This window comes from Barbus barbus, assembly GCF_936440315.1.
Source record: "Barbus barbus genome assembly, chromosome: 25".
Lineage (NCBI taxonomy): Eukaryota > Metazoa > Chordata > Actinopteri > Cypriniformes > Cyprinidae > Barbus > Barbus barbus.
In genome coordinates this window covers 5,592,509-5,649,990 of record NC_136753.1, presented here as the reverse complement: position 1 = coordinate 5,649,990, position 57,482 = coordinate 5,592,509, and the positions used below count along the sequence as shown (strand labels likewise).

General features: G+C 36.8%; 1 protein-coding gene across 2 annotated transcripts; it reads left to right on the top strand.

Annotated features, from left to right (window-relative positions):
* Positions 1-1,139: 1,139 nt before the first annotated feature.
* On the top strand, positions 1,140-56,419 carry tmeff2b (transmembrane protein with EGF-like and two follistatin-like domains 2b). 2 transcript variants are annotated; one of them, XM_079376668.1, is made up of 9 exons: positions 1,140-1,716; positions 13,125-13,234; positions 22,036-22,165; positions 31,123-31,149; positions 35,879-35,975; positions 43,848-43,996; positions 47,905-48,028; positions 48,633-48,791; positions 55,784-56,419. In XM_079376668.1, the coding sequence occupies exons 1-9, from the start codon at positions 1,545-1,547 to the stop codon at positions 55,878-55,880; spliced, it is 1,065 nt and encodes a 354-aa protein (XP_079232794.1). In that variant the 5' UTR covers positions 1,140-1,544; the 3' UTR covers positions 55,881-56,419. The 2 variants fall into 2 exon arrangements, with proteins under 2 accessions (XP_079232794.1, XP_079232795.1); XM_079376669.1 differs by having other exon boundaries at positions 1,404-1,716; positions 55,787-56,418.
* The last annotated feature ends 1,063 nt before the right edge of the window (positions 56,420-57,482 follow it).

Sequence of the window (57,482 nt, the reverse complement as noted above, 5' to 3'; positions counted from 1 at the left end):
TGGTTGGGTTTCCAACACTGATACCTTGCATGCAATTTAAGTGACATACAGGATGATGCATGTTTTCAAAGTATGCATTGCAACCGCTGGTGATATAATTAGTGGTGCTTGCTAAGGCAGTTATCAGTATTATTATTGCTTACCCCTGCGGGATGACCCAGAACACCCTAGACACAGCATAAATTAGTTAAAAACCTCTGAGCACACCTTAGCAACTGTGTAGCAACACCCTGGCAAGCACCCAGAACATGCTAGAAAGCACACACACTTTGTTTTTATTGTGACACTGTTTAACATTTGTTTATATTTTATAGGCTATTACCTTTGCACTAAAAAAAAATAATTATCTCATTGTATAGCCTACCCATGATTGATTACTGCTCCATTACAGGTTAAACGGGTTTTGCAGACATGTAAGACTCACAAGATTCTTATATTAAACATATGGCTCAAATGTCATTTGTATTGCCTCGAACGCACTAATATGTGCATTTATTAACACATATACGAACAGTTCTTTGGTAGACTTCTGTCACATGAACAAATAAAAAAAAAAATCACAACGCTTCAACTGACAAAGCCAAAAACGTATCAACTTATCACAATTTAAAAAAGATTAAAGCTTATGAAAGCTCTTCAACCCATTGCGTGTTCCAGAGATTTTCTCTTGTGATTTGATTCAGATTCGCGATTCACGCGATGCTTTGCGAACCCTGCGCATGACAGGTAAATGTAAAAGAGTCGACTCAAATGATTCATTCAAACAATTCGTTCGCGAATCGGACATCCGCGAGCAGATTACATTTGTGTTATTCAGTCACAAAAGTAACGAGTACGTCTAGAGAAACAAGTTAACGTATTAAGTCGAGTAAAAGTCAACAGAAACATTTGTACTCAAGCAAAGTTGGACTGTATTTTTTTTTTAAATGCAGACTGTATGACTTGAACAGTAAGTAAACATTGTAGGCTATTTCCCTTTCACACCCGAGGTAAAGGAAGTCTCACTAGCACTCTTGATAACTGCTTGTGATGCTGTATTACACGGCTCGGTACCCGCTACACCCTCTACAGCCAATCCGCGCCGCCGAAGCGTGTGCCCACCTCTCACCTTCATCATCCTCATCCTCACAGTCAGAGCCAGACACCAGCCGAGCAAGACACTCTCAGACAGACCTCATATTTCCTCTCTCTAAGAGAGAGAGAGAGAGAGCGAGAGATAGCCTACTGAAGCCAGCGCTTCAGCATTTTTTCCCATCAAAGAAAGGTGTGATCAACTAGTGGATCCGGACAGCTTTTCCAGGTCCATGCTTGGATGTTTATATCTTTTCATCTCAGCTTTGAGTTTCATCACTGCAACCGGACACTTCCACTTGTCAAGACAGTCCAACCGCACCGGTATCAGAGCACCTACATACATGGGGATCATCGCAGCATTGCCCGGAAGATGTGTATCACTGCCCCGCGGCTGAGATCTGTGTCGCCTGCGCTCGTCGTGGGATCGGATCCCTCGGTTCATGTCCCCGTGTCATTCCCGGTGAACTGAGATGGCTCTTTGCGCTGTGCTGCGACAGTCACGCAGACCGCGGCAGGAGAATCGGACACATGTAGTTTTAATTACAACCTATTGCTTTTTTGTTTTATTACCAGTGAGGCAACTTTGCGCGTTCCCATCCTCGCTGAGCGACTGTCAAACACCCACCGGGTGGAACTGCTCCGGTAAGAGACCTCTCTCTTAACTCTCTCCAGCGCCCGTGCGCCTTATTTGCGCGCTTAGGATTCTAGCAAGTTTATCTGTTTTGAATCGGGTTGCTTATTATTCATTGAACTGAGGCTTTCACTCAGAGTAACTTAACGCACACTTATTAGACGTCGAGTCATCTTCTGCAACCTGGGGTTAATGTCTTGGTCAAGATAGGTCATTTATCACCCAGGAAAAGTGTGTCTAATACAAATTGAGTTTGTGGTGGAAATTGATTGTAATGAGGTAAAAGAGATCATAATAATTGCAAGAAACACATTTTTGTGTCGGGTTGAGCTCACCGGCTTCAAGCAAAAACACAGCATCTCTAGTGTGTAGTCCGATTCACGAACAAATGACGCTTTCAATGAATCGCTCAAAAAACTCGATGAAACAAGTGTTATCGATTTTGCTCATCTTGAGTAAACACACTGAATTCTTCAGAGCAGGTACAGAGTAAACATATGACTCCCTCTCTGAACTGCAAGTGATTTAATTAAAAAATGATTAGCACGAAACGTGTATTTATGATTCCTGACATTTAAATCAATATTGTTACTGACTGCAACATGTAGTAGATAGGCCTACATAGAGGGTTTCTTGTGTTTTTGTGATAATTATATTGGAATTAAAAGACATTAAAACATATATTCTGCAAAAATAGAATTCAGTTCTGGGATCTGTGTGATTTGAGGCCATTCTAAAAGATCTACCTATTTTAAAATGACAACATTGGTAGCACATCTTATCAGCCTACTTATGTGTACTCAGTCAAGAAAAATAAATAGTATCTTTGAGGTTTGTCACTAGGGTCAGTACCCTCAAAAGTGCATCTTTGTACCTATTTTAACCCTACGTGGTGGACACTGTATTAACCTCCACCTTGAGAGTGCATATTAATAATACCTTAACCTGCTAATATGAATTATTTTAGAGTAGAAGAGTGCTGTCCCAGTGACTAGCTATAGGTAGGTACGATTTTTAGTGTGGATTGGTCGTTCTAAGAGGTAGCTCAGATTTTCAGCATGTTTTGAGTTAATTATTTGCAAAGATTTTCAAGCCCCTAGGTTTTACCAGTAGGCATGTGTGCATGTGAAATCTGTGAGGGCAATCATCTGGCCCCAAACAAGTACATCTGGTGCTACTTTACACTATATCAGTGGAGTAAATGTGGCACTGAAAGGGAGCGCTTGTCAGAGATACTTTGGGAACAAAGGGCCCCGCTGTGCAATTATGCTTCTCTTTAAATAGCTGTAGGGGGGCAAAGTCTACAAGACATCTATCTGTTGCACAGACCTACAGTGGCCTATGTGAGATGATTTGGTGCTGATCTCCTTCGTAAAACAGTTTACTTTCTATCTAGAAGTGTCAGATGGAAATATAATTAAATAAAAGGAATTAGAGTACAGCAGACCTGCAAATTTGCTGTTGACATGTTCTTCTCTCCCTCGCTCTCATTCTGTGTGTGTCGGGCACGGCTCCGTCGTATCGATTCCTTCCCATCGCGTAACCCCACCACAGTGCTGTCACACGTGTTGAAAGCAGAGCTTGATAAAATAAGCTGTCAGATAGACAAGGTGCCAGATGGCTGGCTTGACTATATTCCAATACAGATCTATCAGAGTCCATTACACTACAGATCTTTTTGTTGTAAGCTTCTTTTCTCTTTGGCAGATTTACACAGTCATGCACGCTAGTTTAGGCTGGTCACACCGCTGGTGAACTATTGAGAGCCTCGAGGAGTGAATAAAGCGATTGTTTGAACATTTAAAAAGGTTGCTTGTCTCTAGCACAGTGGTATACTGCTAATCATTTCTCTTAAACCATAATTTTTCTTATTTTTCAGTAAAAAGCCATTTATGTAAAACAAAAAACATTTGGTCGAGAAAGATGTTAAGATAGTAGGATTGGCATTGCATAATTCTATCCAAATCTAGTTTGTTTTATACTTAAAGACAAAGACAAGACAAATTGGCAGAGGGGGAATAAAAATTAATTAAAGATACAGCAATATCAATATTCTCAAATCTTGCTGTATAAGACAGTCGTAATGTTTTTTTTTTAACTTGGGGAGTTCACGGGGGGACCAACCAAATTCTAACACATTCTAAAATTAATATTTAGGAAACTTTAAAATTGGTAGCCCAATTGAAACCCAAATATTATATGAATTAATTAATTTAGAATACGGTGGCATTTTAACTAGTGACCTTTAGATCTCACTTAAAACAACCCACATTATCTTACACATATTTTCCTCTCGTGTGAATGTTGTTTTGAAGATGATTGCATAGTTTTACTGGAAATCAACACAACATTTTTTGCAGGTCTATGTAACTTCAATGCAGGAGTAGAGAACCTGACTTTTTGGGCCTTTCATCTGCAAATTTCTCTCCCCTTCACACTGTGAAAGACCATAGGGATTAGTTTAATCCTGCACCTCAGCGCTTTATTTCTCATTCCTTAGACACTCTGTACACTAGAGCCTATTTTGATTGTTGGGTGTGTGTGAGAGAGGAAGAAATAGAAAGACTGCGAGAGGGGAAGGTCTTCTGGGAGACCTTGTCTGAGCTCCTGGGCTAATGAGGAAGCTGTGGTGCCCTATTTTGGGTTTCTTGGGGTTTTCCGTTCAGCTCTCTCTGTTTTATCCCACCTTTAATGCCATTATTGAGATTTAATCCAGCAGAGCACAGGAAAGATGCCACTACTCAGTCAAGAAAAATGGTTCTGCCATAATTAGTTGGCTCAGAGGAGGCATGACTAATGTATGCCACCAGGAAGATGTTGCCGGGCTAATTGAATGGCTAACGCAAGAGTGTTTGTGATAAAATAATAATGCCGCTTGGCTCGTTCAGGGAGATAGAGCGAGTTGGTATTGAATGGTCGAGTGTGAGTTGTATACCTGGAGGTGAGCAGGAGAAATAAAGGACAGTAATCGGAGACGTCCCTCCAGAGTGCACACTCATAAAGCTGAGTGGTTAGGAAGAGCACCATGTTTAAATATGCATGATGGCAGATGTTTCTGTTTTTCATTCTGAACATTGTTATTTCCTCTGTTCTACAATTCCTACACATAGAAAACAGGCAGCGGTAACATGCTCACACACCTCAACAACATGCAGACGTAGAAACTTAGACATTAACAGGGAATCGAAATATAAACGTGTAAATAAACAGTTTTTGGTATCGTTATGATGTAAAATAAACAAGAAATATTTGAGATTTTGCACCATTTCTACGTAACTAATCAAAATGATCTTCAAAATCGTCAATCTTCTGTAAAAGTAGATATTTTCAGATCAATTTGCTGGATGACTTTCCTTTTAAACTGAATCTATTTAGGCCCAAAGCCACAGTTTTATGTTCTTCAGATAATTACACAATTTTTTGACGCATTTGCGCCAAACAGTAGGCAGTTATGCAGTATATCCTAGGGGTGCGAAAGATTGAGAACACAGCCCACAAATTTGGATGGGGCTGGAGTGGCCAGCTGCACAGAAACAAACACCAAATTCAGTGTTTGAACAATGATCCCTGCGCACAACAAGCAATGAACAAACAGATGCATTGGTGCATTTCAAAACTCAGACGATCTTTGAATGGAAATGATAATAAATTACAAACAGACCTGAAACAATCTAGTGACTGTTATTATGGTATATTTAATGTATATACAGTAACCTACCTCAGTTCAAAATGAATATGTATTGCACACCCATTCACAAACTTAGGCCGGATCTACAGAGAAGAAGATTCACAGCTTCACTGAGAGGATTTTTGTTTTTTGGGTGTAAAGCTTGTCGATGCATCTCGATGAGATATGATGCTTGGCATAGCTTTAAAACGCAGTAAACTGTCAAATCACTTACCTTGTATAGCGTTATTCTCAATGGCTCACACTTTGCTTTGCAAAAAGGCAGTTTGGCGTAAGCTCCTGGCAAAACGTTTAGAAAGTAAATGAATAAACCTCAAACAGATTTTGTAGTAAAAGAAAGATTTCTTTTAAGGTTTATTGCAGTCATGTTGCAGAAATGCTGATATTTATGAAAATCAGCTAGACTTTGTGAGGTAACAGTAACACACTGAAAGTATAATGTTTAAGTACGCCAAACAAAGAGCTTAATCAAAATGACAATTTAAAAAAATATGGTCTGACTAAAATTGTACTTTTAATGAACTTGTTAATTCACATACTGACTTGCAGGCCCAAAACCTGCAGACTACTGCTCTGATTTGGAATGAAAATCATTGGAATGGTAATTGCATTGTAAAATCTGACAGAGCTGAGCTCTTATGGGTAACTGTTAGCATGGTAAAATTAGCCATATATCTACTAAACACCCATTTGAAAGGCTACGGATGTGTAGAAGTTTGAGAACGATGGATATGCCAGTTTTGCAGAGCTTTCTGAGACGTTCCGTGGGCACAAATTTAATTTGGGACTGATAATATCAGGTTGGTCAGGTTTGGTTTTGGACAAGATTTGTTTCATAATAAAAACCAGATGAATGAAAGGGGAAATACCTTCCAGTTGAAAAACTCATCACGTCTTTAAGGTCAGCCTCTCATGCAATGTTTTCTCTCCATTTTCAATGTGGTAAAAAGATTGCTCTGCTTTGGAATGTGTGGAATTCATGTTGGCTTCTTCATTTGTTAAATTAGCACATGTAATAGAATTTTCTGCATTCTGGGAAACAAGTTATGCCCTTGAAACATTTCAGATATTAATTCATGTGTATTTTTGTCAGCGCATGCTCTCTGCCATCCGAACTCACAATGCGATGTGATTCTCCAGATAAAATCTTGAGCGAATGTGATTTGTCTGGCTACACGAGACAGGAAACACTGTTCATTCGATCGGTACTTATGGGCAGCTGTCACATGCAGCCATATGGTGGTGAAACCGAGCTCGACTCCCAGGGGCTTTGGGTCGATCCGCCACAGGTGTGCCAGAAGGTGCGAAGTTCAGTCCTTATTAACCTTGTGCACACCAACACAGTACTCCAAGAGTACCTCCAAAAAAGTCACAGACAGAGCTGCGTCCTTCATTTAACATGGGTTCTGTTCCTGCTTGTCTATTTTGGAAAATGAAAGCCAAAGAGCTCAATGGTAGATTAATGATGAGAGTATAAATACTACACTAATGGCCGGGCTATTCTTACTGGACCATCTGTTACGAGAGACAGGGTAGTGCTCACTTACATGCATTTGTTACCAACATGGCTAGAATCAACAATCATCAGTGACTGACCCACAGCTCAAAAATCACTTCTGCAATAACGAGTTGTTACTGTACGTGAAAATCTGTTTAGTACAGTTACTATTTCTACTAATTTGCAGACAATATTCTTTGATGATCATTGGGTATTGGCTCACATAAAAGCCTGTGGATTCACCTAAACGGAAACATGGTTAGTGTAACATTAGCAACACATTATTGTCACATTATAGCTGTTTGATAGCATAGTCAAGCCAATGGGTAATGACAAAGACTATGGAAATACAAAGACAGTTTACTCCTATGCTTATGAATGGGAGAAACTGCAACGCGCAATATGGCGACATAATCCCACCTTCTAAATGAAAGAGCCAATCGTTGATTGGTAAAGTTATTGCATCACTGCAGCGGCCGTGAGAAGCTTCGGTTCCCATAGAAACCTGAGGCTGAAGCAGCCGATGTGCAGTCATAAGTGCGTTGGAACTACGCATTCGCATTGGCTGGTCTAGCCTGAAAAATAAGCTTTTTTAATGCTATTTGAGCATAAGAAACAACATTCATGGGACAATTCATTTCAGATTTTGAAATTTGAATTTGAATTTGAAATAGACCTATATAATTTAATTGCGAGTTCAGTGAGCAGTTTTTGAGATTTCAGGATTTCCCCATTCATTTAGATAGGACTTGGTCTTGTTTGAGCTGACCGGAGTCATTGCAAATATGGCAGCCATGTGAACAGACTTTCCCTGAAAGGGACTCTGGTAATGATGTCAATTATGTGTCAGATGTTGTAGAGAGCAATACATAAAATGCATTATGATGTTCTGAAACATCATCTTGCAGACGACCCTGTATAATTTGCGCTTCCTCTTCTTTAGAATCAGTTTCTAGTTCAAACATATATGGCTGAATTAATCTAATATTGCCACTGTGTGCCGTTTACTACTTCAGTTAATTGAGTAAACCTTGAGTTGAGTCGAGAATTATCGAAAAAGATGATTGGAGAAGTCCAGCATACATCACCAAACAGAAGTCTGTTCCTTCACTGGATGATCGAGGTATGACAGTTTAACTTAAAATTATGACGTAAAATTAAAAAAAAAAAAAAAAAAAAAACATTTGCATAGGAGAGTTGTTCAAAATATTGTTAATAAAGAAGCAACTAGAAAATGGCAATGACGCTATGCTACACATATACTTTTTCAGACATACATATATATATTTATATATATAGCTAGAAGGCTAATGGACTCTGACGTACGCTGAACAGTTAGCTTGTAAAACATAAGCTACTGTTAAGATTTTTTTTATTTTTAGCTTCAGTTATATTATGTGTAACATAATATAAAAGTTATTAATTAATGGTTATAATATAATAGTTCAGACAACTCCCTAAAGCAGTTTGGTTGGATTTCTAATCAGGCACTGAACAGAGTAACCAATAAAGGTCCTTTGGAACCTGATTCATTGGACAGATTGAATTTTTCATGACCCCAATCCTTGATTAGCATGCAAATTTGAGAAATAATAAAAACATTTTACTAAGAATTTTCTAGTTTTCAGCTGTAGTTACCCAGCAGTTTCCTTCTGAAGTTCTCTGAAAAGAAAAGATGCATGAGATATTTCATTTATTTCCATGTAGAATATAAATCTTTTTTAATGCTTTCTTTACCCTCCATTTATAAAATATTGCACATTACACAGCGTAATATAATGTCTCTGTTCATACAACAGCGGTCTGCTAGCAGTAACTCACATTAGTGTGAGCTTTAGGTAATACTACTGCAGATGCTCAGTAGCTTTTGCACCCTGCGGGTTAACGATACTCAACTCATTTGCATATTCATTTATTCATTTAGCAGATGTTTTAGTTCAAAGAAACTTTGCCCCGAGTTCATTAGCACTACATATGCAAGCACAGATTTCTTGTGATGTGTTGTTTGTCAGCAAATGTTCGGATATCTCTGGTGTCATCTTTGGTATACTTTCAGGTCTGTTGTTGTCACTATTTCCTATGCCACTTCCTGTGTAATGTTCTCTGTTGGTCAACCTATAAACAGTGTTACGTGCTAAGCTACCTACAGTATTTGTTTCTTTGAAGAAAAATGAGTTAAGCTAAGAAGAAAGCTTTGCAGAAAGTTGCTAGTTAGGTTGTTGAACTGTAGCACCATGGCAAAAGAAAATATTTTAGCTATGGGCTTGAAGGCTGAATTAAGACAAAAAGACAACCTGGCTGCAGTGTAAACTAAACTGAAAGTTAGTTCTTTTTAATGAGTCAATCAAAATGACTCACAAATGAGTCACACACAAACTCTAAAAGATCTCACTTACACACTGAAATAGTCAGAGTGGTTACCAAATTAACATCTGACTCACTTGCTGAACCACAAGCCATTACTTTCAGTCATATTCGATTCGAAATAAGAGATGCAACGTACCCTAATGGACAAAGATGTTCTTCTGCTTGTGAACATTGACCTACAAACAGAATATTGACGGCTGAAGCTTGTTTCTTTCTATTCAGTGCTGTGTAATTTCTTTAAATACTCTTCATTAAGGCTTTTATCAACAGATATGGGATTAATCATTCTATCATGGAAGTATGGAAAGCCTTGTAAAAGATGCATAATATATTATTTATTTATATGTGAGCATGGGTATACCACAAACACACACACATTTCCATGTTTTATGGGGCGTAATGATTTTTATATTGTACAGACTGTATTTTCTACCCCTCACACACTACTAAGAATCATTATGGAATCATTAAGCAGCCGAAATCATGAATCATTATGTTTTCCATACATTTCTCTATAGTAAATTTAGTACTCAAAGCAAAAAATCTGAGAGCTGATTTTTCAAGTGAACCACTGAATGTGATGAATGGAAATGGAAGTGACCCCAGCGCTGGAGTGACACAACTCCTACTCTGAAATTCTCTATTGTGTTTGCGTTTGCGGTGTCATATGGTGTGTGAGTGTGTGTGTGTGTAGTCTTCTTCTTCCACTCAGCCTGCTTGTCTCTGGTTCATTATCATTCCTCACAGACTTATTTATCCTGAGACTTTGGCTGCTTGTCTTGTTTCAGCATCGCTGTATCACTCTGTGCCACCTCCCTCTCTCCCCCTCTCTCACACACGCACACACACACACACACACACACACACACACTCGCATACCCACTCGTTTGTCTCAGCTAAGTAGTCTGCACCATCACTGAGGATGATGGGCTGCACAGCCAGACACAACTGATCTGGCAATATTTAAATGTTATGCATGTCTCATCTCAGCGAGAGAAATCAGACCGCCCATCTGTGCTCTGCGCTCCCTCTCTTCCTTCTGTATCTTATTTTCTCTCTTTCCACTTCTCATTAATCTGGGCACAGGTCAGTTTGTCTACATGAGTTGCGTGTATTTATCAGCATCAGCGTCTTTTGTTTTTCCCGGATCTCAAAATCATTCCAATAATTCTGCACGACCAGTCAGACAAATGCATTCAGTTATTTACTTTTTTTTTTTTTTTTGGAAAGTTTGGAGCACAGCATGATTTTCTCTTGAGAAGTATTCAGTAAATATAAGAAAACATGTAAATATACAAAGACATTTTGACTTATTTGTGGTGTGTATTAGACTTACAAAATGTTTTACAAATCACACAATGTCAGCAGGATCAAAACAAGCTAAAAATATGAAAATGATATATTTACTTATATATTTATTTATATTTCCAGGGTTCAAACTTTATTCATACTCTACCAAACGTTCAAAGAAAAAAGTCTCATATGTTCACCAAGGCTGCATTTGTTGTCAATATGTATTGCAGCTTTGTTGTATTTAAGGGCTATTTAAATAGAGTTGAAATGTATCTTATGTGTAGAAGTTTCAACTTCTGAGTGCTTTTTCAACCCACTTTAGTAGTGATCAAGTAAAAGTATGTAATTTGTAACAAATTACAGAGAAGCTTTAAGGGCCCCTTGTGAGTTTCTGTCATAATAAACGTTTGATAGTTTAAAATGATGAAGGCAGCCGTATACATTAATAATAATGTAATTTCACAGATATAAACTGAAATTATTATTACAGTAATTTTCTTAAATACTCAATATTTAGATTTAGTAATAACAATCCCCCCCCTCCCAAATCATGCAGCCATAGAATTATAATAAAGAACAGTATACCATTTCATCAGATATTAAATATATTTTCATCAGCGAATGTAGCATAACCTAATACAGGCAAAGTACTTAATATAAATGTTTATTTATTATTTTATGACAATCCATTTTTTCATGTCATACTTATTTACAATATGCTGTACTATGTAAAAACATGTATTATTAAAAATATATTCCTTTATAGAGTATACTACTTTTTAATTCATATAAATGATATTACCTGAAATATACCTTTTTCAAAAATGAAGTTTTCAAGTAAACGATCAATACACTTAAGTGCACTTGTTCACAAGGGTCAGTGGGGTTCCATGTTGTAACGTTATACAGTGTGACGTGGATGCTCAGCCCATCCTGTTCTTTGACTTGCAGATGGTGGAGCTTATGAAATATTCATCCTGGATCATCCTGTACATCTTTGTGTTTACTGGGAGAAGCCTTTGAGTTCAGTTTTGTCTTAAGGCATTGCACGTAATATACAGATATGGAGGTCTATTTGTGAAAGGTGTCACACAATTAAGGGTTTTGGAACTTGTCTCATTCCTAATCGTGGTAATGGTATATCCGTCTGAGTCCTTTTATTTGTAGGTGTGAGAGATTTTTTTTGGTAGACGATTCAGCAATATTGTAAACGGGTTTCTTGTTGTATGTCTGCATTAACTCTCCATTTATGTTGACAGACAAGGAAAAAACCTCAGTCCATTAAGAGACATCCTGCCCACATTCTATACAGAGGGCTGTAAGCTTCCTACCCTGGGCTGTTATGACCTCAAACCAGGGACACGGCCTATTTTATCAAAGCAGCTTTTATAACAGAGTATCTGTTGTTTGCAACTGCAGTCATAATATGCTTTAGCTTGAATATCCTCTATCCAGCTTCCAACCAAAAGTCCTTTTGTCTCGAGGAAGTAATTCTGTGAGGTTGTTTCACACCAATGATGTGTTTATTCAGTTTTAATGAACTACAGTGCTTCATCTGACCGCTGGTGCATTTAGGGAACAGACTGGAGATGTTGAACTGATATGAACCAATTATAAAACATGCAGTTCCATTTTTGAGACATTACACGCAAACTTGGCCACTAAACAAGATCCTGTGATCCGATTTCACTGGTATGGTCAAATTATAACCAAGCCTAAATATGTCTGGAAAATTAGTTTTTAAAAAGAACAAATTAAACATGTGAAATGCTAATTAATAAAATGAATGATACTTGTTTTACAGTACAAAATTAACATTTGAAATGTACACCCTATACAGGTTACATAATTATACAGGTTATTATCATAAATTAACACATTACACGACACATTATGCACATATACACAAACACTCACACATAATACACACATACACACACAATCACTCTCACACACACACACACAATCTACACATTTCATATTTTTATTATATTTTAATTATTTTTGTAGTATACACACATACACACACACACACATATATATATATATACAAACACACACACACACACGCACACATATATATATATATATATATATATATATAAGTAATATGTGTTAAATTTGTGCAAATATAAAAAAGTGTTTATTATAATTTTGTAAAAGTATTTTATGCTTACCAAGGGACAGCATTTTTTTCATAAAAATACAATAATATATATATATATATATATACATATATATATATATATATATATATATATTTATTTATTTTTTATTTTTTTTTAAATTCATGAATTGTTTTCTATTTTAATATATTTTCAAATGTTATTTATTCCTGCGATGGCAAAATCACTATTATCATAGTTATGTGTTTATATATATATATATATATATATATATATATATATATATATATATATATGTATATTCTTTTGAATAAAGAGAATACCATTTATTTGAGATAGAAACAATTATAACCGTCATTGTCATCAATTTCGATATTAATTAAACAAAAAATCTTCTTGACCTCAGAACTACCTAAATAACCTATTTTTGTGTTTGTTTCATGACAGGGTTTGAGGAGCAGGACACTGATCTTTTTCTGTGCGACACCAACACGTGCAAGTTTGACGGCGAGTGTCTGCGAATCGGAGACACGGTGACGTGCATCTGTGATTTTAAGGTAGGAATCAGTGCTCCTCACACATTCGCAAGCTTTATTAGCACCACATGTTGAATGTGTGACCTTGTTAAAGGCATTACCACACGTGGAGTAAACAAACTGTCACAAATTAAAATACACCTCCACATGCCTTCTCACAAGAAACACACACACATTCTCTCGCTCGGTCAGAGTGCTCAGCTTCGCTCAGACATGCATCTGTGTCTTGTTGCAGGCCAAGCTGCATCACTCAGGTAAATAGCATTATCTGTCTGCTCGCGCAGCATGCGGGGGAGGAATTTCCTTTGATGCATCTGCTCGATTGCCCAGCCTCGCTCGGCACAAAGATGCCTTGTGCACTTAAGAAGGGTCACGCTACATTCATTTCTGCCCTTAATACAATTGAGCGGCACTAACGCTAGTCTGGGGCCATGTGAGTGCCTCTTGCTGTGGTGGGGAGGGTTATCAGTTAAGTATCATGCGCAGCGAGAGACGGTACCCGGGCGTGTGTGGGGATGCCCTACTCCTGCGGTTGGACGCTGCTGCCCAGAGCCCTGCCCTGCCTCCAGACTCCCAAACAGAGAGTGGAATGGGAGAAGTGTGTGTAAGAGAAAGATGAATGGATGTGATTTGCACAAGTTCACTTACTGACATGCTATTGATCCATCCCTCATACTCTGAGAGAGAAAGAGAGAGAGCGAAGGACAGAAATGGAAGGCGGTCAGTCTTTTTCTGGACCGCTAGCAACACAAAATGGAATTGCAATCTGTTTGTTTGAGTGACCCGACTGGGCAAAGCATAAAAAAACACTTGCACATTTATCTAGTATGGGTTTGGGTGCGGGACAGTGATGGGAAGGGTTTAAAACAAATTATTGATCTGTTTTTTAATGTGACATGGCACCTTATGAATAGAACACTCACCAAGGCTGCATTTATTTGTTCAAAAATATTTTAAAATGCAATTTATTTCTGTGATGCAAAACTAATTTTCAGCAGCCATCACTCTGCACAGTTTTCAACGTCACATGATCCATCAGAAATCATTTTAATATGCTGAAGCATTTCTTATTATTATAAATGCTGACAATAGTACTGCATTTATTTGATATACAAAAATGTCTTTAAAGTAATGTTTTATTCATTTAATGCATCCTTGCTGAATAAAAGTACTGATTTCTTAAAAAAAAAAAGTCACCAACATTTGAACGGTATAGTGTATATGTGAATTTGAAATACCTACCTATGTCCTGTGTATAGTGGCTGTCAGTGTATTTCCATCTGCATAAAAGTCAAGCAAAATGCTTTTTCTCTCCTTAATTTATCCTTGCACTTGAGCCATCTGTCTTGCAGTGTGTGATCAAATGGCTATGTGCAAGTGCCAAAACACTTTATAATATCTGGTCTGGCATGGCTTTGAGTCTGTCATGTTCCAATTTAGAAATGAAACACACTGGAAAACATACACTGACACACTTTAAATTACACATCTGTGCATGTAACTGTCATAGAATAATGGATCTGAGACAGGAACCAGTACAAGAATAGAATTCATGCACAAAAGCTCAAATCAGTAGTGGCAGGAATGGAAATGTACTGGTTCAACAGACAGTGTTGGGAAGGTTACTTTGGAAATGTAATAGGTTACAGGTTACAAGTTACCCTACTTAAAATGTAATAAGTAGTGTAACTTTTCAATTACACTGCCTTCCAAAAGTTTGGAAACACCCCAACCTTCCTAAACCTTCCAACAAGACAATGACTTCCAAGCTGTGTAAATCCTATTTGGAGAGGAAACCGTCAGCTGGCATCATGTCTGTTAAGGAATGGCCTCCCCAATCACCCGACCTCAACCCAATTGAGCTACTATGGGAGGAACTGGACCGTGATGTCCGTAAGAAGTGTCCAACCAGTGTGAATCATCTTTGGACAATCCTTCAGGAGGCTTGAAGCAATATACAGTATCAAGTCAATGTTTGAATAAACGGACAGCTCGGATGCCCAGATTATGCAGAGCTGTAATAGCTGCTAATGGTGGATATTTTGATGAATCGAAAATTTAAGTTTTTTCTATGTATAAACTGTTTATGTAAAAAAAATATGTTTTCGTAGTTTGTGTTGTCCCTTATCAGTGCAAAATTATCACAAATTAAAAAGGATTCATGCCAATATTGTCCAAAACCCCACTTTTCTAGGGCGTTTCCAAACTTTTGGAGGGCAGTGTACTTTATTAAAGCAATGTTTATCAAAGCAACTGATTACTTTTTGATTACTAAATTTCTAATGTTTTCAACTGTTAATCATTTTCAAACATGTAAACCAGGCAGGGTTAATCTTACTGTAGTACTCAACACTGATAACAGACTTTCAAAGTCCGCAGCAATATGGCTGCCCACTGCTCCGGGTGTGTGTTCACGGTGTGTGTGTGTTCACTGCTGTGTGTGTGCACTTGGATGGGTTAAATGCAGAGCACGAATTCCGAGTATGGGTCACCATACTTGGCCACACTTCACTTCACTTTCACTAAATTTGTTTATTTCTGGCTGCGCAAATCATGCTTTCTGAAGGAGGGACAATTCGGCAGGTTTTGTTAAAAAGTTCAAACTCAAGGATGGATCAGTACCCATGATCCAGCTGCAGGTCCAGAAGAAGGAAGTATCACTATTTATATTTGTTATAATTATTTGCGAATCACCTTTGCTCTTCCACAGAAGAGAGGGGGAGGGGGGAGCATAGCTCATTAGCATGTAAAGAGATATGCAGCGAAGTGAGTCGCTATGAACAGAGCTGTTTTTGACAAGGTAAAAAGGGTGTTGTTTTTCACGACCATTTCGAGAAGACCCTAAAGAATCATACCAACTTGTGGAAAATGGGCATCTGATGTCCCCTTTGAAGCACAGCCACCACAAAATCAGACTAACTTTAAGATCATTCTGAGGTTAAATACAGATTTAAAATCATAACAAGAAATAGTTTAATAGCTATGATACTGTTTTTTGAAATCAAAACAGTTCATCTTAAAAAAATAAAGCATATATATAAACCCATATAGGAAATATAAGAGCTATCGGATAAGCATGTTATAAATTTCTGAAACATTGGTGTTTCATATTTTAGAGCAGTCACTGCAATTTATGAAATAAATCAATTCAATCTGTATGTGGGAGTGTGTGTGAAAAAAATCAGATGTAACCCCCTTTGTAATCTATAACATTTTCGTAAGTAACTGTAATTTAATTACACATTTTTTTCTTAGTAACTGTAACTAATTAGAATTACTTTTATTTTGTAATTAAATTACGTAATTCCGTTACATGTAACTAGTTACTGCCCAACACTGCCCAACAAGGATGTCCAATTTCCTGTTAAATGCATTGTTGTTGAAGAACAAGTGTTTTTCTTTTCTGAAATAGGATATTTTGAAATAAAAATGTACTAGAAAACTTTGAAAATAAGCTGCAAAATATCTCATTTAACATTTCCACAACTTCATCATCATGGTTCTTGGTTCCTAATTTCTGATCCTGGAGAGACACTTTTCCTGCAAAGTTAGTTCCAACTCTAATTACTGATAAATGTATAAACTAATCAAGGTCTTTGGGTTTGCTTAAAAATCCAGGTGTGTTGGAGCACAATCAGTAGTTAACTGAAATTAGGAACCCTGAATTAGCATGTGATCGGCCACATTAACACATCGACAATACCTATTGGGTAAAAAAATTACAAATAAATCAAATAAAAAATCCTGTCCAATCATGGAGAGGTTAACACAATAGAGACTAATATTTTTAAATATTAGAATAACTAACAATAAGAACTATATTCAGGAAAAAAAGGAAAATAGGAATAAAAATGTAATATAATAATAAAATAATAATAGTATAACACTATAAATAGCATATAAAAAAAAATAAAAATTTAAAGAGTATAAATAATATAAAGGGAATGAGAAAAATGGTCATAAAATTATAAAGAATGTATTAAATGAGCATTTTACTATTACAAAGAAATGCAGGAGTGTTTATTGTTTGTGTGTGTGTGTGTGTGTGTGTGCGCATGTGTAGAAGTGAGAGCATCAGTGATGCTTAGACACACTGACCGTTCCATCACCTGCTTGTATATATGGTCACTTGGGGCCTGACAGCCACAGTACAAACAACACAAACACACATTTTCACACACGAATGGCTGGGAATTTTTTGTGTTTGATATTCTCTTCCCCTGTCCTCTCTCTGTACTTCAAGCATACACTAACACACACACACACACACACACACACACACACACACCCACAACACAACAGACGGAGGCCATCACCTTGGCAGTGTTCTAATGAAGCGATATGAAGGACTGAGTGCTTTAGCTCAATAATGCTAGCGATAGCTTCCATTAGGAGCCACTAACACAGTAACATAACCTCCACACACACACACACACACACACACAGCAACATGCTAACAACTTCTGCCCAGCCCCTTTCCTTCCTCTCTCACTTTCTCTCCTTTTAGGCTGTGTCTAGGAGTTCTGATTAATTCAAACATTCTCTTATGATTCTTTTTTCCAACATATCTCAGTATATAGTCAGGTAATGTGTATGATTTGGCAGGTGTGTGTGTGTACCTGGTATTCCCTACTTTATAGGGTCCAAATATCCCCAAAAGGATAGGAATACCAGTAAATTATGACCTTGTGGGGACATTTTTGGTTCCCATGAAGACAACAGCTTATAAATCATACAAAAGATCTATTTTGAAAATCTAAGAATGCAGAAAGTTTTGTGAGAGGGGTAGGGGATAGAAAACACAGTTTGTACAGTATAAAAAACATTATGTCTATATAGAATGTACCCATAAATCATGGAAACTCAATGTGTGTGTGTGACAGTTTGTATGCAGGAATTTCTCTGAAGGCATGTGGACATCTTCCTATACTCATCTCTAATGTATGAGACTTACAGTATATCAGAATCGGTTTTCACACAGTATCATTTTAATGGTACATGACATGTTTTGTCCTCTTTTATTTAGGAGATACAGGGACCCCTTTAGGTAATCAAAGGAACTGCACTTTATTTCATGTTCTGAGTTCTCAACAGATGCCCTATGATGAAACAGATGAGTGAACATCCTGTAAGCCAGTTATGTTTAGACACTTTTTCAGACAAAACACTATGATGCACTAAAATCTGTTAATGTATCCAACAAATTCAGCTTTCTTTAAAGGAATGCTTCACCAAAATAAAAGTCTTGTAATTATACTAACCTATATGTCAAACCTTTACATTGTAGTCATAACAGCATATGTTTTTCTATTACTTTAACTCATAAAATGTATTCAACAAACTTTTTATTTTAATTATACAACTTGATTCTTTGAAGTTGTCAGTTTAATATAATTTAAATCAGGTGCATTCAATCACTTTGATCAGCACAAGGTTTGCTTTACGGTTTTTATTTAATTCATGCTGTATGTTAAATTATGAGTTTCCCATGCATAATTATGACATTGTGGTGTCATTTATCTCATAAATAGGATCTTTCCAACGTAATGTATTACTGTTGAGTCTTCTGTTTTTAAGCGTTACATAAGCTGTTTTGGCACTGATGCCAAGCTTATCATTCATTATTTATTAATAATCTTATCATCTGATTTGCATTCATAAAATTGAATCTAATGAGTTGGATCTAATTAGATTTTTTTTTTTATCAAAAGAGATGACGTCCCTTTCGTTTTTAAATCATTCAAGACATTACATAATACATTGAAATATACATATAGCATATTTAGGGGTTGAATTTCCAGAAACACTTAAAACTACAGTAAATTGTGACAATTCACTTTCTATCCTCATACACACACACACACAGCAACTGACAATACTTCAGTTGTACTTCTGGAGATGATTTTGCATTCAAATAAAATGTTTTAGACCAAATTACTCTCCAAAACTCTGTTTTTATTATTTTATATTAAAAAAATAGCTAAAATGTTTATAGTGTAACTAGATTTTCTCTCATTTAACTTGGCTAAATCTTCTGTTAACATTATTAATGCGTTATCTAATATAAGAAGGTTAATAAACTTACAGTTGTTTGTTCATGTTGGTTCAGAGTACATTAGATAATGTTAGCAGACAATTTGACATTTAATTTGAATAAATATGACATATTCTAAATGTTCATTGCTGGTTCATGTTAACTAATGTTAACAAATGAACACTTATTGTAAAGTGCTACTGCTTTGCCTGTAGTCCTGTAGTAATTACTGCAGGTTTGGATCTATACAGTACTGTTATATATACAACAATAAGACTGGCTGGTAAAAGATGTCTGGTTGTGGCTGTGCTCTGGGTGCGAGGACACAGTGAGGGATGCAGTTCTGCAGAGCAGAAAAAACGATATGAGAGATAGATGAGAGCACTTACAGTAAATGGAAGAACAGGAAGAAAGAATTTCTCTTAATGACATGTTTTAATATCCTCGTCAAAAAGCGGCTGCTGGTTGAAGATGTATGAGGAAACAGCAGTTATATCATCTTTCCTTCCTCTCTATTCATCCTTCACCGGCTATAATATCAAATTTCTTATTTCAGCCTTTCAATTCCTTACAGCTTTCTACTCAGTGTTTCATTCATTTCTCCATTCTGTCAATTGCTCATCACATGTTGGAGTTCTCCTTACTCTCTCTCTTTTTCCACTAATATAGATAATAAATGTTTGAGTCTCAGCTTCAAAGCGATGATGTGTTTTCTTTTAGAAAATCCATATATTTGCCTGATTGACTTGCCTGTGTGTGTGTGTGTGTGTGTGTGTGTGTGTGTTGCTACCAATTGCTACATGTCCACACACGTACACACACCTGTTGAAATCATGCAGTATCTGCCTCCAACTGCAAATTCTTTGTCTTTCCTCTTTCTCATTTATTTTGCTAATTTGTACTGTTTTTACATCATTTGCCTCAAGCATGTGTATCAAATTACACAACTGAGGTTTAGTTATATGGATATTTGCATTGCAAATCATGTTAATTCCAACAGCAATAATTCAAACTGTTTCATAAATGAAAATAAAATATAATGTGGGGGTCCAAAAGTCAGAGGTTAAACACACCCTCAAACACAAACTGGCCTGAATGTGTTAGACTGATTTTACTAGATTCTGACATCACCACATTTTAAAAAAAAAAGAACTTTAAATAATATGAAATCATCTTTGAGTGAGCCGTTTTTAGTGAGCACTTAATTTACTACTTAAATTACTGTATTATAGTAGTTTCTGTATTATGTTTGAATCAATACCAATAAATAAATAAATAAAATGCAAAGCTTGATGGAACATTGTCAACCAAGGCTCAGTGGAAAAATGATTTCTGCAAAATTATTTTACATTGATTCTTGCATATTTCACGAACCTCTTAAAGTGAATTGTGCAATGAGTGCCACAAAAATTGTGGTTAGTGTTATCTGAAACACATAAACATGAATCTAATTGAATGTATCAAGGCAGTTTTGAATAAAATCTTGCTGAAAGGTTAATGCTCTGTTGCATTTAAAAATAACATACCGTCCTACATTAGCCTAGCTGATACTATTAACAAAAGCAAATGTGAGATAAAAACACATTTGCTGAAGCATCCATGCCATTTTAGTTTTCTTCTACAAATCTTTGACATCTTTTGTCGCTACTCGTGTTTCACAGGACTCATATTCACAAGTGCACTGCTGTACCAGGTGGACTACAGAGCAAGTTTACTTTCTCAGAACTACCATACATATGGAGAAGGGTTATATGATGAAAACCTCAAAATGTATTAGTTTACAAATGATGCACTATGGTAAAGTGTTTTGAGGTCATACCATTCTATTGTGCATGAAAATGCATAAAAATGTCTTTATTAATCAATAATCTGCCCCGTAATCATAATTTGTGTGAAAAGGAATAAAAGTTGTTGCCATTTTACTGCCACTTGTGTCCAGTCAAGCTGGAAATTGAATGTGCTGCATAGTTGTGATTTTGGGGTTTAGCACTAAACAAAACAAAACAAATGTTGATAGTTTGAGATGAAAGCTTTTATATATGCACTTAACTGGTGTAAACATGAATTTACATTCATGAATTAACAAAGATAAGATTTCCTTTGCCTCAACAAAAGTCCACCCTGCATCACTGCAAAATACATATCAGTGGACATTTCAGACAGATTCACTGTGTTCTGATTCATTAAATCACCTTCTCCGATATTTATGGCTGGCTGCCTATGATTTATAAATCACACTAGAGATTTCAAACTTTCAAAGAGTCACCCTCCCTGCCTGTGTCTCTGTTTTGTCCTTCTCACTTTCACTCTCTTCTACCCTCAGGCCGTTAGTCAGCAGTTCTGTGTTTGGTGTGCGTGTGTTTCCACTGATTTTACAGTGTGTTTGCTGTGTTTCAGTTGTGTGTGAGTGTGTGTATTCAGATGGATGACCTCTTGTTTAATGGCTGATGTAAATAACCTCTATCTGTTTCTGTGTGGTTGATATACTAGTGAAACCGGTTCACCTTCTGCGTTCTTGCCTCTGGGTGACCTGTTTCCTCCAGACACCACACCACAGCTGGCCATAATGACAGCAGTGGTCTTCTGTGTGTGTGTGTGCTGTAGGGTCACGGTCGAGTGTAATAGCAGCCATTCACTCTTCGCAACCTGCATGCAGGTACACCCGAACAGGTGTCTTGTGTTTCAGAATGCAGATGTAATTAAAGTTTGTCCTCATCTGATCCGACCATTAAACATTTACTGCAGAAACATGCATCTGTGACACCTGTGCCTCTTTCTCTTTTTACAGTGCAGCAGTGACTATGCTCCAATGTGCGGATCTAACGGCGAGAGCTATGAGAACCATTGTCTCCTGCGCAAAGAGGCCTGTAAATTGCAAACAGAGGTGCTGGTGGTGTCAGAGGGCGCCTGTCCTGTCGGTACGTCCCTGTGTCGGAGAGTTGACTGTCCTTCCTGTGTGTGTGTGTGTGTGTGTGTGTGCCGCTGAACGTCTCAATGGCACCTGGTATACTGAAGTTATAAAAATCATTAACACTTTACAGTACGGTTCTGTTTGTTAATGCATCACGTATCGTGAACTAACAATGAACAATCATTTAGTAGCATTTATTAATCAAAGTTAAAGGGATGGTTGATTGAGATTTAGCTTTTTTAACGTTAGTTAGTGTGTAATGTTGCTGTTTGAGCATAAACAATATCTGCAAAATTACAGCGATGAGCGTTCAATGCAAACAGAGATATGGTCTTTTAAAATTCTGGCGGTAGGACTACAACGAGTTACTTCCCGGGTCCATTACGTCAGGAACCCAGATAAACCCCGCCCCCGGGAACATGCAATGGAGGGGGCGGGGCCATGCTGCACTGCTTTAGTGAATTAGAAGAGAAAACTAGGGGTGCACATAAAATCTATTCACATATGAATCACGATTTTGTCTTCTAACGATTCTAATAGACACACAACTGTCAAAATCAATGTTTTAAAGCAGCAGTTCTCAATCCTGTTCCTCACGTCCTCCTGCTCTGCATCTCTCTCTCTCTCTCTCTCTCTCATTCAGATCATCAGCTCAGTGAATACACTTATTTTCACATAGCTATGAGAAGCGTTATGGACCCGCGTGCGGTTGCCATAATGTATTAAGCTTTAATCATGATAAAACCGTTTATTAAAAGCTAACAGAAGCAGTAGCATTAACAAATAACAGCATATGTAAAAGTATGAGACAACAACAAACAACCAAACATACCATTAAGAGCCGTACTTGCACAGGTTATATCGATGACGAAATATAGTTATTATACACAAGAAATATAGATGACGCCATTGTTTACAATACAACTGGAGCACATGCCGCTGAGCTGAGGGGCGGGACGTTTAGACATGCACTAGAGGAGGTTTAGCCAATCACAACACACTGGACCTGCTAACCAATTTGAGCCCCTCATGTATTTCTGAGGGAGGGGCTTCATAAAAGCAGAAACTGATCAGCACATTTATCAGAGAAGGGACAGTGCAGTGTAGAATAAAGGTAAATTATGTGAAAAATAACAAGTTTTTAAAAAAAAACTAAGTATAAACACGTGTTAGACTGCACCTCATAAACACAATCAAGCCTAGAAAAAAAAAAAACAGTCAACCACCCCTTTAAATCTCAAATCTCTGCTTAAAACTGGGTCAGTATTGCACAAAACAGAATAGTTTGTCTTGTATTTCAGTATAGATAATATCTATACAGTATTTAAACAACCTTATTATTTTGTCTTATCACATTGTTTTTTTTTTTTCTTGTTTAAAAGCATAAATCTAACTGCTTAAACTATACACGGGGAACATTTTAACCAAGAAAGAAAAATAAAGAATAAATTGTAAGAAAAATGGACTTAATTTTAAGATATACTCTCTGAAAATATTGATTTAAGGGTATTGTTGCTTTTCAAATAAATTGACAACAAAACAACAACAACAAAATTATGATTTTGTTTATTTTCTAATGATTTGCTAATACTACAATCAGTGCTGGGGAAACGCATTACAAGTAACAAGAATTATGTAAACAGATTTGAGTTACTTTTTCAAATAAGTAAAGCAAGTTACTTGGGCTGAGGCTTAATAATTTCACTTTTGGTGTTAAAGGGACTTTATGGTTGTCAAAAAAAAAAATCTTGGGTTTTTTTGTGATCAAAAACACATAAGCAAGCCCAGCCCAGGTGATAAATGTAATGCAAAAGTAATGTAATGCATTAATTTCAATAAAAAGTAACTTCATATTGTAATGCATTACTTTTAAAAGTAACTTTCCCCAACACTGCCTACAATAAGGTATAATTTGATAACAATTATTGAAGAACAATATTTTAACAGAATTTGTTCATCTAGGCGTAAGTTAATTCATACAAATATTAAGATTTTGGTTATTTATCTAATGATTTTTTTATAACACTACAATAAGGTACAATTTGTTAACACTAAATCATTGAAAAACAAATTCATATTCATATATTTAAGTTAACTCATAAAAATACATTTTTGTACTACATAGATCATTTGAAATGTTAAAAATGTATGTCTATGTCAAACAGAAAGAAATAAAAAGTTAGAATCCATGTTCACACATAGACGACATTAGAACTTTGCCAATAAACAGCAAAAAATTCAAAGTCCCATTAGCAGGGAGCAGTGATACGTCCACATGCTCTCGACGCTCAGAGGCGCAACATTCCACAGTGAAACATCCAGCGGGGTTCAATCTAAATGTGCTGACTTTTAGCCACGCCGCGGAGGAAATAACAGTGATTATGAGCTAAAGTAACGATCATTCACTAACGCCTAATGACTCTGAGAGTGACGAATGCACCTGGTGTCGGGTGAAATACAGAACGACACAGTTGGTTCAGAATGTTAATGGAGATAATGACACTTCTGAAACTGGGATACATAATAATCTTACAAAAAAACTGTGAAATGTAGTGTTCAGATGTAGTGTTCGGTTTCATTTAAGTATCAATATTCTCATAGATTTATGCTAAAATTCTTATATTGTACATTACAAATAGTTAATATACAGAACAGAGTTAATGTAGTATAATGTAGTACTAAAATTAATTTGAATTGTTTAGATAAATTTGTCTTCAAAGACAAATGTTTGAGATCATATTAAGCTCTTTGGGTTTTGGTTGTGCCCTTTTGTCAAATCTGAGCACAGTTTGTGACATTTGAGATCACAGAAAATTATATTTCTATGACATACAGCAGAAACACATTGTGAAAACTCAACACTCTCCTGCTTTTGTTGTTACAATGCGTGTGGTGTGAAACAGTCATAAGGATTTAAATGAAAGCTCAGTTTATTAATGAAAAACATGACATTTTAAAAATGTTTTACTTTTGCAAAGACATTTTATGCAGGTTACAGTTTGTTTTGCTTGGGGAGACAGTTTAGATGCAGGTTTGATTGACGTTCTGACAGTGTGATGGAAGCCAATTCCAGCCTATCTCACCTGCTGGTACAATATTAGAGAGAAAGAGAAACAGCACAGCGCTGACAGCAGTCACCGGTGAAGATATTGATACTCGAATGTTCGCTGAAATTGAATCTTTAAATAACATTTAATACCAGAAACCATTCTTGAAATGATTCTTCATCCATTGTTTTTCCCTCTCATTTCAGTCTCTTTCTTTCGACTTTTCTTCATTATCTGATCAATTATCTGAGGTGTAGAGACACCGCTTTAGGAAGACTGTTCAGAAAAGCTCAGGGGAATCGCGATCAGTCTTGTGTACTGCTATAATGGCAAATGACTTTGTTCCACCTCTGTGTTTTTCTCACACACATGCACAAAGACACACTTCTACTCATTAGAGGTGACTTCCTGTGAGGACACACTCACACACACACACACACACACACACACAAAGTATTTTGGTCCAGTTTCTATGTCCTCTTTTTGTCCTCTGTCTCTAGATTAGCCCACTTTTTGACATATTTTATTAAATGAGGAAGAAGTCTAATTCAATCCAGAACAAAGATAAATATATATATATATATATATATATATATATATATGTATTAATAAATATCTAAATATGTGCAATGAGGCTTACATTAAGATGTAGTTGTAGGTTATAGAAAATATATGCTTTTTAATATAGGAATAAATTAGCTTTGTGTGTGTGTGTGTGTGTGTGTGTGTGTCCACAAAGATGAGCATCATTTATATAGTAGTTTAAGACCAATTATTGGTTTGTAATTATAGGTCAGTAAGATTTTTAAAATAAATTATTACATTTATATTTAAAAAAAAAAAGTTTATAAAAGAAGCATATAAAAAAAGTTTCAAATAAATGCAGTATTTTTACACTTTCTATTCATACAAAAATTCCTGAAAACAGAATCACAGTTTCCACAAAAATATTAAGCAGTACAACTGATAATAATAAGAAATGTTTCCATAAACTGTATTGAAATAGAAAAATTAAAAAAGTCTTCCCAACCCCTTACTTTTGAACATTGCTGTACATTTCCCTTAAATTGTAGAAAAATATTTGTGTGATGTTTTTTGCAATACCTTGGGTAATGTGGTTAAATGAGTCAGTACTACAATTTGTGTAACAATTGAGAATATAAAGTACGATCATTTACTTTCCTGCCATGCTGTAGAGTCCAAAAATGTTATTGTTTTGTATCTTGCAGTTTTAAACAACATTATATATTTATAATGAGAAAAAATTACGCAGAATGTTGATTGATTTCGAACAGGCCACAATTCCCATTTTAAATGGGGGACATTGGATGTGATTACAACAAACTACTTTTCAGGGAAGTTAACTTTTATGTTAATAGTTTTACAAGCATATCTAGCAAAAACAGTGCAATGTGAAAAATAGAGTCCCCACCATGGTAGAAAAACAGCCATCTGTGTTTGTCTGTGTGTGATGCAGAGATGTGGGGTTGTTCAGAGGCAAAGGCAGTAATCAGTGTCAAGTAAAGTGGTCTACATTTCCTCACAGACCACAAATCATTGTGTGTGCTATATGGGGGTACACAAATCTGAGTGTGTGTTTGGAGACAGAATAAACACAGGTCACACTGCTCTCAAATTGATCACCCATTGCTTGTAAAGAAGAGAAAGATACGGGAGTGTAGTTATAAATCAGACCCTCTGTGTATATGTGTGTGTGTGTGTGCCGGGGAAGGGGCAACGCTGCAGGAAGATGGAATCGGAAAAGTCATCATTAGTATAATCCATCAGAACATCTAGACGCTCCCCACAGAGCAGTTTGAGAGAGAGAGAGAGACGAGCAGAGAGAGAGAGAGACAGTCTGATGTAATACCAGAAGGACAGACCCAGACAAATAATTTGGCTAATTATGGAAGATCATGACTGCAGCGGGAATTGGGCTGATCAGCAAAGGGAACCAGGAATAATCTGGAGAATGAAAACATGGATTGAAGATGAAGAAATGAGATGCTGAATACATGCAGCCTTTGTCTCTCTCTTCTATTTCAGACAGCAGAAGCGTCCCAGGTTCAGAGTAATGTGAACCTGTAATTGAGTCCCTCATTAAAACCACAGCCTCATGAATATGAACGACCTCAGCCTCATCTGCATAGCTCAGACTATTTGTGTTACCTGTGACCCAGCAGGGGACACAGAAGTTTGGGAAAGAGAACATGAGAAAGTTAGAAAGGTTGAGGAAGCGGACACTGCAAAATAGCTTGCTTAATCTGTTCTTTTATGTTGTCTTGTTTTTGAAATTAATTTACATGATTTAATCCTGTATTTTGGTTCCTCATGAATCGACACAAACATACCGGTAATTTGTTCATGTAACTGTAACATCATGCATTGAAGTTATTTTTATATGACCCAATTAGGCAAAAGTGTCTCAAAGTGATTTTCTATGCTTTCCTGATAGGATTGATTTATTCAGGTTCATCTGTTTTGCATCACATCACTGAATTACAACATTGTACTGGCTAGCTAAGAAATTGTTGGCTTTTTTTTCTTAACTGCACCCTTCAACACAATGGTCAACCAGTCCCAACATAACTGAACATTAAACACCATTATGTCTTTCCATTTTCTCATCCTTCACAAACAGTAAATAGTTCTTAATTTCAACATTTTTACTCTCCTCAATAAGTTCCATGCAAAGCATGCTGTGAACTATGGTTTCAGTACGAAAATGCTGCTGAACGTGATTGTCTCACATTATCTAGTAGATTGCACATTTAAGAGATTTGAAAGCAAAGAAATCAGGTTAAGATAAACCGTGTTGCTATGTAGTTCACAACTAATATGACTGAGTAGGCCTATGATTGCTTTTCCATTTTTTCAGTACAGTAACAACATCTAAGTATAGAAATCAAGACTCATCAACCTTTTTACAATCTTCTATTGTCCCATTTTTGTGAGCCTGTGCAAACCATGTCCTCAGTTTACTGTTCTTAGCTGACATGGCCTTCTGTGTGGTCTTCTGCTGCTGTAGCTCATCTGCATCAAAGTTCAATGTATTGTGTGTTCAAAGATGCTGTTCTGTATACTTCGGTGTTACTGTTGCTTTTCCATCAGCTTGAACCAGTCTGGCCATTCTCTTCTGAACTCTGGCATCAACAAGGCATTTGTGCCCATAGAACTACCTCTCACTGGATAGTTTCTCTTTTGGGACATTCTCTGTAACCTTAGAGATGGTTGTGCATGAAAATCCCAGTAGATCAGTGAGTTTCTGAAATACTCAGATCAGCTACTCTGACACCAACAACCATGTCACGTTCAAAGGCTACGTTCAAAGTGCAAGCATTAGTGCTCAATTCCATTTGATTTTTTTGTCAGATCTGATTTTTATATATGGCTGTTCACATTGTCATTTTTAAATGTGGCCAATATCAGATTGCAATGTGAACGAATGACGGTCCTCAACTGACCAACATGCATAAAAGAACGATAACAAGACGGCATGACGCTGTCATATGGAAACTTGGAGGTCACTTAAGTAAGCATTAAAGGGTTAGTTCACCCAAAAATGAAAATTAGCCTGTGTTTTACTCAACCTCAAAGCATCCTAGATGTATATGACTTTCTTCTTTTAGACAAATCCAGTCAGAGTTATATTAAAAATTGTCCTGGCCCCTCCAAGCCTTACAATGGGGTAAGCGGGTGCTTTTAGTCAACAGTCCAGAAGATGTGAAATAATATGTGTGCATCCGTAATAAAACGTGCATCACACAGCTCTGGGGGGTGAATAAAGGCCTCCTGTAGTGAATCAATGCGTTTTTGTAAGAAAAATATCCATCTTTCAAACATAATAAACACTTTTTTTCTCACTTCTGCTGACTGTCGTACGAGCAAGCAGTTACGGCGGATTGCAATTTTATTGTTTGCCATATCTAGAATACATTTTATGAATAGAATAATTTCTACCATCCTTCAGATGAGACGTTAAACCAAGGTCCTGACTCTCTGTGGTCATTAAAAATCCCAGGATGTCCTTCGAAAAAGAGTAGGGGTTTTACCCCGGCATCCTGGCCAAATTTGCCCATTGGCCTCTGACCATCATGGCCTCCTAATCATCCCCATACACTGATTGGCTTCATCACTCTGTCTCCTCTCCACCAGTAAGCTGGTGTGTGGTGGGCGTTCTGGCGCAATATGGCTGCCGTCGCATCATCCAGGTGGATGCTGCACATTGGTGGTGGTTGAGGAGATCCCCCCCCCCCCCCCCCCCTTCTATGTAAAGCGCTTTGAGTACCCAGAAAAGCGCTATATAAATGTAACAAATTATTACTGTTAAAATTAATTACTTTGTGATACTGTACATTATCCCTTACTTAGTGGGGTTGAGATGCTTTTACTAAAAAACAAGACAAAAAGGCTTATTAAGAAGAGTACTTTTGCAGAGACGCAGGAGAGGCACAGTTTGGAATTAAAGGAATAACACATTAAGGCCTTGCCTTCCTGGGTCCATCTCAAACGAAGATTTATATTTGTTCTGGGCGGGGAATAATTGGTGGGGTGATTGATGGGAGGGCACAGAGCTATAAGCTGCTCCTCTCCATCATAACAAATTGATGAATGTCAGATTTTCCCAAAGCTGCCGTCGAGCCCAGGGGCGGATGGCGAGAAAGACTGAGAGCGAGTAGCACGGTACAGTCTAGTCATAGCGGCTGTACCCTTGAACTTGAGAGAGAGAAAGTGGGGTTATCTGGGGATACTTTTTGTTTTCACCTCAAATGAAACCATGAGAACTCCATTATTTATATTTTGAGAGGTACAGATGCAGCCGAAGGGCAGATTTATAAGTGTTAAAAATGGGAAATGAGGTGACAGCCAAGCTCTTTTCCACCCTCCCTTTCCACTATAATGTATACATTTCCCTCTATAGTTGTTTTTCTTTTGCCCACTAGTTCTCAGTTCTACAGATTTAATCCATTGGGCTCATAAAAGCTCAGTTTATGTCCCAGGAATGTTCTAGAATTAGAAGCCTCCAGTGTACGTTAGTGTTCCATAAATGCCTTGTATAAATAGAGCTAAGAGAGAATTGCACGTGCCATGCTGACTTTTATTTTGCATGACATCTGTAATATCGCTTTCTGTTGTTCTCCTCTGCATCTGTGCAAGACACCGATGCTGCGAAAAGCCATAAAGATAGGAAAATGGTATTAGATATGAATATGTATTTCTAATCTAAGCACAATTGTATGACGTAGGCGACATCCCACATTCTAGGCAAAAATCTGAAGATTCTTCTGGCCTCTTACAGGACGTGACCTTCAGACCTATAAAGTGACAGTTTATGCCTCTTTCTTTCTGCCGTGTTCGATTTGTGAAGAGATTTTTCATTTTTGGATGGAGTATCCCTTTAGCATCAATTTGCACCTCTTCATTTGATTATCACTTAAATAAACTACAACATTTATTTGCAGTTTTTTTCTTAGTGAGCAAAGGGGGCCAGTGTTCAAATCCCATTCTAATTACTTTTAATAAAGTAAAATGCAACTGAACTTGTCAGCCAGTAATCAGTAAGCATCTTTATGGAATGGAAAACAGAAATTTTGATAAGACTCATTTTGTGTTCCACAAGAAAAAGAAATCATGCAAGTTCGACACAAGGTGAGCCTTGGTAGATGATGACAGAATTTTCAATTTAATGCAAATAATCCGCAGAAGCAGCGACTTGGGGCAAAGCGGTTTTAGATGTGTGAATGGATGATTTTGCTGTAAACAAACATCTTTTGTGTCTATGAGTGTGCAATCTAATTATCGAATACATAGTCTTTTTGTTTGTGAGGTGCATCTAGAATAGGTTCAAAAATAGAACTAAATCCCTTTGAATGGACATGACGCTTGTGTTCCTGACCGTCTGTTTTCTGCTTTGCAGATGCTGGCTCTGGATCAGGGGATGATGGTGAGTATTTTCAGCTCATCTCTAATTAATACAGAGCATTACAATAATGATCTCATATCTCGCTTTGTCTGTTCACATCCGCACACCAAGATGCTCATACTAAGTTCGGATGACAGCAGCTTCTGTCTGCCTCTCCTGATAAATGTGAATATGCCAGCAGTACTTATGAAGTGAATCCAGGATGAAGAATTTCACTCTAGAGCATGGCTAATTAAAAAGAGATTCAGGATGGGGTGATGGGAAGATCAAGAGAGAGAGAGGGAGGGATGCTCTGAAGTGAGGGATGATATATCTACTCTGAAATATTGGAAAATGGAAAGTTCTACTGAGGACTAGGAATGAATTTGAATGAACGGAGAGAGAGAGAGAGAGAGAGAGAGAGAGAGAGAGAGAGAAACTATGATTGGAATGGAATATGTAGTGGCCTAGTATTTAGTCTAGTCTGTCCTATTACAAGTGAAATAGTAGGCATTTCACTGTTGTTACATGACCTTACCAAGTTGCATGTTTATATCAGAAAGCAACATTTAAATCCAGTTAAATGTAAAAATGTCTTCTTTTGGGGAAGTCTGATAAATTGATGAGACACAAAAAGTCAGCTAAAAATGGCACCTGATATTAGTTCCGATTCATTCCTCAAGGTCTAGTTAGCACATTGGGTTCTGGGATACAGTTTAAATTCAGTCTATGTTTGGAATATTATATGTGTTACTTGCCATTACTTTGTAAATAATTGTAAAATTTACAAAGTAAAAAAGTAAAATTGTAAAATAGCTGATGTATGAATTTGAAAACCTGCATACTATTTTCTGAATACAGCACAATGTATAGTGCCTACTATGTATGTATGTTTGTGTGTGTGTGTGTGTGTACACACACACAAACATACGTACATAAATAGTAGGCACTATACATTGTATACTGTGCTGTATTCAGAAAATAGTATGCAGGTTTTCAATTTCATACATCAGCTTTTCATATGACTCACATCAAGGCTTCAATGCAAGCATCATGTGCCCTTTTGACCACCACATGAAAAGCATTGCAGATAGAGTTACGGAAAGCCAATTCTATGAGGCTGCTACTCTATGTACTATGACAGCAGGAGTGCACACACAGTAAACAGTGAAAACGTGTATTTAAGATTAAGCTTAGAATATAAACGGGGCATGGGAATTGATTTAATACACTACAGAATGAGAAAAAGTACTCACAGAAAATTGATTCACATGAATTTACATTTACATGAATTGGATTGTTGCTGGAAATATTAAGGTGTATATAACGGAATAAAATTCAAGACCTCTTCAAATATTTGTGAGGCTTTAAAAACTCTGAAAGGTCTCATTAGAGATGCAAAAGCATGTGCAAACATCACATACTTTAGACCTGTAATTGCATTCATCATGTGCATTTTCCAGTAATCTTTAAACTTAACTTTAAAAGGTCACACACTTAAAATTGTTTGATCTTTGAGTGACGCATTAACAGCGCTTGACTGGCACGCAGTGTGCCGCTGGAGGTAATAGCTCCTAGAGTTCAACTCACTGGGCAAAGACGATGTGAGCCATGTGAAAGGGCCTTTACTGCCAGACTTTAATATGCAATACAGCATGCTTCTAGAATGCTAAAACGTATTATGCACACCAAAGCTACATTTATTTGATAGAAAACAGAGTAAACAAGAATATTGTGGAATATTATTAATATTTAACTGAAATTTCAGCATCATTACTCCAGTCTTCAGTGTCACACGATCCTTCAGAAAGCATTTTAATATGCTGATTTGGTCCTCAAGAAACATTTCTTCTTATCAGTGTTGAAATCAGATGTGCTGCTTAATGTTTTGTACAAACCATGATACATTTTTTAGTATTAGGTGAATAGAAAACATTATATAGAAAATATTATTTTTTTGTAACATTATATATCTCTTTAATGTCACGTTTGATCAATTTAATATATCAATTGAATAAAACAGTAATTTCTTTCGAAAAAAAACACTGAATTTCCCACCAATATTTTTTTTTTTTTTTTAAGCATGTATTATTACGCAAAAATAGTTGAATGGCTAGCCATCCTGGCCATCTGTATAACTGATCAAGAGGTGATAAACAAAACGAGGGACTGGGAAAAAAATGGAACAACGGAAGAACATGGCTCAAAGAGCAAAGAACAGGAAATTGAGGATGAGAAGAAAAGAAATGAAATAAGAGAGGATATAAAAATGAAAGCGCCATCTGAAAGCATTATAACAGGGATGACACAGAAGACAGATAGCGCAGAACATGTGAACAAGTGTAGCCACCGTGGGAGAGACGAGACACAGGGGGCTGGAGCGAGGGAGGGAGAGAGGGTAATAGAAAAGGGCAAGAAGACAGAAGGATGGAGGGGTGCGGGCACTTAGAGACAGATCTGTGTGGCTCAAGAGAAGAGTTTAGCTTGAGGAAAGCGTTACCCCTCCTCCAGTAGGATCAAACATGTTTTAATGTCTGAGTGTAAATCATTGATGAGCTCTGGCTCATACATTCTAAATCATACACATACACACACACACACACACACACGCACTCAGAATCAGATATGTTCTATCGACATGGAAACAACACTTCTTCCTCACTCTCACACAACTGAGAGCCTCATATAACTGAGCAGAGATATTATGCAAGAGTCTTCCAACACACACGTAAATGTACAGTAATAACAAAAAAAAACCACAACTAACGGAATGCATTTGTTCCATTCCTACCATAGAAAAAAATTGAAATTCACTATTAGATACAAGTGGGTCTTTTTGAACATACAGATTCTAAATCAAACGTGAGAGAAATAGTATGGTTGAACATAAGATCTCATGTATTCAATAGGGAAAGACATATGAGCCAAATCTTACAAGCTGTCTTCCAAAATCGCACATATATTAAATAAGAACTTACTTTGCAACTGTTAAAAAGTAAGCTTTGTATAGTGACAATATCTGGAGTAGGAATAAAACCTGGATGTACTACATTTGCCAGGTTGTCACTGTCATTGGACATTTATTCATTTAGAAAATGTAAGAAAAATGGCTTTCAAGAGATAGTTGACCCAAAAATGAAAATTCTGTCATTGTTCTAAATGTGTATTGCTTGCTGTAAGATGAATGTTTGAAGAACAATTTTAGTTACCATTGACTCTTCGCAAAAATTTTTTCACAAAATGTCTTTATGTTTTATTCCATGAAGGATGAATGGCAGAATTGTAATTTTTTGGTGGACTATTCCAAAAATGGTCCATGTAGTAATGCCTAATTTTGAATAATCAAGTGAATCAAAAGGACTGCTGTTTAATTTTTTTTTCTTTAGAACTATTTTCTAATCAGTGTTCAAAACTATGTTCTTGCAATACCTACAAGAATAGCCTACAATAATGATGTATATTCCCTGCTGTTGTGTTTGATTTGGTTGGAAACTTAAGTGTCGTGTCATTTGTTCTTGCATGTTTAAATCATGTCCAGAATGTCCAGCTACGATGCTGCTCGTTAAGAAGACATATACTTGGGATAGATGTCTTGAACTTTCTTCTCACTATCAGAGAGCTTGGTTTAGCTTGTCAGATCCACTCTGATATACACTAACAATCACAGAAACCTATGGGTAGCTACAGTTCAAACTTTACATCATGAATCATTATGAAGAACTGATGTAAAAATGTGCTTCCTTAAGTAACTCACAGTGGATAATGCTTTGTCTAGCTTTTATTAGCAACAGTACACACTATCCTTGACTCGGTGAATCTGACCACATTGCAGCAGCTGACACTTTATACTCCATGATGTGTAGAAATTCAGGCCGTTCCTTTACACCCACTCAAACCAACTATTTTTTTTAAGCGAAAAACTGCTGCTTGACCCATATTTAGCCTTCAGAAACACTCACATGCTATGTTTATCTTGACTCTTTCATTTACTGCCAGTAGCTGCTCAAGGACTGCAAATTTGCAATTAGCACTGTCCTAATTGAAGTGTTTTAAAAAGGGGCACTATTCAAGTTTAGATTACATTGCAAATACACCCTGAACAATGTTCTTCTTTTAGCATAAAACCACTAAGATGAGGTGTCTTCATCTCTGTGTTAATGAACTTGTGGAAATGTCAGACTTTCGTGAAGGCAATGGCTAACGGAAGAGTCTCTGGCTCTTTGCCATCAATAACGCATCACAAATCACTTTTACGGTTACATTTTTTTATTTTGTTGAGGGGCAGCTTGTACAGTTATGTACAGTAAGTTCTTGCACAGCTGCCATTTTTAGGACCCAGTTTTTACCAGTATTTTTAATGTGCATGAATTATGTTCTATAATGGAATTCTGTAATGGAAATTTTAAAAATGGCCAACTTGTTTGTGTTGCCAAGGAAAACTTTACAGCTAGCATTTTATCCTAAATAAACCCATATTTTGAAACTACATTTATAATTACTTGATTGAAAATGACGCAAAATAAAAACATTCATTTCACAAGTGACATTTACCTTGTTTTTTTTTCACACATCTCATATTTTATCTCAAACATGTTCTTCACTTATTCTTTTGACTCCCGTAAATCAAATAACAGCAGTTTAGGATTATTTCATAAAAGAACAATGAGCTCTTTTATCTGAACAGATACAGGAAAATTTGATTCCTCATAAAATGACCCCTTTAAGTGCAGCTCTCAAGATCTCTCATCTCATTTCCTCTCTCTCTCTGCAGTTAACGAGGGCTCAGCAGAGATCAGTCAGAAGGAGACATCAACGTGCGACATTTGTCAGTTTGGGGCCGAGTGCGACGAGGATTCTGAGGACGTGTGGTGAGTCACAAAGACGCACGACAGCTTTTCAGGGTCCTGACGTTCTGTTCTTCAGAGAGCCAGAGGGCTTGAGGAATACGGGGGTGTGTCTAATGGCATGTATCTGATGTAGAACCTTCTGCAGACCTGCTTCTTGTGAGTTTCTGCTCTTCCTGCCACTGATTCTGAATGCTGATAAAATCTACGCCATTTCACTGTGATACATTACAGTGCATCGCCGAGGGTGTGTGCTGTACGGAATGCGCTGCAGTAAATAATCTCTATTCGATTGTCCTTCTCTCTGTCTTCCCAGCTCTTTTTTTTGTCTTCTTCATCTTTTTCTTGCTTCCTTTTAGCTTTGCAAACTCTCTTGTGATATCTGTCCCTTATCTTTAGTGAGGCTTATGATTAAAGCTAGAAAAACAAATTACCAGTAGGGTAAGTAAAATAAACTTAATTCAAGATAAGCTAATTCATCCTGTTTTGAGGATGTTTAGCAATTTGTTTTTACTGGAAATCGGGACAAAAAGTACTGATTAAGACTGATTTTTGTGAGGTCAGCAAAACTAATTTTGGAGTCAGAACAAGTTATTACATTTTGATGAAATATTAATTTGCAAAAGTCAATTTTGATGACTTTGCCAACCTCCCATCTGGACAAATCTATTCCAAAAATAGATTCCAGGTCAATGTTCTGACCTGCTTGTAATCACTCACATGGACAAGGCTTGTTTTTTGCCATCATTTCCCCTTCAGGTTTCTCTTTTGTTTCAGCTTTGTAATTTATTTAACCCATTGACTAACATGTTGTGCCGTGGCATTCTGTGGCATTCTGAGCAGATTGTAAATGTTAATTGTATTGTCGCCGGACTGTGAGGGTCAGTTCTCTGTCAGTCTGGAAGGATGATGGATTATTTCCGTGTACGAGGCCCAACGTTCAGGACAGCGGACTGGCAACCCAAGAGATGGAGGGGCAAAAGAGTGCAGCTCTCCGCTGCAATTCCATCTTCAATTAATAGAGTTCCTCTTCCCTAGCAGACAGATTAAAACCTCAGGACCATGGGAGGGCAATTACCATTCAAATATCCCTCACGGTAATACACTAACCAGACAGATCAGAGGGAGACGAGAGAGATAGATATGTGAAAAGGGATGGGAACGAATGAGGGAGAAAATGTCAGAAAGAGACAGAGATGAAAAGAGGGAAATGAGGCATCTCAGCGGTTAATGTGTGTGAGTGCGTCCACATTAAGGTTCATGTGGTCGCTTAAAAGCAGGTGTGGGGGGCACTTTCAAAATACGATTGAAAATAGGCCCGGTTAATAAATGCTTTTTTTGTTGTTTGTTTTCTAATAAATGATCAGTGAAAGGAGGGGCTTAAAGGAATAGTTCACCAAACAATGAATATTTTGTCACCATCAGGCCAGCTGAGATGTGTTTCTTCATCGGAACAGATTTGGAGAAATTTAGCATTACATCACTTGTTCACCAATAGATCTTCTGAAGTGAATGGGTGCCGTCAGAATGAGAGTACGAACAGTTGAGAAGAAGTTTTTATTTTAGCAAACCTGTCATCGAATATATATATATATACATATATATATGTATATAGCTTACTGATATTCCCCATAAATGAAAGAAATGTGCTTGATCATTGCTGTCACTTCTACAATTTGTATAAAACTTAAAATTGTTATTTCGATTATTAGTCTTACAGAATGTTGCATTTTCTAACACAGTTGCACACATTCATTATATGTCTAAATTATGACATTACTTTTTATTTTAGATCAATTTTATGTAAGATATCTAAGATATGTAATAGTTCTCAATACAAAAGCATGGGATATGTGCCACTAATGGTTTAGAAATGTCATGGAAAGTGCCAAAACCATTAAGTAAAAAAAAAAAAAAAAAGTATATAATTTTTGACTCCAGTTTGACCCCTTTATGATCACAGACCAAAGATAATGTCATTTAACAGCACTACAAAATGATCTGTGCCACACCTGCCAATTACATGTCAGAACAGCGCTCTGTTTTTCACCGTGAAATCAGAGGGTTATTCTTCTGCAGTCACACCTCTGCCTCATTCTGCTGATTACTCTGAAAGATGTGTTCTACTTCTTCTGTTTCAGGTACACGATGTGTAGTGAAATTGCTACATGCTTCTTTGTTTTCACCGGTTTAGCTTTTTGCTGAGCTCTTAAAAAGCTCTGTGTTTCTTTTTTTTAATGGAAATTACTTTTATTCAGTAAGCATGCAATAAATTGATCAAAAGTGACAGTAAATACTTTTACATTGTAAATGTTCTATTCATCAAAGAATCCTGAAAAAATCTGCATATTAGAATTATTTCTGATGGATTGCACTGTAGTGACTCCTTAAAATTCAGCTCTGCCATCAAATAAACAAATTCAAATTTGAAAATGTATTTAAATAGAAAACAGTTATTTCAAATTATAATAATGTTACTGTTTTTTACTGTATTTTTAAATCAAATAAATGCAGCCTTACTGAAAAAAAAAAAAATATCTTACCGAAACTGAGCTTTTGAACGGTATGTAAACATAGAGAAAATTAATTCAAAAGTAAATTTTAATTTAACATAAATATGTATATTAGTTTATGCTATTTAATAAGGGTCAGAGAGAGAACCTTATTTTAAAAAAAAACCTTATAAGCAGACTTAATCATGGAAAAAGTCCATGTGTAAGAATGTGTAGATTATGGAAGACGTTTGTGTGTGACATTCGCTGTAGGTTTTGTGGTTTAATATGCTGGGAATCTTTAAACCAAATATAGCTGCTCCAATTCCACAAGATTAAGTATATCTTTGAGAGTCATGAAATCCCTACTGATCCTTTCTAAGTTGCTTTCATCAATTATATTTTTGGAAAGCTGTGAAAAATGAGAAAATATAGTTTCCATCAGCCACAGCGAACAGTGAGTGTGCTAGATTGATTTGCAGAGTTGAAATTCCAGACGTTATAGGACTCCTCTCTCTCCATCACTCTCTTTCTTTACCTTTCTTCCCCTTGGAATCTATTTGTATGTGCGTGTTGTGTCTGATAACCAATTAGCAGCTACATCTGCGTGCATTGATTCGGCCAGTCCTATAGAATAGAATCCAGCTCAAACTAACAGTAATCTATTCATACCCTCTAATCACATTTACTTCAGCTCAGTGAAAATGCAATGAATCTGCTGTTTTCATGCTATAAGAATCACATTTTGCGTGCATGCCTGCATGTGCGTGTTTCTTGTCACATGGATGTGTGAGAACACGATAAGTGTGGATAAATAGAGTCAGACATGGTTCATGTTGCTTTGTCTCGTGTTTGTCTTGCCGAATGCTGCCAGGTCTGGTCTGTTATCCTCTGGGCATATATGGAGGGATTAGAAATATTACAGCGGGGTTTTATAAATCAATACCAGACTCAGAGATGAAGTGCTCACCAGTAAATATATTAGACAGAAGATGCAGCAAATATATCTGGTCTAAGAGCGTTCTCTCTTTCTCTCTCTAAGAATTTTGTAAGTGTGCCTGTATGGCAATTACTGTATGATCCTAGTTAGACACTTTCCAATGCCAGACAACACTTTCATCTTGAACTAGCACTATGACTATGTATGAAGTTCTTTGATATTCAATGTTTTGAGTACAAACAGCGGGTTACAAAAGCCTGAAACCACATCTGGGATTCATAACCAAGTTTGAAACTGAAAATAAAAAAGTATACATGTAGGGGAAAACTAATTCTAGTATTTTTTAAATGTTGCCAAAGAAATGTCTTGACATAAAATGTCGACTCATCCAAGAGGTCACAAAAGACCCCACAACAACATCTAAAGAACTGCAGGCCTCACTTGCCTCAGTTAAGGTCAGTGTTCATGACTCCACCATAAGAAAGAGACTGGGCAAAAATGGCCTGCATGGCAGAGTTCCAAGACGAAAACCGCTGCTGAGCAAAAAGAACATAAAGGCTTGTCTCAGTTTTGCCAGAAAACAAAAGTCTTGGGGATCATCACCCAAGACTTTTGGGAAAATACTCTGTGGACTGACGAGACAAAAGTTGAACTTTTGGAAGGTGTGTGTCCCATTACATCTGACGTAAAAGTAACGCAGCATTTCAGAAAAAGAACATCATACCAACAGTAAAATATTTTGGTGGTAGTGTGATGGTCTGGGGCTGTTTTGCTGCTTCAGGACCTGGAAGACTTGCTGTGAATTTGAACTTGCTGAATTCATGGAACCATGAATTCAGCTGTCTACCAAACAATCCTGAAGGACAATGTCCAGCCATCTGTTCGTGACCTCAAGCTGAAGCGAACTTGGGTTCTGCAGCAGGACAATGATCCAAAACACACCAGCAAATCCACCTCTGAATGGCTGAAGAAAAACAAAATGAAGACTTTGGAGTGGCCTAGTCAAAGTCCTGACCTGAATCCTATTGAGATGCTGTGGCATGACCTTAAAAAGGCAGTTAATGCGCGAAAACCCTCCAATGTGGCTGAATTACAACAATTCTGCCAAGATGAGTGGGCCAAAATCCCTCCACAGCGCTGTAACAGACTCATTGCAAGTTATCACAAACGCTTGATTGCAGTTGTTGCTGCTAAGGGTGGCCCAACCAGTTATTAGGTTTAGGGGTCAAGCACTTTTTAACACCGGGCCATGTGGGTTTGGATTTTGTTTTCCCTTCATAATAAAAAACTTCATTCAAAAACTGCATGTTGTGTTTACTTGTGTTATCTTTGATTAATATTTAAATTTGTTTGATGATCTGAAATATTAAAGTGTGACAAACATGCAAAAAAAATCAGGAAGGGGGCCAACACTTTACATTTTATTATTGGGTGATTCAACACATAGATGTTTTACCAGCTAAGAAGATCGGCACTTTTAGAGTTTCATCCCTCTATCTGATGTGAGCGTAAGTATTGGAACAGTTGCCTCACAGGTCTTTCTAAGTTATCAGCTGAGTCCTGTTGCATTAATTCTTCAGATATTAAAAGCAGGGAATGTGTCGTATCAGTTATATCCATTACTTCTGCATTCTGAATCTTGCATTCGATGATGACACACACAAACCAGGATGAAGACGAGGGAGCTGACTTTGAGAGAAAAGCAAGCAATTAGAGCTATAACAAAAAAAGGGAAAGGGAAGTGGTTTGTAGCCAAGTATGGTGACCCATACTCAGAGTTTGTGCTTTGCATTTAACCCATCCAAGTGTACACACAGTAGTGAACACACACCCGCATGTGGCGCCCGGGGAGCAGTTGGGGGTTCGGTGCCTTGCTCAAGGGTCTCACCTCAGTCGTGGTATTGAGGGTGGAGAGAGTGTTGGTTATTCACTCCCCCCACCTACAATCCCTGCTGGACCTGAGACTCCCAATCAATTAATTGTGATTAATCATTTGACAGCACTAATTAATATATGTATATGTATATGTATATGTATGTGTGTGTATATATATATATATATATATATATATATATATATATATATATATATATATATATACACACACACACACACACACAGTGTTCATATTCTTATATATTTAAATATTTTCTGATTAATATTTTAATTAGTTTTATTTATTTATTTAATATCATTTTAATTTTTGTTAAAGTTTTAATGCTTTTTTAAAAATATGTCTATTTAGCTTTATTTATTTCAGTTTTAGTCAAACAGGACATCCTAAAATAATGTTTAGGAAACATTTCAAATTTTTTAAAAAGTTCTTTAAGTTTTTCCATCTAATATTTAGGCCTATATTTTAGTTTATTATAACTTTATTTTAATTAACAACAACTATTTTCAAATATTTTGGTTTTGTTAACGTCTTAATATTAATATTTAATTTATATTAGTATTATAATATTTGGGAACAGAACAAAACAAAACATAATGATTCCTTATCTAATAATATGTAATTAATACTTCCAAATGATTTATTCTGAGAAATTTACACTGTAGTGGTCACCATGCAACAGAGGTTTAAAAGACAAAAATACTAAATAGTAACATTTCCACTAGTGGAGACTTATTGACTGCAAACATATCCATAAAGATGCATTGAGGCATACAAACTGGCAAACTCATTTTTGGTAAAATAATATATTTAATCTGACTCCACACAGGCAAACAGATGGCAATATCGGAGCTCATCCAGATAGATAAATATCTCAGACTGCAAGTACAAGAGAGGGAGAGACAATGCTCATTCAGCCAGGATAGAATCAGTCTCTAGTAATGTGGTGTCTGGCAGAAGTGTGCGTTTAGATAAATAAATGAACAGATAAACTGCAAGTGCAATGCAAAATAAACTGAAAGATATGCTTGGTGAAATCATGTTTGACGAAATGAAGAGTCTGTGTGTATCTATTCATCAGTGCTTATCTCTACTCTTATAGGAACATCAAGAATAGTGATGAAATTCTGACAAAATTTCCACAAAATTGGTTCATTTCGATGAACTGATTCACTTTTTTTTTTGCCATCACATAATTACGCAATCACATGGTCTCTGACATCCCGACATTTTATCTATTAATTATAGCAATGTTTCCCAGTTCAGTTTATTGCAGACATATTTAACAACCATATTTATTAAAAACCTGTTTGTGTGTTAATGAAACTGTCATGCAAGCATACAATGTGTTTTATTTATTATTTTTTTTATGCTTGGCTATTGAATTTTAATTATTTCTCAGGTAATAAAAGTGGGGGAAGTAGGAAAGGGAAGTGGTGTGTGGCCAAGTATGGTGACACATACTCAGAATTTGTGCTCTGCATTTAACCCATCCAAGTGTACACACAGTAGTCAACATACACCCGGAGCAGTGGGCAGCCAATGCTGCGGCGCCCGGGGAGCAGTTGGGGGTTTGGTGCCTTGCTCAAGGGTCTCACCTCAGTCGTGGTATTGAGGGTGGAGAGAGTGTTGGTTGTTCACTCCCCCCACCTACAATCCCTGCTGGACCGGAGACTCGAACCGACAACCTTCGGGTTACAAGTCCAACTCTCTATACATTAGGCCACGACTGCCCTAAAAGCAAACATATGGCACAAAATAACAAATTGAGGCATGGCTAAACAGGGGGAAAAAAATACATGCCCAACTGCCTAAATAGCCAAAACAACAGCAAAATATGTTATTAAATGATAGTCTGTTGTCTCACAGTTACTTGTTTTTCTCAACATTGCTGCTTTTGCTTTGCTACAGCAATTGTTCTGGACATGCTGCTTGAATAAAACTACATTTTAAAATGTGGAGGAGAATCACGCAGCTCTTGTATTAATAAACCTCCTGCTGCTGAAACTGAATGTGTCATTTCATTTGACAAGTCGTGTTTCAAATTATCTACAAGGTGCTGGAGGTTCAGCATCGGTGTCTCCAAAGCTACATATTTCTTTGTTAGACGTTGGAAGTCCAACACTACTCAAAGTCCAACTCCATATTTCTCTTTTTTGAAAGTTTCAGTTATTATTATTGAATTTAAATATGTTTGTTAATTCCTTTAGTTGACATTTAATTTGCTGTGATTTGTTTAAATGGCTTTTTCTTCTTATTGTGCATAATTACTTATGGGCATTTTTTCAACGCTGGGCACTTTGGGCCCTGTGGACTTTTGGAAATTAAAGTACTTCATTAAATGTCCAACAGTAGATATACTATACATGCACCAACTGATCCCTTATGAACAAATGTCATCACGTCTCATATTTCAGACCAAGTTTGCACACTAACATTGTAACGAAGTACACTAACTTTAATAAAAACAACAAAATTGTTGTTTGTGGCAGAAGGGATGAGTTTAAAAATGTTAATAATCTAGTATGAACAGTAAAGTTTACTCTCTCTCTCTCTTTCTCACTCTGCAGGTGTGTGTGCAACATCGATTGCTCCCACATCAGTTTTAATCCAGTCTGTGCATCAGACGGCCGTTCCTATGACAACCCCTGCCAGGTGAAAGAGGTGTCGTGTCAGAAGCAGGAGAGGATTGAGGTCAAATACCTCGGACATTGTAAGGGTCAGTCTCAACTTTCAATTTATTTATCACAAATGTATTCACCTCTGCTCCAGCCTGAGAATCTAATTACGTTCATTCCGTTCACGATCTGAAGAGGTTATGAGGAAGGTAGGTTCACCCTCACACACATCTCTCGCTCTCACACACACACACACACAAAGGCTAACTGTGATTTGCTGATGGTTTTTAATAAGTGTAACTATATACTGTAGTAAACTGAATAGTGCAACATAAATGTTAGTAGATTCAAATAATTTTTGACAATTTGACCCAGCCCAGCCCCAATCATAGTCATAAATTAAGAACTCCAGATCATAATTTTTGCATCTAATGTTTTTATCCCCTTCCATCCAAACCCACAAACCACTTTTTGATGCATTTTTAGCTCAATTTGAAATAAATGAAGAAATCTAAAATATATATATTTTTTTGAAGAGACGTGTTTCTTCAGAAAGGACACGTTCAAATGAGAAAAAGTGATGATATTACATTGTTACCAAAACAATAATCATATTTAAAATAAATACTGTTCTTTTAAACTTTCTATTTATGAATGAATCCTGAAAAAAATTACTTGATTTCCACAAAATTATTGAGCAGAACAACTGTATTTAGCATTGATAATTATAAGAAATGTTTCTTGAGGACCAAATCAGCATATAAGGAGGATGGTAAGGATCATGTGACACTGAAGACTAGAGTAATGATGCTAAAATTTCAGCTTTGTCCTCACAGGAATAAATTATATATTCAAATTGTAATAATATTTCACAATATTACTGTTTTTACGTGATTTTTGACCAAATAAATTCAGCCTTGGTGAGCATAAGAGACTTAAGAACAATAAAAATCTTTTGAACAGTAGTAGGTCATTTTTTTCACATTCTCTAAAAGTGTTAATTGCATTAAATAAAACGGCACCAAACATAAATGTTAACAGCTCTAAAAACAAAGTGTCGCTCCTTTCCTGTGATAAACAGAGCGGTGTGAAGGAGCATATCGAAGCCAGTGAGTCTCTGGAGAACTAGCCTGCGTTATGTGTCCTCAACAGGCCACCATACCCTGATACCTCCCAGTGTGTGTGACAGTTTGACTGAGTGCTGTGACCTGCTTCACAGACAGTGTCAGGAGAGAGTTTAAAAGTGAGCGAGATAGAGAAGAAAAGAAAGAAAGAAAGATTGTGATTAATTGAGTAAACAGAGGAGGCTGTGGTGATACTGCTGTAGCATTGATCCATCCATTGACTTAACACGGATACCCTTCAAATACGCTCTTACACACACACTTTCTCCTCACCGTTTAGAGGCGAAACGCTGCACTCTGTCCTAAATAGTCTTTTAAAGGGCTAGTTCATCGAAAAATTACGATTCTGTCATCATTTATTCACCCTCATTGGGCAAAGTCCATATAATTTTAGGACTGTCTGTGAGGAACAGAAAGACCAAATCGTTTCTTTTCCCCACAGCTCTAGAATTTCCGACAGGAATGAGTCCTAAAACCAGGAAACAAGTTAGCATTTGCCTGAATGCCTGAAATATGGTGGGTAAAAGAAGCTCAAGATATTTTCACATTTTATTTTGCAATATGGTGATTTTACGTTTCTTGAAAAAGACAGCTAATTTTATTTCATAATGTATATAAAAATATAAAGTTTTTTTTCTTCATTAAAACAATCGTCATAAATTTAGATACAAATGGTCATTTTCTACCCTGAATTTAGCCTCTGATTTGAACAGTCCATTAAGTAAAGAATAAGAGACACATTTAGCAGTGTAAACTGTGTCATTGATTATGATTAGAAGTTTTGGCAAATATGCAGAAATCAAATCACTTTGAGCACTTTCTGTGTATAAAATAATCACAATATAGATAACAGATGGTTTACTATCTGCTAACAACAGTGTGAAGTTGATCGTTTATCACTGGCTTGATTCACTGATGCATAAACAACAGTAAACCATTTGTGAAAAACTCGACATGAGCCCTCGCTGATTACAGATCATAATGGTCATGAAATGCAGTCTCTGATTAGGGCTGTCACTAACAATTATTTTGTCAATTGAGTAATCGTTTGATTATTCCGACGATTAATCAAGTAATCAGAAAAACGTTTGTGGTAATAAAAATAGGCCTAAGCGAACAATGGACTTTAAAATGATTTGAAATACATACAGTATATAGCTGTATGATGCAATAATAATTGGTTAAAGTCAAATATCAAAAGCAAGTAATCATATTTAATTTACCATACTTAATGTACATGATGTATTATATCAAATGCCTACAGAGGGCGTCAACGGCCTGACGATTGTTTTTTACACTTTACATCTAATCATTGTTTAACATTGACTAAACAACATTTAATTCACATGTCCAATTAATCTTTCATTTTTGGGTTCTTCTTTATGATAGAAATGCTGGACATCAAAACATGTAAACTCAGAGCAAGGGTTTAAACTTTTATTTTGAAGTCGCGATAAACTGCATATTTACAAAGATAATGATATATTAGATATAGTGTTAGTGTAAATTTAGAAATTATTTAAATCCTTACAAATTTGATAGATTTAACTCTACAAGCGACTCAGACTCACAGCATATGCAGAGATCCGTGTGTGGAAATGATAAGTATTTGTGTGGAGCAGCATTTACTGTGAACAGAGCCGCTCTGAGATGTGCATAACCTACACGCATATAAATAAAGCACATATTAAACCCACAGCGCATATATTTATTTAACTGAATCGCAGCCTTTGTGAATTCACAATAGCACTATGCTTTATTTCACGAGTTCACCCTTACATCTAATCTGATAGCAAATAGTAAGCATATTTTGGCGTGCTGTCCTGGGGGAGGGCTCAGAATATGGCCCGAACCCAGAGAATTCCCCCTATCCCTAATATGGGATAAAATAGATTAGGGGTGAGGACTTGGGGTGGAGGAGGGATGCCGGAAAACTGTCATTGGACAGAGGTAGGCAGGCTGCATATTTATACGCATTGTGCTCATTAGGATAGTTAGCTAAATGAGTTGCACCTGCGCCAAATTAGTTGATTATCTAATCGCGCTCCATCCGAACCTAAAACATCAATAAGATGGTTTTATTATTTTGCGCAGCCTTAGAAAACGGTCTAATAATGTGTGGAACACACCACTTCCGGTATTTTGGCACGGACAAAATGCCTTCTGGGATTTTTTATGAGTACTAAAATTTAATCAAGGAATCGTGATTTTTATTTTATGTTTCTCAAGGTTAGTTTATAAAGTTTGCAAAGCAAACTTGTACCAAAAAAAGTCTTTACCTAACAGCAGTGTAACGCTTGTGATTGATGGAGAGAGACTTGTTCAGATCAAATCCTGATTACATACGACGATGACGCATGTTACGGGACATGTCGACGGTAAATTGTGACGTCACAATTCTCCAGATTTCAAATCCTGGCATTTTAGAAGGGTAGAAAAGAATAATTCGTATGGTAAACTGGGGCAGTTTTTATTGCAGAGTAACCTCTTAAATGTGTGAATATCAAGAATATTTTGAATCTCTCATTTTATGACCTTTTGAAGCAAAGCTTTTTTTTTCTCAAACACATAATGAAATGTGTTGCTTCGACAAGAGCGAGTCGTTAATAGAATACAATTTGAGCAAGTCACTTGCCAAGTTGGCTGATAGACTGCAAACGAATACCTGCATTTGGCTGGTGGTGGGTGTTAATTTGCCACCATGCAAACCACTTGTGATGTTTGCAGTGGTTCTGTGGATTTTTTTTACATGATGACACTTTGTACACTATTTTACGCCACTTTCACGATTTCATCACAAACTGACCCATTAACCTGACAATAAAAACCTGTTTGTGGAATTACAGTCTCTCTCTCTCTCTCTCTCTCGTTTGGGGTGTGTTTAGAGGAGAAAGACCAGGTGAGCGAGGTACCGTGGGGTCTTTACATCCCGTGTCCGGAGCGTTACAAGAACTACTGTGTCCATGGAGAGTGCGAGTATCCTAGCAACCTCTCGCCCCCCACCTGCAGGTAACCGCACCACACGACACAGACAACATATCAAACTCTTCCTTCTCCCTCGCCCACACGCCCACAGACTCTTTAAAGGACAGTGTGAGATTGATTTTGGAGAAGCGCTGAGAAGACAAAAGCAGGGGAGATAACGAGAAATGAGAGAAGATGAGAAGAAATGATGAAAGATGTGCAAGAAAAAGTGTGAAGGAAAGAGAAAAAGAGAAGAGAAATTATGTGTGTCTCCCCCTGAAAAATGACTCATTCCTACCAGCTGTGCGTGTGTGTGTGTGTGTGTGTCGGCTGGCAGGTGTCCCTTTAACCGCCTCCTCTGAGAGGTCGAGGCTCTAATTAAACAAGACTATGTTTTTCCCAGTGTGCACCAGCTCCCCGCTGCACACTCACTCCCACACACACACTTCCACTGCTTTTTTGCACCTAGAAACACTGAATGCCTAGTAATTATCCACAAACAGTGGCATCAACATCCTACTGCCATGTGATTATGCACACTGCCCTCTATCATCACCTGCTGAAAGTAGTTATTGATTACGGTCTTCCCATCTTTTCTTTGCTTTAACCTCTAGCATTGTTTTATCTTGTCCGTGTGTGTGTTTTTCAGTTGTCATTCGGGCTTCATTGGGCCGCAGTGTGACAGGAAGGATGATAACGTGATGTACGTGGTACCTGGTTCGGGAAAACTGCGCTACGCTCTGATCGCATCCATCATTGGGGCTCTGCAAGTGGCCATTATCTGCCTCGTAGTACTTTGCATCACACGGTGAGCTTAAACACACAAATCACACAGATATGTTAATTAATCAGAATCAGAATGAGCTTTATTGGCCAAGTATGTTTACACATACAAGGAATTAGTTGTAGTGACAGAAGCTCCACAGTGCAGCAGAAAGACAGCGACAGGACACAGATAATAAAAGAATAATATACAAACACACAGATATGTGGCAAAGGTTTCTCTAACTTCACACATGCACAGTCACACGTTTATGATGACAATTACTTTGCAGCTGGAAATGAAATGCAAAAGTTACGGGAATAAGTCAGGAATGTTGGAGCAAATGAACAGACAGTGTTTAATAATCAGGAGTCTATCCACATGTGCATAGTTTTTTCAGCATGAAACTGAAGCTGTAAAATTTTTATTTTATTTGTTATTTCACAAGAGTATTAATTTGCAAACAGCACAGAGATTTCAAGTTGACGGGAATCATGGCAGAGCATATGGAAGCCCAAAAAGGACATAGATTATTATTTTTTCCCCTTGTTTTTGTGATCCTCATAAAATAGGTTTTTAAGTTTCTATCTTTTCTTTTTCTGTGTGAAAACTAACAAATAAACTGAATTATATTTAAAAATGTATTACCTATTCAATATTTTTTATTTAATTTTTTACACGTCCATTTAGTCATTTAGCAGACGCTTTTATCCAAAGCGACTTAAACCCGAAGACTTGTCAGATGAGGTTAGCTAATCTGAAGACCCAGGTAAACAATGAATTAATCTGTTCTGTTTCTTATAGCATTATAATTTTGTATTGTTTGTAGTGTGATCAACGTTTGCCTAAGTAGTAGACATATTAGGGAAGTAACATAACATTTTTAATTATATTTTGCTAAAATGAACGAAATTACTCGAAAAAAGATTTGTTCATTTTGGTGAACGAGACTCAAAGGTCAGAGTCGGTAAAATGATCTGAACTTCCCATCACTAGCTCCAAGCTATAACAAAACATCAGTTTTTTCATCTATTCTTTTGCATCTATTTCATCAATTTTTTCATCATTCAAATTATGTAAATTTGACTGACTGCTTCACTTCTACTTTAAATTAATTTTTTGATGGACTGTTTATTTATGCATTTCTTCTGTTCTAAAGTTATTCTGTCATAAAACTTTAATTATTTGTACTGAACTTTTATCTTTTTGACATGGATAGCCATATTTATTATCTATCATTGTATAGAACCAAACTTCCTGGACATTCTAGTTAACTCTACTCTTTATTTTTCATAGAAAAAAATAACACTATATACACATTCCAAAGTTTGAGTCAGCTTGTTTTGTTTTTTTATTTATTTTAAATGTATACTTTTTAGTCTGTAATGGTGTTTTAAATTGATCATAATTGATAGAAAAGACATTGCTTGACACTTAAGTGAAAGCATCCTTATTTGCATTTATAATTTGAAGTGAGACTTTAAGTGCCCAAGTATTTTTTGATGTGACAATGAACTGTTCATACAGAAACACACACACATGTAGAGCTGCGGTCACAGCTTTTCTGATTATAATGGGATGGGAGTGTTCGAGTATTGTTGCATTGCACAGTTTCTCTGTATAATTTATTCAAAATTCAACAGTTTTGTTTTTCCTGTGCTTGAGAAGGACAGTGTGATTTCCTTGATTGTCTGATGCATAAAGCAAAAATTAATTCAGTAACAGTTATCAGCTAAATAGGAAGCCTACAAACATAAATATTATAGCATGTAGTTGCAGACACACAAGTTTCTAAATGAAATTTCTGTAAATCAGAACAACTCTGATTGCAATATCCAGAGAACTATCAATTATGAATAATGATCATATAATGAAACCTGACATGCATGCATAGTCATGAAGAGAAAGGTGTTTCAGAAGTGCACAGTGTTCATCGCAGTGCCCTCCTTCACCTTACAGCCCCCAACCGGTTTCTATAGCAACACATTTTCTAACTGCAGCAGTGACTTAGGAACGTCTTTCTCTTATCTGTCTCCTCTTGCTTTCTCCCCCTTTAATTTTCTCAAGTCCTTTCACTGTCTCGCACCCTCGCTCTCCTCCGTCTGTCGGCGTCTTTCACTCTCTGTCTTTCCGTCGAGCTAATCAAAGATGCTCAGACTGAAGCACATGTTTAATCAAACACACTCCTGCAAGGGCGCAGAGCCGGTGTAGTGATTAGGTGATTGTAATGATTCTCTGACGCCGCATTGCATGCAGAGTGTAAGAGCTACTGGGAGGTAGCAAAAGTATTGGATCGGATAGTGAAAATACAAAGAGCGAGGAAAGAACATCAAGCCCTCTCTGATGAGCGATCATTCAGTCTCTTTGACCTTTTAAACGTTTACGATGCTCAGTACGGCTCGTCTGTTTTTCCTCCACACTCCACCTGTAAGCAGGCTTTCTGAGGCCTCTAATGTGTTACGGTTGTTTTGATTGTTGCTTTGTCCTGTAACAAGGCTCCCAGGGACGCGCGGAGCGGTGGAATGAACCATGTTGTCGTAATGGCTCTGTTGCCCTCAGTGTTTGCTCCCAAGGGGGAAATTGCCACCTCACTTTTGTATAATCAGCACAAATGGGCTTCGACTACAATCCATTTAATATAACTCTCCAAAAGCAGCCCTGTAGGATTCTAAAGCAGAGGGTTTATTGATTAAAGATGGTGAAAGATTTGCCAAAGAGGCACAACAATGCAGCAAAAATGTTTTGCAGGGATTTAACATCCAGCTTTTTAGGAATAACTTTCACCATTGTAGTTTCAGAGGGTGTACAACTGGGCTAAATGGACGTCAAAAATGGGAGGGTGCTACAACTGTCATAATATCATTAGGAAGAACAAACCCTTAGTAAAAGTGGCGCAATTTGGTCTGCCAGTCATTTGTGCAAAAAAGACGGACAATGTGCACCTATTTCCTTCCACTGTAGGAAACTAAAGCCAAAATGTGACTCTGGACCACAAAAGCAGTCATAAGTAGCACGGGTATATTTGTAGCAATAGCCAGCAATACATTGTATATGTCAAAATTATGGATTGTTCTTTTATGCCAAAAATCATTAGGATATTAAGTAAAGATCATGTTCCATTAAAATATTTTGTACATTTCCTACTGTAAATTTAAATATTGTAAAAACTTATTATAAAAACTTAAATATTGTCATATCCTAACAAACCATACATCAATGGAAAGCTTATTTATTCAGCTTTCAGGTGTATAAATCTCAATTTCAAATTTTGCACTGATTCCATCATTTGGAGCCAAAGTCTGTGCAGTAGTATCAAAGTCCCACCAAACTCCCACAGAGCCAATCACAAGCTCACAATCATGAGCCACACCCCATTATTATAGTGTCTAAACTAAAACCAGACTTATTAAAAAAAATGAACACTTGAACATAAGTCCATGAAAATGACAAAAACCATTTTTAAAACATATTTATTTAAAGAGTATTTTTTTTATTTTTTTTATGAAAGATAAAAAAGACAAACAGGAAATTATTCATATAGAGAGGACCCCATTACTAATTAATAATTCATTATTTAAAAAATGAATTATGAAATGATCTTTAGATTATGTAGAATGATTTTATGTAAAAAACAGTGAATTACAAAGAAACTTTTGAACTTTCAGCAAGAAAAACTGGTTCAGGCTGTCACTAGTGAAAAACAGCAACAAAAAAAAATTCATACAAAAATAATGCACAAAACTTGTGATTTTTTTTATGGCTGTTCATTTTCTTAATTCACCCGCCATTGGCTGTCATGGCAAAAAGTTAATTTGAGGCTGTGAATCTAATGCTTTAAGACTTGGTGATTAGTTTTCTCAACCCATTCAGGCAGTGAGTTAAAGGTTCTCTTCACCGTGTAAAACTTAATGTTTGCAAGCAAGAAGATGGAACTAATTAAAACAGGATCAGCTTTGGTCTGGTCAGGAATCAGTGTCCCCCGCGTACCCTGCTGCCTCCGAGCCGATTTAAGAGCCAGGGGCGCACTCTGCCCTATGCAAAACATGACATTTAATAAAGCGACGAGGAAAATATAATAAAGATTCCCTGTGGTGGAAAGTTTCACCTGCCAGGGAAGAGAGAGAAGCTGTTAATGAGATAATTTAAACCACAGAAAGTGTCTGTCTGTCGCTATCTGATCTCCATTTGTCTCTCTCCATCTCCCTCTTTCTGCATTTTATACATTATGATTAGAGCTGTCAGTTTAACGTATTAATGTTGTAATATTAATTATATAAAAAAACAAGCTGTTAAAAATTGAACGCATTATCATGCCCACTGAACCCTATGTAAACGCTGTAATAAGGAACATAAATCAATAATTGAATAAAAACAGTCCTGTGTGAAAGTCTACCTCAGATTGACAAAATGCAATTGCAAAGTGGATCACTATTTGACTGTAAATCAGTGACAGGCTTCTTAATGATAGAAAAAAAACATTGTATTGACTGCTAAAGTTTTGATAATGTAATGCTTTAAACTTGGTAGGTGATTTGTTCTCTTAACCTGTATAGCCAATTAAAGGTTGTCTTCACTGTGTAAAACCTGAAGTTTGTAAGCAAGAAGATGGAACTAATTAAAACAGGAACAAATCTAGTCTGGTCATAAATCATTACCTTCTACTGCAATATCGTTGACTTCTACAGTCAATACATTCCTGTCAGTAACTTTATAGTTTTAGGGGATTTTTCAGAAAATATTGATACATGTAGTGATTTAATTTGATTGCATATTTTTTTTAATTGACAGCCCAAGTCTACAATCTAATTTTTTTTCTCTCTCTGTTCAGAATAAAAATAAAAGCTCCTGGGTTGCAGTGCTGGTTTGTTAATATTCAATTACTATTATTATTATCATTATTATTATGTTGGTAATCAATTTACATTTTACAGATTAAAGCTTCTCTTGTCTTGATAACAGACAGTGATAATAATAATACATTATTACTAAATAGAAATAAACAAAATAAGAAATATTACTATTGCTAATTATTTTATTAATGATTTTATGTTTTAAACCTTTAAGCATCTCCTTTGTTGACAACAAATGGTTATTATTATTATTAAATTGATATAATGTAATAAAGAATTACTATTATTATTATTGTTAGAATTAAAGAACAATAAACATAATACATATTACCGTTGCACTTATCTGTACATAGTAAATGCAGTTATTTTTAAGCTGTTGTTGACATCCTAAACGTGATCTAAAACGTTTAGGATGAACGTGAAATCTAAAACGTGATTTAGCAAAAAAAAAAAACAATAACGTTACCACTTTAATTGTAACGGGGCGAACAAGACGTGAGACGTGCGGATCCAAGTGCAAGCTTATATTTATAAACAGTCAATAAACAGACAGGGTCAAACAACGGCAAACAGGTATGGTACGGGCAAGACACAGAGCAATCCTAGGGCTAGCGAGAGTCGACGATCAGCGAACAATATCCAACAGGGCAAGGCAGAGAGATAATCCAGGTATACGAGCAGTAGTCCAAGAGAGGTACAAACAGAGTCCAAACGGCAAGGCAAAGGGTAAATCCAGGAAGCACTGGCAAGAGTCAAAACACTAGAAAAACACACAAGGCAAGACTATGACAACAAAGGGGTTTCCGTATCGCAGCTAAAACTAGGAGAGAGTTATAAATGCAGAACAATACTGGAACTAAACAGAAAAACACAGAATGGCTCGGTAAGGCAGCTAACACTAGGGGAGTGATAAACGCAATACAATACTCGGCAGAGAGGAAGAGGAAGTCCATGGTTTATGTAGGGTGTGTGATTAGTGCAATCAGCTGTGTGATCAGTGCAATGGATGATGGGAATTGTAGTCTGAGGTGGCGTGCAACAGTTAGTGTGGTGCAAGAGTCCATGTGGTGAGAGAGTGACCTGTGGTGGTGAGTTAACGGAAGTTCATAGACCAGATTCATGACATTAATTGGTCTTGCAATATCCGTGCGTGCAAAGGTTCTGTGCGATCCTCTTGTTCAATATTCTCGGGGTCTGAATTGATATGTCAATATTGATGAACTTGCTGCTTTGGCAAGGGGCGGGGCAATACTGAAACACAGTCTAAGCTGTTTGCCAATCACAACGCACTGGGACAGCTAACCAATCACAACACATTTAGTTTTTCGGAAGGTGGGCCTTCATCAAACCCGGAACTAATCGAGCCGTTTGTGCCAGGCTGGGGAGAATGGAAGCCCGTTTCTGCCACTGGATAAAAAAAAAAAAAAAAAAAAAAAAAAAAAAAAAGGTTATTGCGACCTAACTTTTTTTTTCACAGAATTGTGAGATATAAACTAGAGTTAAAGTCCAGTTTAAGGGGGGCTGATATGTTCTCAGAATTGCAAGTTTATAGGTGTGTTCGACTTGAAGCGGCACTGAGCAGATGATCCGTGTATGACATCAAAGTACCACGAGAGCGATTCGAAAGCATAAGGATCTGCTCTCTTATCACTCTCGCGGTACTTTGATGTCATAGACTGATCATTCTGCGCAGCGCCGCTTCAAGTCAAACACCTTATATCTCACAATTCTGAGAAAAAAAGTCATAATTTCAAGATATAAACTCTTGTGAGTTGTAAAGATATAAAGTCTTGCGAGTGAATTGTGAGTTTATATCTCGCAGTGCTGACTTTATTTCTCAGAATTGCAACTTTATCTCAGAATTATGACTTATTAACTCGCAATTGCGAGTTTATATCACGCAATTCTGAGGAAAAAAAGTCAGAATTGTGAGATAAAAAGTCGCAATTACCTTTTTATTTTTTTATTCAGTGGCGGAAACGGGCTTCCATAGGGGAGAGAGGTATTGTAATCATGTAAATTATGTGAAAAATAATGCGTTTTTCAAACCACCAAGCATGAGAGCATGTAGTACACCTCCAAAACAAAATCAAGTAAAAGAGCATAATAGGCCCCCTTTAATTAAATATGCAGCCATATTAAATCAAAGAATGAGGAATATAAACTTCCTTCTTTGTGTGTTTCCAGAAGATGTCCACGTGGGAATCAAATAGCACGGCAGAAACAAAACGTTCCACACTTCAACTCGGAAAACACCCTGCGGGCCTCCACCAGACTCATCTGATGAACCCTTAAACTTAAAGTGACATGTGCTAAAGACAGCAGAGAAAAAGGCCCCAAGGAATTTTGGGAACACACACCCCTCCAGACAGGTGTTGCTGGGTGTGTGTAAGAACTGAGGCGGGACTCCTGGCAGTGTGCAAACCTTATCGTCCCTGGATTCCCGTAGGACGCAAACAGGGGACAGCCTCGCGGGACGGGCCTGCAGTGGTTTTTCCACCTGGCCTGCAGGCTGGAGTCAGACTCAATGGGAAAGAGAACAGTCTACTTCGGCAGAGCATACAGCCAAAAACAGCCCTTCCCTGGGGTTGCAACAATCTGGAAAAGAGAAGTGCTTGTGGTTGGATGGATGGATGGATGGATGGATGACTGGAGTGGTGTGCCACATGTTGCCTTGTATTTGTTGTCAATGACACCATCGAAGAAATGAGCTCTCCAGGGCTCTCTTTGTAATGTATTATATATTTCCAATAGGTTAACATACGTGATGTTTTTTCTTTGTTTTTATTTGCTGTAATGTAAATAAATCATTTATATCATGTGAACTGATGCATCGTGTATGACTTTGACATCCGCTGCAAAAAATCAGGTAACACTTTACAATAAGGTTTCATTAGTTACTTACATTAGTTAACATAAACTGTACATAACTATTATGAACTATACTTCTACAGCATTTATTATAACTCTTAGTCCTTATTAATCTCAGAATTTACTAATATATTTTTAAAATCAAAAGATTTATGCATTTGATATTATTGCATCTTTATTAACAATAATTAACAAAGATGAATAAATGCTGTAAAAATACATTGCTCATTGTCGGTTTGTGTTAATGCATTTAATAATGTTAACAAATTAAAATTATTGTAAAGTGTTACCAAAATTAATTTCCTTAATTGATATTATAGGGTTGCACAATATATTGGTACCATATGGTTATCAACTGATATTAAATATTTAATTGTGCATGCTAATTTGCAGTATTTTTTACTTTTAGATTACCTTTGCCATCATCTAAAGGTCACTTAAAGTTTATCTTTAAAACACTAATAATTTAATATTTAGTCAATCTCAAAATTAATATTCATTGTGATTCTGTACATTATGCATTATTGCTAAATTGACTTTATAATAATGGATAAAAATGAATGATTTCAGTTTTTAGTCTATATATAATGTATCTATACGCACACACATACAGTATATATATAGCTCACAGCTACTAAATGACAACTTCTCACAATCTTTTCAACAAATTTGTTTTTCAAAACTGTCCTAAACTTTGCTACGGTGTTCCTCCCTGCAAATCTCCTTAACCTTCCAAGTTTGACAGTCTTGTCACTTGTCAAAAATATCAATACTCTCACAGATTTAGAAGTACCCAGCACTCTGTTGATTAGCTTTAGGACTGAGATACATCCTTTCTCGTCACCTTGTTTCTCTTAGCACAATCTGACACGAGCAGGAAAGGAAAGTCTGTCTGTCTGCCTCCTTCGGCCCAAAGGGAGTTGTAGGCGGATGAAGCCCAGAAGCCGGTCGATGGCTGTGAGCCGCACCCATTACCCAGCAATCAATGCTGCCACAAGATCCGACAGCAGAGAGG

Coding starts and splice junctions, on each gene's coding strand:
- tmeff2b (XM_079376668.1), top strand. CDS start 1,545: ATGGCTCTTTGCGCTGTGCTGCGACAGTCACGCAGACCGCGGCAGGAG. Junction 13,235..22,035: donor CGTGCATCTGTGATTTTAAG/GTAGGAATCAGT, acceptor CTCTTTTTACAG/TGCAGCAGTGACTATGCTCC. Junction 22,166..31,122: donor AGAGGGCGCCTGTCCTGTCG/GTACGTCCCTGT, acceptor TCTGCTTTGCAG/ATGCTGGCTCTGGATCAGGG.